Raw genomic sequence first — 68,051 nt, forward strand, 5'->3', positions numbered from 1 at the left:
GGTGTGGTATGCATCCAGCAGTTGATCTGCTGACTCCCCTGGTCATCCGGTTTCATTTCTCCCCTCACACTGCACGTCTGCCCCGCCCCCCCCCCCCCCCCCCGGGGGGACCACACAAGTGGAGGACGGGATCTCGATCACGAGATGCCCATCTGGATCTGGTGTCTGACTGTGAGATGGAGAAATCCAGCACCAAATCCTGTCTTTTAGTTACTCTCTCTTTCGCTCTCTGTTCTCCACAGTTGGAGAGATGACGAGGCTGCTGAAACAAGATCTAGCCATGGAAAACACAGAACCAATTAGTAGCAATTTGGGAGCTGAGAGAGACTCCATAACAATCTGCGAAACATGCCGTGATAGCAACATGGCAGGCATCTGCTGCAGCTCCTTGTGGTAGACAGGCGCGGGCCGAGCCAACTGAATACCATGCCTTTCGAACATGGCGGAATAGAACACGCCACCACTCATTGACTAACAAATAGACCGTGAGAGGAGAAAGCATCCTGTTCTAAAGAACCAGGGAGACTATATGAGGCCACTTACTCGATGTAATGGAAGACATTCCTTCTGAAAGGTACATGACCTTCTAGAATGGTGTTCTATATCGGTGCAAAGATCTGAATGGCCTGGTTCGAAGAGAAATGACAAAGCACAGAGCCAAAACCATAGAGAAACAACTAGCTAACTCGACGTAGTAGTTGGGTGCTTGAGATTTACGAGTTACAACGCGATATGAGACATGAACGTGATGTGCAAACCTGACTGGGTTCAGCATAGTCCAGAGGCTTGCCAAACACTTCTACAGCGCAAGTGAGCCGAGTAGGCAGGTAGGTCCATTCTACCAAACGGAACCAGAATACGCTTGCCAGTGAGTCCAAAACGAACTACTGGAAAGCAACACGGCATATCAATCATTCCCTTCCCCGGCAAAATATCGCTCCAATGAAGGAAGCATCTCATAAAACGTAGCTTGGTATGCAAGATAAAACAGTTGTAAATAACGGGAGGAAAGTGGGAAGCATGACAGGGAAATGGGAACGAAAGCCGATCAAATTGCCTGATCCTGGCTGTTTTTCATGCAGATGACAGGATGACAGCTGAAAAATATGGCCAGATAGATACAGCCGTCAACTGCAACCAAGAATACAACAACAACAACCAACAATGGTACAGCATATTTATTAGGTGCACATCAGAACACTTTGCCATTTTAGTTCATCTGAGAGACCAACTCTGTTGAATCGGATTACTGGTGGACTCACACACAACTAACCTCCAGTTAATAAAGAAACAATACAAGCAGACTGCATATGCTGAATTTTACCCATATACAAATGATAAAACATCACAGTTAACACGGCAACGTTAATAGTGCTGCATCTTAAGATATCTGTATGAAGTTGTACAGGAGCTGTGCACACACTGATGAGATCAAAGAACTCCAAGTTAACACTTCATATTCGAATTGTCGAGCAAACCCAATAATATTAATGTTGAAGATGAACACATGTATAGTGGTACAGAGCTTGTCAACAAGGAATTTGACGCAACTATATTTTTTAAAATGATGAAGCAAAGAAAATAGCTTGTGCTAAGAAAGACACATGAGAATGGGGCTAAAGAAGAATGTGCAACTGCAATAAAACCACCACGGGCTCCACTATATCATCTGCAGGGATATCAGTAAGCTCATGAATACAGTCCTGAGGAGAATCAGCAGAAAGATCTTCATTAAAGGGACCGGGAAATGTTCTTGAACTCGTTTAAACATGACAACAAAACCTTCTGACGTTTCAGAAGAGACTGGCGCTCATTCTGGATAGCATCAACTGCACCAGGCGCGACAAACATGTCCATGAACTTGTCATCGTTCACAGCAAATAGCTCAAAGCCGAGTGCCAGAAACAACTTTTCACGGCTGCATTTCACCAGTGGATGAAACACGTCAGGCAATAATACAACTTCAAACGTATTGGACAGGCATATACATTAAAAAGGCTACAACCTACCAACATCGTAATATTGGACAGCCACCTACGGACCTACTAGATGTGCTAGCAGCTACGTCGGAAATTGATTTAGACAGTTGACATGTAAAATCGACCATAAGTTGAATGAATCAGACAGTTTAACATTGCAAATCGAATTATTTGGTGGCCAAAAAATAGGTGCAAATGTACAGTTGTTCATGGACAACAGTAGACTTAGAATTTCTATCTTGTGATAGCGCTTGATGCACATGCAATCAGTTAGTTCCTTGATGGTTGTTCTTGTTGAATATGAGCATGTGTTGAGCTGGTTGACAAAATCAGTTACAAGCTCAATGACAAGTGATCTGGAAGTGAGTATCAGTGGATGTGGTCAGCTAGCTGAAAACGTCAATTTCAGTTTGTATGTTTTAGTAAACTCTCTAACTGAACAAGCAGAAAGAGGAACAAGTCTGACATAATTGTCGATTTGAACATACCATGGTGTTAAGAATCCAGAGTTCAATGCAGAGGGAATATTTCTTTCAATCAGGACTTCTCGCATTTTGGCAAAATATTGAGCAGATATTGCGCATATGGTGGAGTATGATGACCCTGTTTTCGAGCCCATGTCATCAGCACCAATGATGCCATTGTTTTGATGATTTCTGTTTGTATATGCTGCCATCCTTGCATGTCTTTTCCTTGGTCCACCATCATTTGGGATCCCATTATCTTTCTTCTTACCACCATGTATATCAGCTGGCAGATCAGGAGAAGGTGTCTCAGGTACTGTTAGCTGATTTTCTCTGAGAACCTCCTTTGACTCATTTCCCTTAGTAGGTGGTGTCATATGCTGCTGATCTTTTGGAGGCATGTTTTCCTGAGCTTCCTCTAGTGCTGATCCACTGTCTGATAGATCAAAGGATGTAACTCCAGGGAAGTGGGTAAACCTATTCGTGGAGTTTGCTACCGATCCAATACCACTAAGAAAGTCGCTCTCATAGCAAATGTGGGAGTAGGGGCTGGTAACTGAATCAAGGTGATGTCGTACTATCTGCTTGCATTGCTTGGACAGTTCTTTGACAAACTTATAATATGAGCACCGGAGAGCAGCAAGAAAACCAACATAACCATCCATATCTTCAACATTTTGATGATCTAATATGCCAAGAAAAAAAGGATAAAAATAAAACATTTAGCAAATGGTGAAAGTAGTATACCACTGAGTGCTGACAACATAAAAAATGACAGGACTTGATGCCATGGTAGCTTAAAGCTATAAAACAGTAATATATACATATATACAACCGATCCATATTGATAGTAAAAACCTCAATCAAGCAAGTAGCTCGCCAATAAACGGCCATGATTATATGGAAAGATTTATCATTAGTCATAGCAAAAACGTGCATTATCTGAAGTTGGGGAATGCAGGTGACTAGCTTTATATCTTTGGTGCAGAAAAATCCTATCCATACTTTTTTTCTTAACGAACTTGTTTGTAGCAGACAAAAGCTACACAGTTGTGTTTGGTCATAATACATAGCAAAAGGAACTTACTACTAAATATGGGGACAATCAGCTTCATGATGAGCTAAATGGTGCCCATGAAAATGCAGTAAGCAAGATGAACTCCAGCACAACAAAACCAAAATCTTACATTTTGAGTCATGATTGCGGTTGCGCTCCATAGCAAGGTCAAACAAACTTTGTAGAACAAATGCAAGCCGGTCACATGCAGTATCAATAAGAGGAGCAAGCCATGATCGTGCAGCTGCACGAGCTATCTCAGATGCAGCCTCAGTCAACCCACTGCTTCCACCTCTTCCAGCATGGGCAAGTAGTATGTTTGCAACCTAGCGACATCAGTATCACGATTTCAGCTAACTTCCCCTAAAAATCCGTGTACATATAGTTCCAAACTGAAATGTACCTTCTCCCTTGAGACTTGTGGGTACTCCATTGAGTATGTTGCACAACGGAATTCATGCATTACTCTCTCAAAAGCTGCACCGCCATACAGCTTAAGGGTGGAGTTGGCAGGTTTTACAGGCATGTTAATGCCAGGCCAACTGCCAATACCACTATGCATTTGCTCCTCACCCGTAGTCTTCCCCCATATCTCTGGAGCTGGATCAGCTGCACCATCGAGTAATGCACGCTTTGATACACAAAAAGAAATGTCCATTAGTTATAGTTCATCAATTGTCAACATCATTAGAAGAGAATGTTAATTGTTAAGTAAACTGGATTGTGCCTAGTAATCTAGTTTGTAATACCAAATGGGTGCAGATAGAAGCAGCATGAAGCATTGCTGATCTCCGGAGCTGAGAGACATCAGAAGTTGCTTGTAGTTTGGAGTCTAGTCTCGACAGGTCCATTGAGACTTCACTGCAGCGCTGCTCTAACAATGCCAGGGTGGCTGGAGCTGCTTCTTTGTACCTCTTCTGAAGTTCAGATTCCAGGTACTTCCTGAGGCAGCTGAACCCAATGTATGGTCCATATTTCTCTTCGTTGAAACCCCCTTTCACATTATCTCGCAAATGACGCAGCACATCAATATCAACCTGACAGATCTGCCTTCGGAATTCCTCATTGGAAATTGTTCCACGGTCCTTTGGAAGAGCCACAAAAAATGGGTGGATGTTATCCCCAAGGTAACCACTTGCACTCAAGTAGGTATCAACCTCCCACCGGTCTGTGAATTCCTACAAATGATCAAGAACAATGTCATTTCCACAAGGCACAATACCATTCCTACATCTCATTCACACCGGAGAAGTCAACTTTATGTACCAAATAGACGATTGTTCTGTGGGTCTTACCTTGAGGCGGTTGTCGAACTTGGAGATGACTATCATGGTGCGCCTGAAAGTGGGATCAATCTCTTTAAGCGTGTCAAGCCAAACCGACGAGCACCACTCGACGCTGCTCTGCTGGAGGAACAGAACAAGGCGGTGGGGTGGGCTCGCTAGTGACTTCACCATCGACCGGATCTCCTCCGGCGTGCTCTCTGGCTCACCTCTCTTAGCCTGCACCAAACAGACAGTACCATCAAACAGCTGACCAACAGGGTAAACAATCAGCATTAAGGTAAACCGATGAGAAGTATTAAGTTCAGCCTTGCATACCTTGAGCACAAAACCCGGGGTGTCGATGATGGTGAGGTTGGGGCAGTGGGCGTACTCGGCCCTCATGACGATGGGCTTGGATGACACGGCGGCCTGGATCTTCCGGAGGTGCGAGTCGGTGCGCTGCTTGATGAGGTCGGCGATGGCCGTGGCCAGCACCATCGGGCTTCCATACTCCTCCGAGTCCTCCTCCTGCAACGCGCCGCACAACAACCCAAATCCATCAGCCGCTCGTCGAGTTCACCCGCTAATTACTAGACTCTCTCTCTCTCTCTCTCTCTCTCTCTCTCTCTCTCTCTCTCTCTCTCTCTCTCTCTCTCTCTCTCTCTCTCTCTCTCTCTCTCTCTCTCTCTCTCTGTGAGAGAGAGAGAGATAATGGGAGCAAACCCTAGGAGAGGAAGGGGAGCACGGGCACCTGGAAGCGGCATCTGGGCTCGAGGGTGGTGGGGTCGTGGACCATCTGGAGAACGAGGGGGCGGCGGGTGCCCATCTCCACCTCGCGGACGTTGAAGCGGAAGCCGAGGAGCGCCTCCAGGAGGGAGCTCTTCCCGTCCGACTGGCCACCGATGGTCACGATCTCCGGGATGGGGAGCTTCTCGCCGAACGCCACCGCCGCCGCCTGCAGCCGATTGTACGCCTCGAACCGCACCTTCGAGTCCGCCGCCACCACCGCGGCAGCTGCCGTGGCCACGTCCGCGGCCGCCCGGCGGGTGGACGGGGATGGGGAAGGCATCGACTTGGGGTTAGGGGTCCGCCCCACCACCGGCGACGAGAGGGCGTTGGCTGCCATGGGGTGCGACTGCGAGTGGCCGCACTTGGGGACGAGGGGTTTGAATTTGAAGTGTGTTCAGGGATCGAATGGGAGGGGAGCCGTTCGGGATGACAGTTGTCGGTGTGTTTGGTCGTTCGAACCGGGTTCTATACGATTATATTATATAAGTAGATGGAAGTAAAGTAGATTAAGAGGAGTCATATGTATTAAAAAATGTTTAGTTAATTATATTTATTTAGATAAATTAAGTTAATTTTCTATTTAATTAACTGAATACGAATGTAAAAATTAAAATTATGATTAATTAATTATATTAAAATAATTTTATAATATTGATAAATAGATTTGTCTATATAAATAGATGTAGAGTCTGTATCTGCTTAGCTAGAATAAAATTATATATTTACAGATAAGAACTATTAATAAAAATAATTAAACACGTTTTTTCTAAGAATATACGCTTCACCGAACGGGAAATTCACCCTATACTGAAGGAAGGAAGAGATGGGCTGGGCCGTTCTCGCACGTAGATTTCCGGCCCATACAACCCATTGATAAGGCTACTCGTTCTCCAGAGCCGTTGGATTGAGATCATGAGATCACCATCCACTCAAGAACGAAACTTGCGAGAGAACATACATCACCAGTCCAGGCTCCTGAGCCTCACATTTCACAAAGATGCAATGGTAGATTGCTGAAACAGAAAGCATTATCTGATCCTACTAGCAACGTCAAATTGCAGATTGTACTGACTCCCAGGGTAGATCAAAGACAATTGCACAAATTCACAGCACGTTAAATAGATGCTTCAGGTTCAAGAGGTTTCCATCACAAATTCTAGATGTGAGCCAAGCAAGGCTCTAAAGGAACATACACAACTGTTACAACAAGAACGGTTTTGCTTCTCCACAACTAAGGTCGTCACTCATTAGCCATCAAGACTGGATCTGCAGTCTCAGTAATTCGGGGTCGAAATCTGTTGCGCAGCATCAAAAAGTTCACATCGCGAGCATCACCTGAACTTCTGCCTTCTCCTTAGCTCCCGCAGTATTGCCTTTTTCCTAGCCTCATCTGAAAGTTCTACCTTCTCGACAGGCCTACCTTTTGGGCTTCCGACATTCCTTGAGGCGCCATTGCCCTTGTTTTCTCCAGGCCCGTATCCTGGCGGATAGACTTCTCTTGAGATGGTGGTAGGAGCCATAACCACTCTCTGCTCGCAGTTTATATTCCTTGAACCACCTATTCCCTGGTTTTCTACAGGGCCATATCCTGGCGGGCCAACTTCTCTTGAGATGGTTGTAGGAGCAAACATTCCTTGCAAGGTCGTATTCCATGGAGCGCCATTGCCCTGGTTTTCTCCAGGCTCATATCCTGGCGCGCCAACTTCTTTTGAGATGGTCGAAGGACCTGTAAACATTCCCTGCTCACCACAGCTTGTATTGCATGAAACGTCATTGCTCTGGTTTTTTCCAGGCCCATATCCTGGAGGACCGACATCTCTTGAGATGGTCATAGGACTCATCAACACTCGCTGCTCGCAGACCGTATTCCATGAAGTGCTATTGCCTGGGTTTTCTCCAGGCCCATATCCTGGCGGACCAACTTCTCTAGAGATGATGGTGGGAGTCATAACCACTCTCTGCTCACAGCTGGTATTCCTTGAACCACCATCGCCCTGATTTTCTCCAGGACCATATCCTGGCGGACAAACTTCTCTTGAGATGGTGGTGGGAGTCATAACCACACCCTGCTCACAGCTTGTATTCCTTGAACCATCATTGCCCTGGTTTTCTCCAGGCCCATATCCTGGTGGACCGACTTCTCTTGAAATAGTGGTGGGAGTCATAATCACTTTCTGTTCGCACCAGGTATATTGACTGTCTGGGATATCTTCTTCGTTAAGATTAAATTGGAACATCAATTTCTCCGAAATCGTGTCATTGGTATCTGCAGTCAGTTTTTCCATCAACCCAACATTGGATTCTCTCACTTGTATGCTATCTGAAGTTTTGCTATCATTATTCTCAGTAGTATGTTTTCCCAGATGCTTTTTGTTCTTGGCTGCACCAAATCTTGAACAATGACGAGTAGCAGAAAACCATTTACTGACCTGTTAGCACAAACTTTATTAAGGCAGGAGAAATACAATAACAATCCAATAAGCATACAGCATAAAATTCTTTAGGGGAGGAAGAACAAAGGCGGCAGTAAGTACCTGAATGAATGTCAGTCCTAGCTCTTGTGCTAGAATCTCTTTTGTTGCACGACTAGGATATGGATCTTTATCAAAAAGTACCTTCAGTTTCTGCAAGAAAAATGTAGTGTCAATGACATAATCTATATTAAATTACAATTGGATCAATTTGTTAGTGCAAAGTGGTTCCAAGAAAAAATTGGATAACCAATGAAGCCAAAAGGAGAGATGTAAATATTCTTTACCTGACTAATTATAGGACCAAAATGATGTTTCCGGGTTGTGCTACTGCTACCATTGGAGAGAAGAACTTCAGTTTGACGCTCACTTGCAGAACCATGAAGGCGCTCGCTCTGAGGAGTATGCTCACTACTCTGCTGCCCAGCTGGTGCTCTTCTAGAACACCGTTTTGCAGCACGAAGTGACTCAGGAAGTGAATCTGTTTCATTGTATTCTAGCCTTTCTTTTCGTGGTGTGCTAAGTACAGACCATTCTTCATCACTTGAATCAGACGATTCTTTTCCATACGGCTCCTTCAAATTTCCACATGAAATTTATGGAAGGGAGATTAGTAAAGCTAGGGCATGCATTCAATAGTTTAATCTATGGTTTTCTTATTCAGAAATGAATACAGTTACTATTAAAACCTACCATCTCAATCTCTGTTCCAGAGACCAGGATATCTTCTTTGTTACATTTGTTAAGATTATTCCGTAACATCGGATTCTCGGAAACCATGTCGTTTCTATCTGCGGTCAATTTTTCCACCACCCCAGCATTGAGTTCTCTCACTTGTATGCTATCTACAGTTGTGCTATCATTATTCTCAGAAGTATGGTTGCCTGGATGCTTCTCTTTTTTGGCAGAAGCAACTCTTGAATAATGACGAGTACTAGAAAACCATCTACCGACCTGTTAACAGAAACTCTATTAAGGCAGGACAAATATAATTACAACTCCAAGTCTCCAACGAGCATGCAGCAGGAAATTCTTGTTGGAAGGAAGAACAAATGCGGCAGTTAGTACCTGATTGAATGTCAATCCTAGCTCTTGTGCCAGACTTTCTTTCGTTGCACGACTAGGATATTGATCTTTCTCAAAATGTACCTTCAATTTCTGCAAGAAAAATGTATTGTCAATGACGTAATCAATATTAAGTTACAATTCATTAGTTCAACTTGTTAACACTAAGTAGTTCCGAGAAAAATCCAGATAACCAACTAAACCAAAGAAGATATTCAAATATTCTTATACCTCACTAATTATAGGACCAAAACGATATTTTCGGGCTGTTCTATTGCTGCCATTGGAGCAAAGAACTTCAGTTTGCTGCTCACTTACAGAACCATGAATTTGGTCCCTCTGAGGAGTATGTTCATTATTCTGCTGCCCAGCTGGTGCTCTTTTAGAGCACCGTTTTGCAGGATAAAAAGGCTCACCAAGTGAGTCTGATTCGCTGCCTTCTAGCTGTTCTTTTCCAGACCACTCATCATCATCACTTGAATCAGATGATTCTTTTCCATACGCCTCCTTTAGATTGCCACATGAAATAAATGGAAGAGAAAGTAATAAGGTCAGGGCATGCATGCAATAGTTCCTTCAAATCATTATGTCCAGAGAAGGCTTGCTTTAGTGTACTATGTGGTTTTGATAGAAGTCGTGTAATGATTGCTTCAGTAAACCATAACAAAGAAAATTATTCTTCTGTTGAGTGTTATATACTGTACATATAAAAATGAGCTAATAGTTTTTTTCCGATTGTAGAGGTTGTCTTCAGTTAAGTGTCATTCTCTATACATATATGCTTGACAGCATGACATGGTTTACTTAAAGGCTTTCTTTCATAATGATGGGCATGCACCATGTGTATAACATATCTAATTGTTTGAAGACCTGCAGGGCTACAGAAAAATAAAGCTTCGCAAACAATAGTGCAAAATAGCATGATCAGCCAGACATCATCTGATATTCTCTTTTGTCAGAAGCATAGGCTTGCACTCTTGCCTCTACTGGAAAAGAAATGCAGGAGGAACAATAAATGGGGAAGGGGAAGATAGAAAAAAGGATTTGGTTCATCTACCCCAAAGAGACCAAGTCTTCGCATTCCAAACCTTTTGCGTGAAATTTGGCTACATTCCACCATAAAACAAAGATAGGCATTTGACACTTCTCTCAAGGAGCAAGGGTTATATTCTTACCTTTCATATTGCTACTCTTATTGAATTAGGACATAAACCTTCCATATTTAGGACTTAACAAAAGGTAGGAACCACTGAATACAAAAAACATGTATTGATGGTATGAGAAGAATGCAAGAGAGATGACATACATCATACAGTTTTTTGTAATCCAACCGTTCAACCTGCCGCCTACTTGAAACTGGTAGCACCATGTCTTGCTTTAGCTCCATCTCCATAAATGAATGGTTTGAATTTTCTCCATTAGAGTGATTAGCAACAGCAATCATTCTATCAGTATGATTTATCACTTTTGATAATGGAGATACCGAGGCTTCATCCTGACCACATGATTTAACAATCTCAACACAGAAATCATCAGAGTCGGATGTGAAATCTGACTCTTCTGAGTCCGATTTGTTTTTTTGGTCTTCACTAGAATCTGGGCCTGCTGGATCAAAGTCATCATCCTCTGAGTCCTCCGAAGGCAAACCAAGGTCGTCGACTGTCATTGCATTATTTAAAGAAGGAATCAGACCTTTTGTTTTTAAAGGAGTTTTAGAATCCTCAAACGAGGTGATAAAATATGAGTCATCAGAATCTGACCTTTGCCCTCATCCTCTGCAGAAGATCTGTCTTCATTCACCATGTGCCGTTCAGCAAATGCAGGGTTGTAATGATTGTCCTCTGAATCATCCAATGGCATATCAGAAGCATCAACATGTTTGGAACCATTTGCAAGTGAAGCTGCCTCAGGGAAAACTTTCTGCAGCGATAAAATGTAATCACGTGTTGAAATATAACTCAGTCTCATTTATCTCGACTGTACAGTGTTTATTACTAAAATGGTACTTTGTAGGTTTTTACCTCCCACGAGTCATGAATAGAGAGTTTGCTTCCTTGGAGTTCATTTAGTGCATCTATACAGTCTATTTTGCACACGCATGCAGGGCAAAACCATCCTTCATCCCCTGGAGGTACTAGAAATAAAAACGATTACAAATGAGCAACAGATGCAATGATGATTTCAATATATAGAAAAACAGAAAATGCAATGGATATTACTATCTTTAGTCAGCAGAGGAGGCTTCAAACAATTCTGGTGGAACCCTCTGTCGCAGGCTCCATCACAAAGAACGATGTCGTTTTGCAAAGTAACATCCTTTGAACCACATATGGCACAAAAAATCTGAAAGATGAAACAAATTATCTCTGCACTAGCTTGACAACGAGAGTTAAATAAAAATATGAGATATGCAAGAACTGAAAGAAAACAAAAATATGAGAGATGTCATGAATAAATTGCCTACATCTTCACTGGAAATTTCTCCTGCAGAATCAAACAAAGATTCTTCAAGCTTCCCCTCAGATAAAAGAGAATCCATATTCTGAAAAGCTTCCCGGATTCTTAACTTGCATCGCAGAATTTCTTCCTTGGCTCGTTCAAGCTCCTTCTCAGGTTTTATTTTTTCCAAACTGCATATCCATGTATTATCAGCACGGTATAAGAGGAGAAGACATGATTCCACAATATAAAGTCGTTAATAGAATTAAAGAAATAACTATTGGAATGTGAATTACAAGAAACAGTACAATGTATTTACTGCACATGATAGACAATCCTGGAACATGGAATGCAACCAGTACACAACCAAGATTCATGACCTGTTCTGTTTGCCATGCAACCAGAATTAAAGTTTTTGATACATATGGTAAAACAGTTACATATAAAGAGGAAAACCAACTTAGACACTTAGTAGATGAGGATATGTGTGCACAGTGTATCCTACCTAATACCAACTAATTCACTCCATTTTCAAATGAATGAATAGATGCTCTAAGCCAAACAAACCAAAAACCAAACACTGATTCCAACAAGAGAGGAAAGTGCATGGGAAAGAGTTGAACAGGCGATATGAAACATAATGATTTGTTGAGTGACACACCTTTGACCTTTCCAACCTTCACTGGCATAAGCCTGAATCAAGCTTTGTTCATAGTTCATTCGATTCAAAATGTATCTAACTCTTTGAGAAATTTTTAAATACTCCTTCTTGGGACTGCGCTGCTCCTTTGAGGCCCTGCCACTTTTTCTTTTTCTTGCGGCTGGTTGAGCAGAAGTACTATCATTTACAGGCTCACTACATGCATCATTCTTCTTTTTGGAGGCAGAGCGAAGCACCCTGACACTAGTCTTCGGATTCCCCATCTTTGAGGGTGTGCCACTTTTACTTTTTCTCACAGCTGGTTGAGAAGCAGCACTATCATTTGGAGGTTCATTACATGCCTCATTCTTCCTTTTTGGGGTAGAGCGAAGCACCCTGGCACTGCTCACAGGGCTCCCCACCTTCGAGGGACTGCCACTTTTTCTTTTTTTCGCAGCTGGTTGAGCAACAGTACTATCATTTACAGGCTCACTACATGCTTCATTCTTAGTTTTTAAGGCAGAGCGAAGCACCCTGGCACTGTTATTGGGACTTCCCACCTTTGAGGGACTGGTACCTTTTCTTTTATTTGCAGCTGGTTCACCAGCAGTACTATCATTTAGAGGCTTGCTACATGCCTGATCCTTATCTTTTGAGGCAGAGCGAAGCACCTTGGCACTGTTATTGGAACTTCCCACCTTTGAGGGACTAGCACCTTTTCTTTTATTTGCAGCTGGTTCATCAGCAGTACTATCATTTAGAGGCTTGTTACATGCATCATCCTTATCTTTCAAGGCAGAGCGAAGCACCCTGACACTGTTATTGGGACTCCCTGACGGACTGCCACTTTTTCTTTTTTTCACAGCTGGTTGAGCAGCAGCACTATCATTCAGAGGCTCACTACATGCCTTATCGTTCTTGGTTGAGGCAGAGCGAAGAACCCTGCCACTACTATGTGCAGATCTCAAGGGATACCTTTTAATTGCTGATACTTCCGAGCCTTTCCTTACCATTTTTACTGCTTCTCCAAAGCTAATCCTGGCTCACAAGCAGAAGATGCAGTGTTCCCAATGTCACCATTGTCCTGAACAAGAACAGAAGTAGTTGTTTTATCTGTACAAGTGATAAGGGCAAATGAACATCATCCACAAGAACTGCTAGGCCGTTGGAATCTCAGGGAAGCCTTCGTTGACTGGGTAAGTTTATCACTTTATCCAGTCAAGATAAACGTTCCAGGACCTACAGCAATAAAAGACATGAATATGCTTATACAGCAGCAGCAAATATAATTTTTCATGCGTTCATGCATATGTCCTCAGTACTTGCTTTGAAAGGATCTATTGTTTCCCCCATGGCTCACAATAGAGTACAATCAATACTTATTTGATGGAAATAAAAACGTATGTAAAAATGCAAGGAAGTGCAGGATTGGGCAATAGAACAACGCAACCCACATCTGTATATAAGTTAGTTCCAAACTATATTGATGCAGCACAGAAACTGTAAATATACAGAAACTGTAAATATTCATCCCAGATAATAAACAAGCGTGATATGTGATGTGTCGCGTTCTTTATGTCAGTACCATGAGATGCTTGATCTAAGAAAAACTCACTTGAAAGACAAGTCAGGTCCACCCCTAGATCAGAATTGTAGTTGCTGTGCTGGTAAATTGGAGGCTTGTCATAAATAGTCCATCAGAATGTAATATGCCACTATTTTACTACGTTAGGTTCAACCTATAAGCTACAAAGCAAAGGAATGGCATACCAGACATTGCCAAGATGATTTTGTACATGGTATTTTTACCTCACATTCCCACAACAAATCAAAATAAACCAGCTCGACGAGTTTCCATTTACTCCCCACCCATCGAGATCTGAAGCACCCTACAGTCACCGCTTTTGTGCAATGTGTGTATCCGTTTAATCACCTCCTAACATCGAGTTGCGGCAACCTCGCAACTATTTTGAGTAGCTCAGAAGCAATTATAGCACTTGGGTCTGCACGAGAAACCCCAGATTCGCAGAAAAATATTGCAGAGACTGGGCAACAGCGGCACCTCTAGTGTCAAAGGAAAAAAAATCTCGAGCGGTAGGGGTAGGGATAGTCGGAGAAAACGAAGATTTTCTAGGGGATTTAGGGGGGGGGGGGGGGTCTGCAAGTGGGAGTTTTGGGGGCGTGACGGTGAACACAGCGAGGTAGTGGTGCTACAGCTACAACTTGGCTGCCCAGCAGGAACAGCACCTGCGACTGACTGGAGAACGGTGGCACCTCTGCACCTGCCATGCGGGAGGAGATCGGTCAGAGGCAAGCCATCGGGCGACGGGATCGCGGGGTAAACAACCCCCTCCCGCGGGAGCGGTAGGCACTCGGCGAGCTCGGGCGGGTAGGTCCGCGGGCGGTGACTCCGAGGGGCGTGACCGCGCAACGCTGGATAAAAGGGCACGCAGAGGTCGCGCCGGAGCGGAGCGCGCGCGGGCGCGGACGAGTGGATCGGTGGAGGAGGAGGAGGAGGGGAGGGGGAAATGGGGCGGGCACTCACCTCGCCGCTGCCGGCACCGCGAGCCTCCTCCCCTCCCCGCGGGGATTTCGCAGCTCCCGGACAACCTCCCGCGTGCGTCGTGACAATGCTGTGGACTGACTGACGGTCGATCCGACGCTCTCGTGTCTCGACCACGCTGCTAGGGCTTGCTTTATTGCCTCGTCGGGAGAGCGGTCGTTGGGCCGGGTGAGATCAGGCCCAAAAGTTCAGATTCAGCCTAGCTAAATCGTCCGATCGGAAGTGCCACCCGAGTGTGGGTCTCTGTCAGTCGTCCGATCGGGCTTCCGTGGCCCGGGTGGAGTCGGTACAACAGGGATTTCAGCGAAAAGACGGAAATTCCTAAAATTTCGTCAAAATTTTTCGTCTTATACTATATGAGTCTCATGTGCCAATAAAAAAAATTAAAATTAGATATTTCGTTTTCTAAAATTTTTTCATAAATTTCAGCGAAATTTTAATTCCAATACAAACACGGATGATGTTTCACAGAAATATCCTACAACCCTCCGTTCTCCCAGTATCTCGAAGTGCATCCATCTCAGTTGAATCACGGACGCGGATCCTATTCCTCTGCTGTTATAGCAAAGGGGAACTGTTTGTACAGCAAGTTTAGTCTTGAGCTGCAGTGCCATACACGGAAACACTGCAGTACCCGGCTTTGTAGCAGCAACTCATGGATTTTGTAGCCGTTGAACCAAACCATAAAAATTGAACCTGACGGATTGTAATCCCTCCTAATGTTGAGTACCGTAATGCCTATGCATTTTCTTCTTCGCTGTCAAGGATCTCGATCCGTTGAATCACAGATAACACATGTGATCCATGTTTGGGTCCATATACGATTAGTCTCAACCATTGAAGCAAACTTTCGACATAAACCTCTTTCCTTTGGCCACGCATATTAATTGGTTATTCTCTCGACCAGAGTCCAAAAGAAATCGACCATTCATACCACCCAATCATACTTTTGGCCTCAATGGTAAGCATCATGGCTCACCTCCTTGGCCTATCCCTTACCAACCGTCGGCTTCCCCATGGACCACCGCTTTACATCATCGACCACCCACTACTTCCTAAACTCAGGCAACTCGCGAAGAAACCGGAAAATGTGGAAGATTGGCATAGTGTGAGTACGAGCAAGAGGGTGGTGTAATACAAAGATAACCTAAATTAACAGATTTTGTATACTATGAGTTGATTATGCTCACAGTTAGTTGAGGTAGATTTGTGCTCCAGCCAAGGTAGGCCCTCTTTATTATCACCGCCTCCCGTTGTCATCAAGTTAGCGTTTAGGGTTAGCAAAACCCAAATCTCAGATAGAGGAAGGGGGCAGCGGAAGCACACTGATATGTTGAAGTTAGGTTAGCGTGGTAGGTTCATAAATGTGTGAATGGAGAGATTGGATGGACTAATCTACATCTAACGGTCAATCAACGTGACTAAAATTTAGGAAGATATATAAAGTCAACCGCATGTAAAATATGGAGATCCTTGTACACGGTTGCACCCTGTCCAACTACAGGACATTCTATCATTTGATTTCCACATACTCTGGTGCGTTCTATGCTCCATAATCCATTCGTGTGCATGCAAGATGCGTCATTTTACTCCATTTTATTCCCATGGCCCCTTTTGACTTTGTTCACGTGCTCATGGATTCAGGTCTACGCACCTAACTTCCTGTTTTAACTATAATAACAAACTAACTAACCAGCGCGCGCGCATGCAGTCTATTGCACGGTTAACCCTTTCGAAGATGAAATGATGCACGCAGAACGCCAGCCTACAGCATTTTAGAGCAACAAAGCCCCTAGGATCCCGACCACAGTGCCAATGATCACTTCGTCCAGCCGTGCCGCGGCCGACATCGGCGGTGGCGCCCCCAGCGAGCTACTGCGCGACGTCTCCTCGTCGCCAGAAGCACCCAGCGCGCTCATGCCCGGAGCCTGCGCGTACTCGGGCGCCGAAGCCCAGAACGGCGGCGGAGCGGCAGCACCGGCCGGTGGAAGCGCCGTCCACTGTGAAGCATCGGGCGCCGCGGCCGCGGCCGGCCTCGTCGGGCGAACCGCCATCACGATTATGTACAGCTTCTGTCCCTTCTGGCACCGGTCCTCGTCGCCGCTGATGAAGAAGAACGAACCGGACCGGTCGAGTGTGAACACCGAGCCACGGTCGCCGCCGCCGCCGTACTCGAGCCGCCGGACCGGGTTGTGCGTGTTGCACGCGTCGAAGCCCTGCTCGGTCACCAGCAGCACCGAGTTGACGCCCACGTCGTACGTGAACACTGCGAGCCAAGAAACGCGCGTTCCGAATTAGAATTACTTACTCCTGGTGTGCATACATGCGTGGCCGCCCACATCGATAAGAGCAAGCAAATGAAGGCGCGCGAGGTGATGTGTTTACCGATGGTGTCGTTCACTTGGAACCGGTTGCGCTCGGCCCAGTGGTTGTAGCTCTCGGTGGGGTCAACGACCCAGCCGTCGTGGCCGCCGGCGTAGAAGACGTACGCCTCCGACGAGGGAAACACGGCCGGCGCCAAGCCCACGACGACGAGCACGAGCATGGCCGCCGCCGATGACCGCACCTTGGAATCCCCCACGGCCATCCTTTGATCGGCCGGCAAGTCCTGGCGATGCGATTGGAAATGGATAGGCAGGCTACGGAGTACGGAACGTACGTGCAGAGGAAGCGCCGTTCGAGATGATGCATACAGCGGCAGAGGGCGTTGGACGCTTATATAGGCGCGCCGCGCGCGCAGAGACGGATACGGTTGCTGACCGCGGCAGGCATAGGTGGAGGCCCCGGAGGGAGGCTTGGCGATGACTCTGCATGAACCAGCGGGAGTGCACCGCTTTGCGGACTCGGTTGTTGAGCTGAGCTCGATCTTCTTCCTTGGGTCTTCGACTCGACGTCATGCGCGCGTGCGGCCGGCACCTGCGGATGCGGGGCATCCGAGGAAGGCAGTTTCGCTAGCATCTCTACCTGTTTGTTGCTACAATTGGGTTGGGTACTTTCTCTGACGTGTACAAGGCACATTCTAGCTTGGAGCAGTAAGTCTCACAGTAGGAAAGCATATATACATGCCAATTTGGATGACACACACGTTTCCTGGCGTTAATAGCTTTTTTTTGGTCGAAATGTGTCATTTCTTTGCTCAAAAGAAGGCCATAGATCACTGCATTATCAAATTTCAAGCAAGTCCACATGCAGTCACGACTCATGCTGAACATCTGCCTGGAGCAACCGACACTGAAGTGGTGAGCAGCAATCAGAAATTCGTAGGTTAGCGATACTTTTTTTTTTTCAATTTCTCTTCTTTCTGAAACAAAGTTGAAGCTAAAATCAAATTTTCGTCCATCCTATGCTGTCAGCAAAAATACAGTGATCAAGTTTTGAACTATGAAATAGTAGGAAAGTTGCAGATGTCTTACGCAAACCATTAAATCTTCAATCTGAAACACAAGTCTAGCAAAAGAAAAATCTTGAATACATAGGAGAGCTGCACATCTTTTCATTAATAATAGAAATGGGTAGTAGGAGGATTAAAGTAAACATGTTGGGAACCTGTGGAGAATGCATACATTTTTTTGCTACATGAACATGAACATAATATTGATATCAGTACAGAACCAGGGGCTTAAATATAGTCAACTGTTTCAGCTAGGCATGACTGAATCCCCGCAAATTTGAAAATGGGGAATCAGAACCTCTCACCAACAGAATGCAAAAATTGCTTCGCACGGTATTTGACCAACGTCTTCCCCTCCATAGCACGAGCTAACTGAACGCAATCCACACATTTCACATCATCAAGTCAGGTCATTAGAACGAATGGCTTATGCGCCTCTTCTGTGTTCACTGATTCATGACACAAGAACTCCATGAGCTGCAGCGGAGCTTGTCTCCAATCCTCCAACCAGTTTAATTTTCATACTAAGCCGGACAATGCTGAACTAGCAATCAACCATGACCTCCTCAGCTCAAGTGCCCCTCAATCCAATTGAACATCTCGTCAGCGTGCAAGCTCGTCATTTCATGGTACCCATAAGCAAGGTTCAGCTCCTCCTGGATGTGGTCAACCCACGGAGATACCTCCTCCCCTAATCCACTCTTCACCAATGCATCCTTCCATGGCGTTGCCCGGCCATCCTCCTTCATGTACCCTTTCTCATCAACGAATCCTTCCTCCTTGAACGCCGTCCAGATCCTTTCTGACAGTCTGCGGTCCAGCCCAGATATCCTGTCCGACAGCAGCGTCGGCGTCAAAGGGACCTCAAGGCTCCGGAGCTCTCTCACCTCAACGCCATTCTTCATCAGCATCTTCGAGTTCCTCTCCACCAGCGCCGCCCTCCGCCGGTCCTTCGGCATGTGGATGAACATCGCTGGCGGATAGATCATCGGCGGCGCGCCAGCTGACCCGCCGAACGCGCCCTCGGCGATCATAATCACGACGGCGGCAAGGCTCATCTTGGCCGCGAGTTTGGAGACGAAGTACCCGCCTGAGGAAGCGCCGAGAGCAACCACCGGATGTCCTTCGAGGCCGTTCTTGGCGGCCCAGGACCGGATCGTGCGCTTGGCGGCGTTGACCTCCCACCCCAGCGACCAGCACTCCCCAGCGCTCGCCACGGCCAGCACCGCGAACCGCCTCCGCAGCGCGCGGGCCGTGATGGCGACGTCCTCCGGCAGTCCTACGCACCCCGGGCAGCGCGGGGACGGCGGCCAGAAGTTCTCCGGGCGGCAGCGGCAGCCGTGGGCGACGAAGAGGACCGCCCTGGCCGGCGCCGCCGCGGGGAGCTCCCAGATGGCGCGTAAGCCGTCTATGGACTCCACCATCGGGGAGAACAGGGGCGGAGCCGCTCCAATCGACTCGTACGACCGGACGGCGGTCTGGGAGTAGAGGAATACGGCGGCGGCGGCGAGCAAGAGCAGAGCCAACGACGCGAGGGGGGTGGTCAGACTCAGAGCTAACCGTCTCGGAGGGTGGGGTGGTAGCGACGACTTGCTCGGCCGGTGCGAGGCAGCATTCGTTCCGCTCATCTGCTTCGCGGGGTGCTTGCTTCTCTGCAGCGGGGAGGGAGAATCGGGTAGCACGAGTGGCATGAGATCTCGCCGGAGCAGGGGCGAGGCTCGAGAGATGAAGAAGAGTGTTGGTTCGCATCTTCGGAGGGGCCTCAGGCCTCGCACAGGATGGAGGAAAACGGCGGGTTAATGGGCTGAAAGGTCAGATCCTCCGGTAGTCTTCGTTAGTTGGGCTGTGACATTTGTGTTCCTGGCAAACAAACTATAGCCCTGGATACTATAGTAAGAATGAACTCAGTGGAATTGAGGATTTTGAAAGTTAAATACTTGAAATATGATATGGATCCTGTCGTGGTTAACATGCTACAAACTGTTTAGATAAAGATCTATGTAATACCCTCATATGCCAAGGAAGAAGAGGTGATCAAGTAGATCATATCTATAGTTGCAGAACCTTTAGTGGTTGATGAGCTGAGCTTAATCAGAGAAGATCATGTTAGAGTCAATGTGAATTGCCTAAACCCTTACAAGATTCACCATTTCGTCATGGTTTACTTTGACAGGGAGGGGCATGATATAAGATTCGTGACTAAGGGGTTATCTGGTAAAGGTTCTAAGGAGGGACCTAAACCAGATGACCCTAAAGATGATGAGTTCGATGAAGATGAGAGTGAATTTGATGACTATTCTCTTTGGGAAGGTCCTAAGGTTGGTTTGAACAAAACACCCAAAAAATCATCCAAGCAAAAGGAACACAAACCCATGGAGAAAAAGGGCAACCAGGAGGCGGTGCAAGCTATGACTATCGCCATGTTCGACCCAAGGGTGGGGGTGATGGTGCCCTAGGAAGACTTTGTGGCAGATGGAAACAATCAACTTTATAGTGGGGCCAGGGAGGCCCAAGATTGTGGTCAGCCAGTAAATGCTCGGCAGGGGGGCCTGTAGCCTTCAACACAAACTTTCAACCCTCTTGATGCTCTGACAATATCGGCTAATGTTCTCCAAGGAGAGCAAACTAAGCTCATATCTGCTCTGACTCAAATTGGTGTGATGAAAGTGAACACTGAGGAGGCTGCCAACTCACAGACCTTGGGCATGCAGCTCTCTGTTGTTCCGTGGGATCAACCGGACCTGTCCCAGTCAGGGGTGGTTAAGCCTCAGAGAAGGGAGGATATGAAGGGAGATCTTAAGGACCATGTTGGACACAATATACGGCACAACAATGAAGATTCCTATAGCATGAAAGCAAAGAAATGCCTAGTGTTGTCAGTGATATGGGATCCGGGGGTTCCCGAGTCCCGAGGCCAAGATAGCGTGGTACCACATGGCGCCTTTCGTCGGGGACCACCTCCTCGAGGACCCGAGGGAAGCACGGTCCGGGAGTGGGTGCTCGGGGTAAAGAACAGTTGGTTCCTGAGCACTCAGAAAGCCCCGAGCACCCGACAAGCCCCATGCCGGTGGACCCCGCAGGGACTCCACGATGAGGTGTCGGTCGGTGGGAGGCTCGATGCGGCATTTAACGGGGAGCGTGAACGATCACATCCAATCACTCTCCCCCACGCCTGCCGTTCTGAATACGTCAGTCCCTGCCGCCGCCTGGCAGAAAGGCGTGGGTACAATTAATATGGCAGGTCCCATCGCATGTCCCCTCGCGGGGTCCATGAAGAAAGACGGCTTAAAGATATCTTTGATAGGCTCAAGGCTTATCGCCCTGTTACGATGCTCGAGACGTCGTGGGTCAAAAACAAGAGTAAGCTATAATGAGTACCGCACCGACAAAGCGCACCAAGCAGAGAAACCTTGCCCATTTGAGCTTGCAGGGAAATGCTCGAGAACCAAGCGACCCGAGCACCAGGGCATCAGTACCCAGGGCACTGTCGAGCCTCTGGGGTTCTCGGGTAATCCTACCGATCGGGCATGAGTGGTCGGGACCACCTAGCCCCCGGGAAATGCTCGGGTGCTAAAAGAATGACCTGGGGGCTAAAGCGCTCTGCACAAGGGAATCCACGTTCCCGAGTGCCTTGAGCACCGGGGCATCCACCCTTTCCTAGCCTGGTCGACCGGGAGGCTGACACCAACTCGGTAAGTTACTACTTGGGGTATCTTCATAAAAAAGTCATGTGAATTTCTGTTCATACATACGTAATAACTATTGTTCCCGAGTTATTCTCGGAACCCTCTTGTGCTAATCTGCTCGGCGAGGTGATCTCCTCGCGCGCAATACCCCGCCCTCGTATTCGCTTTTCTGGAATGAGAAAGACGAACGGTAGTCGGTGTACCGCACAGGCGGCGATCGCATACCTAAGTCCTTTATGGTAGGCTATGGTGCCCGGCTGGCATGGCAGTACTCCAAGCACTACCCGAGTCTCTGAGGTTCTCGGGTAGTCCTACCGCCATGAGTGGTCGGGACCACCTAGTCCCCGGGGACGGGTTGTCGGTGCTCGGCCTGGTCAGTCCTACCCCGAACACCACCGAACCATGGAGACTCTTGGTTGCATTTCTGCCTGTGTGCGTCTCCAGTTTATATGTTCGAGAGGTCACGAGACAAAAGGCGTTCACGAGTCGCGGCGGGTACCGTGCCAAGTGGACTCACTTCCTGAGCAAAAGAGTTTGTGTCTTTTTCGACTCAGCAGCCACGTACTCGCAAGCGCCCGAGGGCTGCGCGCCCCGAGCACAGGATCCTACGCGCGGGCTCGAGGGCTGGCATGGCAGTACCCCGAGCACTACAGAACCCCCGAGGGTCTCGGGTAGTCTTGTTGCTCGAGCATGAGTGGCCGGGGCAACCTTGTTCTCGGGGGTAAACTACCGGTGCTCGGCTTGGTCAGTGCCACCCCGGGCATCAGTACAAACAAAATCAAGGAAGGAGAAGTAAAAAAACGGAGTACGATTCCAAGGACGGCTTCTACTATACTGAAGGGAGCCAATAAACAGGGAATCACTTCGAGAATTACAACTTTCAAAAAGAAGAGAAACCCTAACTCATTGCGGGCTACGGGGGAGATCACGCGTCATCACCGTTGTCGCTGCCTAGGCCTGGCTCCTGCACAAAAAATTCTGCCACTTCAGTGGCAACTTCGCGGACGGCTGCCCGAGTGGTGGCTTCCTCCGCCTCAACCATGCCCTGTCGCGCTGGCTCCAGCGGGAAGGCGGGATCTCGACTGTGGTAGCAGGAGAGAACATGCTCGGCCACATCTTGGGCTAACGCACGCCCCTCCCGGGTCGCCAGTTCCTGGACCGTGGCGGGGAGAGCCTCGAGGCACCGAGCGATCTCCGATAACCCAAGGGCAAGATGACCTAGCGTATTCAGCCCTTGGGAACCCACCATCACGGACCCGAGCCCGGCCGCCTCCACGGAGCCCCGCACCTGCCGGAAGACGTCCTGCATCATCGCTTTAACATGCGTCCGCTCTTGGCAGACGACATTAAGATCCTCCTCGGCTTTCTTCAGCCGAGCTTCAAGACCCTTGTTGTTGGTGGGGACATCCTTCGCGACCCGTGCCTCCTGGAGTTGGGCAGCCACCTCGGTGCGGGCTCGCTCTATTTGCTCGGCCCGAGCCTCGATGGCTTGCTCTCAGGCAGTCACGTGTGCCTCCTGGTTCGCGAGGTTCTCCTCCCGGGCGGCAAGCGCTGACGACGCCAAGTCGGCGTCCATCTCGCGCAGCGCAACCTGCTCCTCCCAGCGGAGAACGTCAACGTGGCCGTGTTTGAGATCTTAGGCTTGGCGGTGAAGGTTCGTCTCGGCGGATAGCAAGGCTTCCTCCCTCTTGCCGACAGCCTCCTCCCATAAGGCAAGCTCCTGCTCGCGCAAAGCAAGCTGCTCCTCACGAGTGGCCAGCTCGCTGGCGCGCTCCTTCGACGCCTGGTCACACTTCGCCGCGAGCTGCCCCAAGCGTTCGGCCTTTTTCTGTGCGGCGACGGCCTCCTCGCGCACCTCCTCCAAGGCCTCCCGCTCCGTGGCAGCTCTTGTAGGGACCTCTCGTAAGCCGTGCGGGCCATGGCCACACGGGTCTCTAGGAGTTTGCGGGCCTCCTCCAGCTGGCCCATTTCGTCAACAAGGGCGGCGTGCTCCTCTTCGAGCCCGGCCCTCTCCGCCCGATGACCTCCCGAGCACTCCCCAGCACCTCAGGGAGGGGTTTCGGGGCCTGGCCAGGGGATGGCCGAGAGCTGGATTCCCTCCGCACCTTTTCAGCAGAGGTACTCGAGGACCCCAACGACGGCCGTGCCAGTGCCACCCTTGTCGCGACGGCCTCCCCTGAAGCCGGTTGCTCCTCCCCAGTCGGAGTGCTCGGGGCAGAGCCAGCCTGGCCTCTCAATTCTGGGCTAGGGGAGGCCTCGGTTGCTCGGGAGACACTCGGCTTCCTGAAGAGCCCTTGGGCGGCCTGGAACGGGAAGAGATCAACCCCCAGCCAAAACACGGGCAAAACAAGCTCGAAGAAAAAAGGGGCTTACATGGTTTTTGGCCCGTGGTACTGCCATCAGGACTGCGGGATTTGGAACTCGGGGGCCTTCGGCATGGGCTCTGGCATTCTCCTCTTCGGGGGTGGGCCCTGGCCCCCGGGTCGTTGTGAACTAGCCCCAGCATCCACCCGGGGACCTGCTCCCGAAGGCTGGCCAGTTCGGCCGCTGGTCGTCGCGCCACCAGCCGTCGGCCGAGGGTCTCGGCGCGGGGATGGCGGAGGTGATGGTGACGGAGAGGGCGAGGACGGTAGGGCGATGGGTGACCGAGGACGTTTCCCCTTGCCCCCCTAGCTCGGCGATATGCCATCGTCTGCGGCAGCGCCTCGCCCTCCGTTGTCATCCGCCCCGGGAATGTGCAGTGCCTCGGGGTCTCGGCGCCCCATGCGGTCTGCCGGCCACTGGGCGTCAAAGACCGGCATCAACTCCTGCAGAGCCGTCTGGCCCGGGTCCGAACAGAGCGCCAAGTCTTCACGTGGTAGGACCGCCCGGGCGAGGTCTTCGACGCCGATTATCACCTTTAGCAGCGCCGCCAGGGCCCCCTCATCGAGGTTCCCGCTGTCGCCTATACACGTCCTCGTCACATCGTGAGACCCGGTGTACATCCAGGCGGGACGGACGTGTTCCCTCAAGGGGGCCAGCCGGCGACGCAGGAAGTCGGCGACCACCATCAGCGAGGTGAGCCCCGCTCGACGCAGATCTTCGATGCAGTTCAGCACTGGGTGCAGGCGGGCATCCTCCGCGGGAGCGGACTCCTAGACCCGCTTGTTGGACTCTGCCGACGACTGGGGTAGCAAAAGGCAGTTGTGGGGGCTGATGTCGATGTAGACCCAGTCCCAGCGCCGGTCGTCCCACTTGCCGCGCAGCACCTGGCGGATGTAGGTGTCACCGACACCCTCTCGCAGGCGAAAGTTGCAGCAGCCCACGACCTCCGCATCGTCCGACCCTTTCTTATTCCCGACCGCCCGAAGGATGAAGAAGTGCCGAAACAGCGCCACAAACGGCGGCACCCCTACGAACATCTCGCAGAGGTGGGCGAAGACCGTCAGGATCACCACCGAGTTCGGGCTCAGGTGGGCCAACTAGACGCCGTAGGTGTCCAGCACCTGCATAAAGAATGCCGAAAACGGCAGTACTAGACCGGCGACCACGAAAGAGGCAAAGATGACGATCTGCCCTGGTCCGCGCGGGGCGGGCGGATGGGTGGCCTGTGTCACCACCGATGCTCCCCGCTGGCCAGCGGGGACCATAAGCTTCCGCACCTTCTCCACACCCTCCTCGTTCATGAGGCGGGATTTCGGCAGAATGGCGCCGTCGTTCGACGCTCCCCGACGGCCGCCTCCTGCCCTTGGCATTTTCAGGGGTGGGAAATGCGCTGGAAGTGGCTGGAGTCAAGGTACACTGAAGACTGAGAGAGGCTCCCAGTGCTCAAGAATGACGAAGGCAAGAATGGCGATGAAGGAAGGCGACGGTCCGTTGCCTCTCCCCTTTTTATCAATGGGAGTTCAAACACCTTATTGCTTGGCACAGTAAGCGAGGCACGTTTTCCTCGATCCGCAAGGAAGCCTGGGCGTCTCCCGCCTCATCATCGCCTTCCTCGAAAGTTGAAATGACGCGAGCCCTTTCGGCTCCTCCTTGGGTTATACCAAGAGCTTGGGCCCAAAAATTGCAAGACGTGCAAAGATTTTGGCACCAGACGACAAAAAGCCAAGTGGCACCAATGCTGTGATCAGGCTCGAAGAAATAGGGCTCCACCCTCAGTCTCTAGTCCATTACCTGCCGATGGCCCTGGGGGCTGCTGTCGGTGATATGGGATCTGGGGGTTCCCGAGTCCCGAGGCCAGGACAGCACGGTACGACATGGCGCCTTCCGTCGGGGACCACCTCCCCGAGGACCCGAGGGAAGCACGGTCCGGGAGTGGGTGCTCAGGGTCAAAAATAATTGGTCCCCGAGCACCCAGAGAGCCCCGAGCATCCAGCAAGCCCCATGCCGGTGGACCCCGCAGGGACTCCACGATGAGGTGTCGGTCGGTAGGAGGCCTGATGCCATATTTAATGGGAAGCGTGAACGGTCACATCCAACCACTCTCCCCCACGCCTGCCGTTCTGAATACGTCAGTCCCTGCCGCCACCTAGCAGAAAAGCGTGGGCACAATTAATACGGCAGGTCCCATCGCATGTCCTCTCGCGGGGCCTATGAAGAAAGACGGCTTGAAGATATCTTTGATGGGCTTGAGGCTTATCGCCCTATTATATCAAACCGCCTCAGATCTACTATGACCAAATAGGCATGAGAGAGTACTCAGAAGCTGACTGATGGGCGCCCCTGCGCCTGCTAAAGCTGGAATGCGAATACCGATGGAACCGTCCGAGGGATGTATTTTTAACCCTCTGTAACATCAACTATAAATCAATGATAGTCACTTTCCATTTATTGTTTACGGGAACTTGTGCCCTCATTTTTGGCACTCCCTAAAGGGCCTCCCCCCCGGTAGATAAAGGGGGGAGCACTTTGTAAGGGGAAGAAAAAGGGAGACGAAAGGAGATGAGCATTGACAACATACTTGATACACAGGAGTAGGGTATTACGCCTCCGCGTGGCCTGAACCTGTCTAAATTCTTGGTGCGTTCATTTCTACTAGCTGACGATCCATCCTGCCTAAGTCCCACTCGCATTAATCTCGCGTACAAGGTAGTTCCAGGACCAGCCCCCTGACCGAATCTCAAAGGGGGTCCCTCAGGATCCCTGCTCGCGGTGTTCATCCACCGACAAGGGTTCCTGAACCCGGTAGAAAGTCTTAATTCTGAGCTTGATGTCCTAACAAGCGATGACATGGAGTCCAGCAAGGGAGTTACCTCTATAGAAGAGGCCTTTCTTGATAAATACCACAAAACTATGGGTTAGGCTCTGTCCTCTGACTCAGAAAGTGAGGATGAATCAGGTGGTCCATCCCTAAGAAACAAATCAGAAGAAGAGCTAGTTGGAGCAGGCAGGCTGCCGTGGCCACCGCATTTAGCAAGATGGTTCTTAGGGATGGAGTCCCTATTCAAGAGAATGCCATCAACAGACTGAGGGTCAAGAACTTGGGAAAAAAATGGGTCTTAGCTGGGTGATGTGGTGTGCTCGCAACAAGATGGCGATCGAAAATGCCTTCCCAACAAATCGATTGATATTCTTCTCAAAGGTCTCTCTTATTTGCAGAGCTAGAAAATCTTGCTCAAGAAGGGCGATAAGGGGATGCTTAACCTGGCTCTGGATCATCTCGTGAAGTGGTGCACCAGTTTCTAGTCGAGTGCTATCCACTCTGATGTGATCGAGTTATACCGAGATCTGCTCGGTTTCTTGTGCCTAAATATCGCATGCTGTAGATGCTGGATATTGTGTCCTAGGCGCTATGTTTCCTAATGATATGGCATTGGTGTTATGCTTTTGTGTGTTTGATAGAGGACCCAGCTTGGCCGGTGTGCCTCCTGGTCCTCTCCTGTTGTATTTGGTGATGTTAGTGATGTTGTGCCTGTAAAACTATTATTTGCTTTCAATAGAAGTTGAGTTCATTTCTCCTGGAAAAAAAAAACTACAGCCCAATAAAACCTTCTTACAAGCTACGATTGTTTTTCGTTTCTCCCTGAACTAGCTACAGTTACGATTTACGAGCTTGCATGGAATGCAAATTGCACTCAGCTTCAAATTTACGTCCATCCTGAGAGCCCTTATGAGACAACAGAAACTATTGTATCAATCAACAACATCAACCGTCTATTAGTTTCACAAAACCCACCCTCAAATAATCTTCTATTTATTATTATTATTTATATCTTAGTAATTGGCCAACAAAAAGAAACCTCATTCGCTCTCAAGATCTAGAAATTACTAGTTAATCAGATAAAAAACAAAGTATCCCTATACATCTATACTCCTATGAAATGCATGAGTTATGGTAGATCCGATCAATCTCCACTGTCCTACCCGAGTTGATCAAATAATCACCCTGCAAAGATGGACCATGTTCCTCATTCTAAAAATATATTTAATCTCCTATTATTTGCATTCATGCTTAGATGTCTAATATTTATTTTTCATATATTCTAAAAATACTATCAATCTCTTATTATTTATCTTTCATACCTAACGTACAAAATTTATCTTCTATACATTCACCATCGGATTTCTCCACAGGGTATGTCGTCTCCTGCACTTTTTCTACAACACCAGGTTTCTCCAGAAGATGTGTCGCCTCCCGCACTTCACCTATAGCGTTAGCTTTTTGGAGAGGGTGCCCCGCTACCCACACGTCGCCTCCACCGTCGTCTACCATAGAGGTCGCCTCCGTCACGCTATCTTTACACCAATATACTATGCGAGAATTGTTTCCCCCCCTCACAAATCGTTCACCATCTTGATTCCTCTCACAGCGTTGCTACGGATGGACAACTCTGAGTTATACGGTCCCCTCCACCCTCATATGTAGGTACTCGTTATTCTACTCTCTCATAAAATTATATGATCATGCTATAAATTTCGTGTATACAAATATATCTTTTGTTATGTTATATATTTTTACTTCTTTGAATTGCTATATTCTAGATTGATTCTATATGTGTGAAACATGTGTGCAGTTTCTAGTATTTATAAATTATCCATCACTGGCTTTATGAAAAGAATAACCCAAAATACCCCTATAACTACTTATCTATTACCCATGTATACCATCTATCTATTATCTTAATAAATGTTAAAAACATTAGATGCCACACAAGTAAAAAAACAAAGGAAAACAAAAAGATCAGATTGCGTCTACCTCTCCCATAATGTGTTCTCTTGCCGGATAGCATCGCAAGTCATGTCCCTAGGCGTCTTGCCAAGGATGGACACGATGTGAAACCTTGACATGAGCGGAAACACGTCGTCAGACAAGCGGATAGATCGACAACCGCAAGAAAGCGCACAGGCACAACAATAGTTGGTACTTGGTAGGCGCTAGCAACATTACAAGATGATGAACATGGAAGCATAATGAAAGATTGATTAGCATCGATCAATCACGAAGAAGGTCTAATGTGGCCAATCCATGATGAAGCAAGGCGAGGAGAGGGATAAAGCGTAGTCGGTGGTGACGAGGAGGGGAGTAGGAGGCGCAGATGAAGGAGCTCCAAGCATGTATGATGCGTTCATTCTGTCGCTATCGAGGAAATAGGAACACTACAATCCAGAAATATATGGATTCTAAGCTTTAATATCACTACACAAAGCAATTAACCTCATAAGAAAGGCCAATTGTGAGATTGAGTACCCACCCATTGTTTGAGTCTTACAAGATTACACAATAGCTTCGTTTTGCCATAGAGAATCGAGTTGCTTTTTTAAAAAAAACTTTATTAATTTATATTGTTATACTAAGCTAATATAACCGCATAAGAGTTTACTTTTAGTCTCCATATAACTAAGATGAACACAATCACTATCTAAAAAAATAAGAACCCAATACATGAGACAAAAAAAATCTAATAAGATGAAAGCGTGTCTCCTATGCTGAGGTTACTTTTCTTAGGCTTAGATGCAGAGTTTCAACTGTCATCTAAACCGGGTAAAGAAGTCTCTAGCCGTCAGCTGCAGTTACGTACATGCCGTAGTAACATCTCGTGATGCTAGTGCCGATATAGTACCGACCACGAAGTAAAAATAACCTCATATGTTGGTATTTATCTAATCAACGGCAAGACAGAGTACAGAAAGATTAAGTAAGGAAACAAATCATCTTTAATTTAGTTGACTTTAAAAGATTTTTTCACCATATTTCTTACATGTGTGTCCACTTGTAGTCTAAGTCTGATGTTGCGCTCTTGATCTATCCGGCATGGATGCTGAAATGGGGGCTCAAGCCAGGAGCTCCATGGAGAGGAAGGGGAGAGAGGAGGGAGAAGAAAAGGAGGGGTAGAGAGGAAGGAGGTGATAGCCCCTGCTGGCCGTCCTGCGTTTGCCACTGCGTCCAAATGCTTCCCCTGCCTCGTTGCATCGGGACAGGACATGAGCGAGTCGATTTTCCTTCCAGATAAGACAGGATGGGTCAGATCTGATGCGACACGAAGCAGCATGTTTTACCCAGCCCACGGATTAGTAGCTAATCGGCACACTGTCTCGTTCACTAACCAGCTGCTGCCCAGGAGGATTCAGCTTATCTTTTCTTACCCATGCTGTCGACATCCTGTCTCTGAAGTGCCTGGCTTGTCTGGGCCCTTTTTATCACCAGCAATGCCTCGTCAGCTCTGAAAGAGAGAGATGGCACGACGGTGTACACGTACGCGAGCATCGACGGGCACGCGCTGGGAAACCACACATGGTGCGTGTTTGCTTTAAGAGGAACTCGTACGAGAGCACAAGTTCGGGATGAAAGTATGAAACCGGCTACGGTCTTGTTCTCTCTGTGTGCGGTTTTACTCCATTTCATCTGATCCGAGACAAGTCACGTTTTGTAGTACTAGTAGTTTCTTCGAAAACCAGAAACCACCTGCCTTTCTGTCTTTCCATGCACGTGATGTTTCGTCCACTTCGTTCGATCTGACAAGTAGTAGTACCGGGACAGAGTTGAACAGCACACACCACAACGCGCCGAAACGAAAGTCTTGCAGTCGTAGGTATTTGCAGAACGAAACAAGTCTTTGATTTCCACCGGTCGGATCACATGAGCTATATATTACGATCAATTACGTAGGCACGGAATTAGCTTCTTCCCCAGTGCAATGCACCATAGAATGAAGCTAGATCGATGTGCCTTACAGTCTGAGCCATCTAGCAAGTGCTGTAAGAGTACTGCTCTGTCTATCGTTACGTTGTTATCGCCAGTACTAGTCCAAACTCCAATAATAATAATAATTTGATGCAGAATTATTCAGCTCTTACTGCTGCATATGGCGGAACTAATTCTATCCCGCACGCTAGCTGCTGAACTAGTCAGTACTTGTCGGAGCTACTGAGGAATCCGGTCATGTGGAGCACGGCGTTGCGGACGGCGCGGAGGTCGCGGCCCTTGAGCGTGCGCCCGTGCCCCACGCACACCGAGGAGGCCACCCTCCGCTCCTCCGCGCACCGCCTCGCCGCGAGGACGTGCGGCGGCACGATCGCCGCCTCCGCGCCCGAGGCTCTTCTGACGACCATTCCGTCGTCGTCGTCGTAGTCGTAGCTGTTGTGCGCCCACGAGGGCCGGGTCGTTATGGGGCTCGCCTCCGCCGGCGGCGTCGCAGGGATGCGCAGAGGCGCCGACTGCGGACGCGCCGCGCCGCGGGGTTGCTGATCCGTGTGGTGGCAGCGGTGGCGGTGCCAGCCGTGGTGGTGGGAGTCCGGGCGGTGGCGGTGGCAGTCGTGGTGGTGGGCTTCCGGCCACAGGACGTCGGCTTCCTGGAACTCTTCCATGTCGCGACCCGCGCGGCTATGATGGCTGCGACGCTAGCCACTGCCTGCGACGTTCGTTAGCGTGCGTTGCTGGATTTATAATGGCCTAGGCCCCTAGGCGGGGCCAGCTTGGAAGGGGCGAGCCACGCGAGGCGTCATGCGGATGCAGTGGGGAGTGCACTGTAAGCATCGGGCGGCGCGGCTAGCTCGCTCACGGTTTCGGGACGGTGCAGGCTCGGCGTCGGCGACGAACACTCTCTGCTGTGTTGCGTAACCTCACGTCGCCGTTGTCCATATGCAGCAGCAGTGTTGTATTTTTTGTTGGGATTTGATCGGTGTGGAAAACTGGAAATGCCTAGAACCCTGACGTTACAATCATGAACCGTGTGGATGCATGGCCGGACTGTTCATACCGATCAGGTTGCTGTAACTTTTTTCGCAGTAACTTGATCGTCTGAAGCTGGCATGGTCCGCGAAAAAGTTTCAGTGTCTGAAGTGCCTGGTCATGATGGCGCAATCATGGATCACTGCCGTGCGATGGGGGCGTGTGGAATGGTGGATCCAATGGGGACCTCGTAACGGAGACGGAAGCAGCTGTGCTTGGCGTGCAAATGTTGGGCAGGGCGGCGCACCGCTCGCTGTGTCTAGCAGTGCGAATCACGCTGTGACGAAACCGAAGAGTCACGCCAATACTGGTATGGACATACCACAATTTGGTCAGCAAGTGGCGCATACGTTTGTCATTTTGTGGGTATGTCGATTCCCCGTACCACTCGATGCCTAAGGCTTTTACCCTGTTTCAACTGTCTGGGCCTCTGGGGTGAAAACCGGAATGGGTTGGTTTCAATCCGAGGAGCGGTAAGTAAAACGTTGGGAACGTCTATACAAGTATATAACACTTTAGTGTTTTAGGGGCTCCTAACGCCTGATTTTTAGACATCCAATATTGAGATATGAGGTTTAAATTAAATCCAACTTTGTACTATAAAAATCAAGTGTTATTGGGAGTTCTAACAACCAAATTTTTATTGCACCATCATTACTCAAAAATTACACAAAAAAACTTGTAACTCTTGTGTAATGTAACTGTATAACTCTAATATAAACTGGCTGTAACTAAGGTATAAAAAAAATTAGGTGTTAGGGTCTTAAAGCACATGAATTTTCTTACCTCATATACCCAACATCCCTAAAGCACAAATCTAAGATACTAAAATTCAGGTGTTGGAGCCATCTAAAACACTCATATAAGATTTAACAATTCCCAAAACGTTTTAGTATCATGGTTCTGTACGTGAGGAATTCGATACGGACCTACAGATTTCGAAGCATGTCAGGGAGGACAGGAGGCCGACCCGACTGAATCACACTACCAGCACGGCAGCACCACTTACCCAACCCAAGGACCCAGAAACTGTTTTGAGTCACGACTCAGATCTCTACTGTAGTGGCCTGGCTGGCAAAGACGTGGAATTTTTTTGTTCCTTTGGAACTCAAGTGGAAAATCTCCAAATCTAGTTATAGATTTCATGAAGAAGAGAGAAGTCGGTGAAAATGTCTTACTTTGGCGGTCATTTTCGCCCGATTAATACAGACTTCAGAGTACTGCTTCCGCCAGCAAAACTACAGTATACAAACCAGATGCTACCTTCATTCAGCTGTAGACTTTTGAGCTGCAAATGTGCAGGAATTAAGCGAAACTTGATTCTCTGTACGCACCTGTATTGACAACTCCGAGGAAGGCACGAATATAGCTTTTGTTCTGGCCAAATGCCGTATTCTTTCTTTAATCTTTCTACATTCAGACGAAGTTACATCAACTAGGCAAAAATAGAAATAGACAATATACATCGATCTATTTATCAAAATAGATAATAGATCGATGTATTTGTAAATTTAACATATATATTCAGCACTTTAAAATCCGATTTTAAGACTTAAAATATAAAAAAAGACTGATTCAACCGTTTTCGGCATCTGAGTGTCAAATATGGCTAGGTTGCTTTTGGTACCGTGCCCACATGATGTTGCCCGTGCTTTCAACGCCCCATCAAATCGGTCACTTTTTGTCTCTCCGCTCTATGCTATAAAATGAGGGTAGCTGCAGCGCGAGAGGAGAGAATAGGAGAGGAGAAGCAGCCCAAGGTGAGGAGGAGAAGCAGCACGAGATACAATAAGTACTTAAATTAGTACTTGCAACAATAATAGTAATTAGAGTGTTTAACCTGGTAATTACATTTGTTCAATTATTTGCTTAGTTTGATTATATAAATCCGATTATTTGCTTAGGTAGTGTAATAGTAATTAGCATGAATTTGTATAATAGTAATTAGTATGTTGTTGTGTACTTAGTAATTATTTTTCTTAGTTTAGTAGATTGTATAATAGTAATTAGCGCGAAATTGATTAGTCAAAAAATGCGGGGCACCTCAACTCAGCTCACTTAGCACGAAGAAATCTATGGATAGATTAATAATGCAGTGTCAATTTATAAGGAGATGGAATATTTGTTCAATATAACTTTCATATTAATTTAAATAATATTTTAATTCAATATTAAATATTAATTATTTTATTTTTATTTAATAATAATAATTTAATTAGTATTGTTAATTACTTACATATTTAGCATGTTTATCGTGTGTTTATCGTGCCAGCATATAAGTAGTAATTTTATTAGATGTATCTTTATTTACCAGATACGATATGACTTATCATATTTATTATGAAGAGCGTCCCGTAGTTTTGCACGGGAGACTCGTAACAATTCAGAACTGCCAGCAAATAGAGAGTTCGGTTGAGGTACCTAATGACCTGAAATAACATATTATGAGCCTTTTGCGTGTAAACTAGCAATCTCATATTGTTGTCCTGGAGGGTGTGCAGTCACAGGTTGTTCCAAACAACTCCGTCGTTGTCCATACATTGTTTGAGATGAGAAGAAACAACACATATACTTTATACTCACGCAAGGCATTGGAGAAGAACTTTGATATGTGGGTGTATGTAAACATAGTACCACGACTGGTGCATGGTGATGCAGTGAGTACCGTGGAAGGATTAAGCCAGCAGGTGATGCATGAAGAGGATGGAGGGCATGTTGGGGAGGGCAGTTCCGGTAGAGATGGAGCTAGAGTGGACCATCCTGATGTAGATGCAGGATGCGTGGATGATGAAACCGATGGTAGCGGGGATGAAGAAGATGCTGACAACGACGACCCGGTGCCGACGATTCAGTACTTTCGTGGTGCTAGTTTGCTGGATTGTACCGTCATTAAGTATAACACATTATCTAACTGGGGATATCAGAATAGGGATATCCAGGTTGGACAACAATTTCGTAACAAGGGGGAGGTCGTCCACTTTATTAGCAACTATGTTGTAATGACAAGAAAAAACCATAAGTGCGTCCAATCTAACCCTACGGAGTATGAGGTCAGGTGTTTCAAACACCCAATTTGTCCTTACTTTGTAAGGGCACAAAAGCTTATGTAATAAAGTGCCATACGTCTTGACGTGGGCCCATGCCCTTGTGTATGTCATCGAGGAGCCTCGTCCTTTCACTGACCCAAGCTTCGAGGAGTACCTACGGTGGTATGTCCCGCGTACATGTACACGGGTCACCTACAACCCAAGTACTATCCGATAGCACATCGCTTTGATTACGGAGGCCTACCCGGGCTATTGGGACGAGTACGCTGTATTAGCGATATGTTTAATTAACGTCTCATTTATTTAGCATATAATCTCATAAGAACCACTATAAATTGAAATTCTCATTCATATTTGTTTCAACAGGGCAATATCATACATGATATCTATATGGCGCGATTGGAACCATGGAGCGCCTCAGGCAAGGGATATAGCTTAGTGCAGCGGATGTAGCGGGATTTGTCAAGCGGGTTTTCAACAAGACCGTACAGGCCTTGAAGCTTACCTCATACCGATCCACCACAGACGTTGTTGGTGCTCCTTTTAGGTTGAGTGGGGTCCACACAGAGTTGTCCAGGAGGTCTGATGTGTAACAACCTCCACCGGGACCGACATCCACATCGCCACCTCGACCACGGCCTCCAAGGCCAGACATAACATGTACGCATTTTTCATACACACGGTAGTTAGCGATATTCTTTTGTTACTAATGCATTAATTTTAAAACAATATATTAGGTGCACCTACATACTTATTAATGTTAACACCTAGACCATGGGCAGTGTCGATACCTTCACCGTTCGTAGGCCTCTCAGGTAATGGATACTAATATACTGCCGTATTCAATATATTCAATAGTATATCTAATATATTCCACATGTTACTATGGTGATGAAGCCGAGACGTCTTCATCTGCACCTCAACCATTCGCACGTCCACCGTTCGGACCTCCACCATTCGGACCTCACGCCCGGTCCTCTACTGATGCACTTGCATACCATACAGGTACAATATTGTATTTTATAGTAATACATTCATTTGCACATTCACTATATCTAACAATTCATCCGTTCGCATGCCCCTCGAGTGATTATACATGGACAGCGGTGGCACCATCACAGTCGTCATACCCGAGTTAGGAGGCGAAGCCTGGGCCAGACCCCCTGTTTGACCTCGTGAGGGACTTCTTCGGGGCTACACCATACTATGGCGTCGTCACGCGGTCCTAGTTGCTCAGTGCTCCACTACTGATGTAGCAGATCCAGGAGGAGGCCTCGACACCTATGATCGCTAGTAGGCCTACTAGGCAGGTTGGTCCACCGGACACCCTGACCGCATGATGATGGGAATGACCAACGGTAGCGGGGGAGATAGTAGTAGGATTTTACCTTTGATATTGTAACATATATATTTGTTTCATGATGCATCTTCGATTCATGAACTAGTCTTATATATTCGGACGTGTCTAGTTTCTATGTACTACTTACCATGTCATTACTGTATTTCTTAATCCCACGCGACCGCATGCTAGTTGCATTTCTTCAATAGGTTGACCCATTTCTCATCCTCGGCTTTGATGTCAAAGTTTGGGGTGGGCTTTAGACCAAACGATGAAATAACAACACCTATGTCATGACTCAGGCTTTAGACATGCTAATGCTTGTGGTCATGTCCTCTTATGATTAATGTGGTAGCATGGGCTAATGTTGTAGCACGAGCACCTTAAGTACTGGCATAGACTGAGGTTGTATCATCAGTATCTCTGGATACCTGATACCCTGATAGCATTGACTAGTACAGTTGGTATTCTTCCGCTAATTTGCGTCGCCACTTTCCTCCGCTATCTTAAGATGATCTAGGTATTCAACATATATCCACTAAGAACTATGCAAATTCCATCCACAACTATTTCTTTTGTTTACATTTCCATTTCATTAGTTCAATTCGATAGGTGTATGGTTACTGTCTTATATTAACGTACTATGTTTTGAACTATTTATGAACTTTATATCTAATCAATGTGATGATACGTTTATTATATTAATGTACTATCCAATATATGAAAAATATTACTTAGAAAGCTATTTATACAAGAAGTGACCACACGACAAAGCTTCAAGCATGAAATGACAACACCTCTATCGTAAGTCTAGCTTTAGACACAAAGTGACCACACGACTCAGCTTTAACCATGAAATGACAACACCTCTGTACTGAAGCAAGCTGTAGATATGAAATGACTATATGGTAGAGCTTTAATCATAAATTAAATAATAACACCTCTATCATGACACAAAGAATCTCTACCTAGCATCAATGTCACAACTTTTTCATCTTTCATAGGGAATCCTATGCTCCAGCCTCCAACCAAGCCCATATACTCAGTCTATGCATCAACCCCTAGCCACCATAAATAACCTCACCCTCATCTATGGATAGACAACTGCTTCATCAGCTCTCTCAACTGCAATATCTTCCTAAGCTCTACCAAGGCCACCCAAGAAATATTGGGGGATTTTCATCTCTCAGGAGGTTGAACCGTCGATGTGCTTCTTGTGTTGACCTTTGTAGGCTTCGCGAGCCCCAGGATATCTCTTACACCTATGATTTACGCCTTTTCATATATGCCAATTACCAATACGACAAGTCTCAACATGGACCGTATGAGTACCCACCAGTATAACGACATAGATCACTCATGTGGCACTTTCTATACAATTTTATACACTGTCTTACTAATCTCACATCTTATTTTATTTGTTCAGTCTCCTCCACCTATCTGTGACTTCATGAAATGGCTCGACATGAAGCAAAATGAAGACTAAAAGCGGTGGGTCGATATGAGCATGCGGTGGAGGAGAAAAATATACGAATGCTGGGAGTACGAACAACAACAAGAGGAATTACGACTGAAGTGGCAGGAGGAGGAGCGCATGAGGAAGGCAGCGGAGGAGTTCGCCGCGGCTCAAGCACGCGAAGCAGAAAGGACAAGGAAGCGGTAGATGGCCCGTCGCACTAAGACGGGTGGCCCTGATACCCTGAGAAGGGACAAATATTCTAGGTGCACTCAGTAGAGAGCATCTACCGTAACCCGATATATTTTCACTCACTAAGGTATGTTAGGATTAGCAGCAGAATGCTATTAGGTTAGTCTTTATACGTACCGTACATGCCAATGTTTATTGTCTTTATGTCTTTATGGTTAGAGTCTATTCGTGTAGCAACGACAAACCCCATGTAACATGTAATGTTTGTCATCGTATGTAATCTCTGCACCGGATATTATGCTAATAATACTTGACAACTACAATTGTTCGAAAAATTAGATTTTGTATCATCTCAACATTACATCAGTAAAAAATTATTCACACAATTTTACATCAGATGAATAAAAAATATCGATAAATTTACATCGATCTAAAATTTCCAAAAAGTAACTACTACGTGATGCTGTTTTTGACTACTTTGTGCACAACTAATATTTTTCACCGAATGAATATGCACTATTTTTCAAATTGACGTATACAAAAGTTAAATTATATAAAAATTAAATTTCCAAGTGTGGGGGAGGGGGCTAAACGCCCACTGGGAGGGTGGCAAGGGCGGTAATGGGCGCTGCACGACAGCGCCTCTGAGAGAATGATAAGGAGTGGCACCGCCACCATGATATCCTTACCGCTCTTTGAAATAGGACGGTAGACGCCTATTTATACACATATGTTTATCAGAGGCCTATTTTTAAATATTAATAATAGAAAATATAAAAATAAAAAACTCCTGAAGTCGCATCGTGTTATTATCCTCAACATCTACCGGCCCGTCTACACACATCTTTTTTTCTCGCCACTCATCTTCTGGCCGCAACTACTTCAGATTTTCCCAAGCGCCCACGAAGGTCCACTCCTCTCTCTAAAAAAACACGAAGGCCCACGCGGAATGGTGCTCGCATTTTATCGCAGCTCGACCGTGGGCCTCATGGCAGCACTCGCCTCACCTCACCGGGCGGAGCTCCCTCCGCAGACCGCAGCCCGTTCTGCCCGACGCCCCGTCGTTCTTCCTCTCCGACTGGTCAGCGGGCAGAAGCACGATCGAGGGCGCGCGCGGTGCGCTTCAGCCCCACTCGTCGGCGGTCTGGCAGTGCCAGCATCGAACTCCCCGTACGTTTCTACCATTTCCACCGGAAAAGCACGTGACCGAACAACCGCGGCGGCTCGCGATCTTCGTCGCGGGGCAACCGCCGCGGGTCACATGGGGACCTGTACACGCGAGCGGCGGAGGCCGTGTGTCACCGCGACGGCCGACGCGAGCGATATGGGCCGTGCCAAGCTAGTACATGCGCTTGTTCCGCCGCCTCATGGGGTGTACCGTATACCACTCTTGCAGCACGGGGGTGGTCCACGACTTCACGTCTGGATGGTGAGTTACTGGAACGTGCATGACACGGACAACTTTACGGAAAACCAAAGGTAGAAAAAAAGGCTGTGCGGTATACCCGTGTACCCGATTACCGTTCAATTTTTTTACCCAACTAGGCATCTACCCAACAGGAACCGGAAATCTGAATCCCCTACATGCATGAGGTAATCCTCTACAGAGCTAGCCAGCCAGCCATCATGCAAACTGTTGGCTGCTGCTTGTTGCACCGGAGCAGTTCAAAGTGTTGCTGTGATGGTGCCAGCCAGGCAACCAGCACCGTTTGATCGCGTCCACGACAGCACATGCATTGAATGCCACAACGTTATCTCCAGCCGCTCTCAAGTTTCGATCGGTTGGCATGTGGATCGCGCGGGAACTTTCCATGCGCGCCGCACTGCGCGCATTCACGCTCCCCCCGCCCACCACCGAACCGTGAACCTGCACACGCCGTATTCAATGGCCCTAACCGAAGCTGCAGGCAGGGCAGGGGAGCGACGTAGAAGAAAGTGCCCATGTCAAGGTGAAATGCACCGGGATCGATTCTGTCGTGCCCGGTCGACCGAAGAAAAAGTCAAGTGATCTCTACCAAGACGGTGCAATAAATTTTGGAGAACAAAGGAGGGAGCGAGTCAAATCTATCAAGGATGTGCGGGCCTAACTAGCTAGCAGGCCGTGATCAGACATTTCATTCCAATGCTTGCATGTGGCGTGTCTCCGGGACGCGGCCTGTTTTTCCCATCCATCTCGGAGACAAAAATTCAGGAGTACGCGTCTATACTGTGATCTGAAAATGTGCTTGCGTCGCATCGTCTGGCTTACTGAAATCTACTGCTAGCTTATATCTCAGTTCAGTCATTCGTGGCGTTTGGTTTGCTACAGGCATAATCGATCAGAGGGTTGATGTAGCTGTAGGGTTCGGGAAGCCGAGAACTGTGATGGCAAAAGGTCCCAAAGCATCAGTGTGTTAATTTCAAATATCAGCCCCAAGTGATCAATGCAAGTAGCTATAATGTGGTGTATGCATGCGTGACCTGAAGGTTTCATAGGGTTATGTCGCGTATGCATATTCCACCAACTTATAGTGATTTCGACATAACATTGACAATGACACAAAGATAGGCAGAATCGTAGCCTATATATTCTCGAAAGAGGATATTGTTCACGATGACAGATCACTCATTGAATTCATTCATCGCTTCAGCTATCGTGAATGTTGCTGCAAGCCCGCAACCATCGTCTATCAGTAGTAGTTGTACATGTACCGATTTTTCACCTCCCATGGTCCAGCACTACAATGCTGACATATTTCACGCTTGCCCAGAGGCACCATAGATTCAGGATTCTGCCCAGGGATTCAACCGCACGCATGCATCTGGATCAACGCAACATCCCACTGTTCCTGTTGGTCCTTTTTTTTTTAATTACCGGTGCCATCGACCAGTAAACAAGAGGGCATTCACCAATCACGCATGGTCAGTCTTCTACCTCCCATCTGACAGTCTGACCTCTGCTCGGGTAGCCGGAATTGGACACCGACATCCTGACCTCCGGACGGTAATCCTCCAGACCCCCAGTCGTCTCGTCGGCTCGTCGCAGAGCCCTCTTGCATAGTTGCAGCATAGCATGCATGTTGTGCCACCCGGGCCCCGGCGCGTGGTAATCAATCAATCAGCACGACCCCGCGTCGGCCCTGACCCAACCGTGACTGCTCCAACCATCACCATGCACGCACATGCAGAGCTCACCAATATGGACGAAGAGCACGGTAACTGTTCGCTCCTTCACGCATCCCTGCAGGTCCCTACTACCCACATGTTCTAGGGGCCTCCGGCAAAACGTGCCCTATAAGTATGGCTCCAATGTGTTGGCCGGCCGGTCACATACTCACATTTGATCCCGGCGTGGCCCGAGGCTCCTATCTCCTACCTAGCACCTAGCAGCTTGGGATGGAGCGTGCAACAATGCGGTGGCTGCCGGCGCTGCTCGTCATCCTGGCCGCGCGGCTGGCCAGCGTCGCCGTCGTGCGGGCCGAGCCACAGGTGCCGTGCTACTTCGTGTTCGGGGACTCGCTCGTCGACAACGGGAACAACAACGACATCCTGTCGCTGGCGCGGGCCAACTACCCGCCCTACGGCATCGACTTCGCCGGCGGCCCGACCGGCCGGTTCAGCAACGGCCTCACCACCGTTGATGCAATATGTAAGCTCCCTGCTCTCTCCTTTCTTGCTTGGTTTGTGTGAGCTACTGACATAGTATATAGTATCGAGCTGCATGCATGGTTACTCTACTCTCTTCTCTCGCTTGGTTTTTGTTTAGTTTTTCAGAGGAGGTTCTGGATTTTGGTTGTTGAGTAACACTGAGGTGCACTGGTTGTCTGGTTTTAGTTGGCCCGGGCCGATCAGAAGAGATTGCATAGATCAGGTGTGAGTGTCCATGCCTATAGCGCGCTTTGAATGAAGTGTCTATATATTCAGGTGATGTCATGGCAATCTGAGTGCCATGATGACGACCCTTGAGGCCTTGACAAAGTTTGTAGACAAAGTTGGTCCCCTCCCTAGCGTACGCCGTATGAGGGCTGATGCGTTCCTTCCCTTGTACTCCTAGTATTGTTTTCTCTGTTCTTGACCAGAGAAGAATCCAGTTGCACTTATGTATAAATTCTAACACCGATACCTGAATTCACTAGGAACAATGACAATCGTGCTTCGTCAGATCCATCGAATCTGACCAATAAGTACTGACAGAGTGACAGATAGTACAGGAGTGCTACCACTAGTAGAAACTTTGGCATAAGTCGAGAACATACTGCTTCTGCTACTTGTCAAGAATCTGAAATAATCGATGCGGTTAATTGCTCGGTCATTTCATTTACTTCTATCAAATTTCTGAAACAATTACTTACACACGCATCGTATGCATGTGTCCGTTTCAGCTCGGCTTCTGGGCTTCGACGATTACATCCCCGCATACGCCGGTGCAAGCAGCGATCAGCTCCTCACCGGCGTCAACTTCGCCTCCGCTGCAGCCGGAATCCGGGACGAGACTGGCCAGCAACTGGTAAGCACACAACATTATCCTCTTGAGAGAATGAGAGATTAGCAATAGCAAAGTTAAAAGCTACGCACTGGAACACGCATGACGCATCCATGTGCGTTTATTTGCAGGGTGCACGGATAAGCTTCGGCGGTCAGATCCAGAACTACCAGGCTGCCGTGCAGCAGCTGGTGAGCATCCTGGGCGACGAGGACTCGACGGCGAACCACCTGAGCCAGTGCATCTTCACCGTGGGCATGGGCAGCAACGACTACCTCAACAACTACTTCATGCCCGCCGTGTACTCCACCAGCCAGCAGTACACGCCGGAGCAGTACGCCGACGCGCTCATCGACCAGTACTCGCAGCAGCTCAGGACCTTGTACAACAACGGGGCCAGGAAGGTGGCGCTGATGGGCGTGGGGCAGGTCGGGTGCAGCCCGAACGAGCTGGCGCAGCACAGCCCCGACGGCACCATCTGCGTGGAGCAGATCAACGGCGCCATCGACATCTTCAACCGGAAGCTCGTCGGCCTCGTCGACCAGTTCAACGCGCTGCCGGGGGCGCACTTCACCTACATCAACAACTACGGCATCTTCGAGGACATCCTGAGAGCCCCAGGAGCAAACGGTATGCATATCACTTTGCATTCCCTTGAGGAATCAACTCGATCCAAAGCACACGGTAGCTAGAATATTAGTGCATCCTGAAAGCAGTTGAACTTTGGATTTGTGCAGGTCTGACGGTGACGAACAGAGGGTGCTGTGGGGTCGGGAGGAACAACGGGCAGGTGACGTGCCTGCCATTCCAGACGCCGTGCGCTAACAGGAACGAGTACCTCTTCTGGGATGCCTTCCACCCCACGGAGGCGGCAAACATCCTCGTTGGCCGGAGGGCGTACAGGGCGGCTCAGCCGACCGACGTCCACCCGGTGGATCTGCGCACGCTCGCTCAGCTCTAGTTGTAAGATGTTGGTCACGTCAAGATGGCCAAAGCTACAGTGTCTTCTCTTTTTTGTTTTTTTCTCTATCATGACTGTGCCTGAAATTGTAAGGCTACATATTTCCTTTCTTCTGCGTGCTACTCGCAAGACATGTGTGCATCTGAACAATATATATGATATACGCAGAGAGGGTTTCCGGTTTTGTTAGTGTAATTGATGGCATATTCGATGCTTCCTATTAATTCAGTGATGGTTACGCTGAAAATGAAAACCAGCATAAAAAAAGTTTGAAATTTCGAATGAAGGGTGCTTTACACGCCGGTTCCACCGTCCGGTCACCATCCCGCCTTCTCTTCTTCCACACGGCCGGCCAACTGGGCGCCTGCTTGTCTAGTCGGCGCATCAACGAAACGGCCGAACCTACATACACAAGAGGAATGCGGACAACGCAGCTGTACAAGTGAAGAAATCGAATGGCTTGCTGGCTCGTGAGTACGAATATTTGTGACAAATCAGCTTACTGCGCAAGTAATTCTTGACCGCAGCTTCATACAGATTAGACCATCCCAACCAATTCTCGTCAGTGCACAGAATCCTTTCACGAAGGAATTTTCGTTCCCTTCAGCGTTCCAACGATTTTTCTTCACAGCTCCTGTCACAAAGGAATTCCATTTCTTTCAGGACGAGATTCTTTTATACCTTTACGAATACCTTCGAAGGAAAGCTATTGAAGATGAGAGAAAATAAAAAAAATAAAAAGGAAGAGGAAAATTAGAAAGAGAACGAAATGAAGTAAATATAATTAGGGGTGGTCTTAGACCAGCAAAGAAAATAACTCTTCCTCTCGACTGTTGCCGTTCCTATAGCGTGCAGTGTAGTGCAGTAAGAACCCATGGGCACATGGACGGCTTGCAGCAAAGTGGATTCTGAGAATGAGCATTACACACGAAGGCAGCAGATTTGTTCTTTGCAAAAAGTTCGACAAAAAAGTGCCAAATATGAAACTGCTCCGACCGACATGCTTCACTTCCGCCAGCTACCTTGATTTGTTATTATTGGGAGAAACCATAGACTGATCAAAGGCAGCAATCTGTAGATGGGGTTGGGGCCTTTTTTTTTGGCGGGGGGGCGGGGGGGGGGGGGGGAGTCGACTTTCGGAATTGCCAAAAAAATCCTTTGATTTTACCGGGGCTCAACAGTAAATGTCAGATGTACAATAGCTATGACCACCAGAAGAAAATCAACCAGCCGCAAAACCATTCCTTTTCAGAAGTTTAGAACACAAAGATACGATATACAAGTTGATTTTCTAGCAATCATGAATATGATCCTCCAAACGAAATCAACAGCTCGGATAGGTGCTTAAAAGTTGGATCGTGACAAACGTGATGAACGGGTGGTGCTGCCTTCATTGCGATCTTTCTTCCACATTCCCTCGAAGCTCAGGAAACATCTAAGAGGTCTCACCTGTTCAAACACAACCAACATAAGAACACCTTTTGCTAGAACAGTCTATCTTCCGCTATGACACAACAGTGACAACACAACGAGAAGGCATTCACTGCTTACCTTCCACCGGTTCCTTTGAGCTATTTCATTTTGGATAGCAGACAACCGATCGATGATTTCACTAAAATCAGGCCTGTCTGCAGGATTTTCACTCCAGCATTCCTCAATCAACCTTTAATAGTGTCAAGTAGACAGACGAGCAAGTCAGTATGAAATAAACGAGGTAAAGTCACAATCCATAATGGCATGTGGAGGAAATAGAACATGTTGAATTCCCCGCATCCAAATAGTTAGATTGAACTTGGCTCACATAAGCTTGTTTGTTATAAGTTCAGGATGAAAAACATGCCACACCAATGTTCTAACGAAACCGTAATAGCCAAAACACATAAAAAATAGGGGGAGAGAAAGAATGAAAGCTTACCCTCTTAACCCATGAGCATAATGCTTTGGATGAGCTCTAAAATGCGGTCTTTCTTTAGAATTGTGTGCCTTCTCAATTTCACCATTTTTCTTATCATGATAAGGAAGACATCCTTCAATCATCTGAAAAAGTTAAAATTATGAGTCCAAAAGTGGCCATATGGGGGATTCCGGCCTTCCAGGAGTGGTTGGAGCAGGATTGAGTGCTGTTCTTATGCTTAGAGAAACCCTATAACAATAGTGCCAATCGAATAAAGGTTCCAACAGTGTATCTGTGTAACATACTCAATACTATACAAAATATGTAGGTAGCAACACAATAATATATCCAGAGCATAGAAATGCATAATACTACCAACCGAGTCTAGCTCAGTTGGTGCCACGTGTGGGTGTGCACCTCCACCACCAAGATTTGAGTCTTCTTCGGCTCATATTTGGGTGCCTTCTTCTTAATGAAAAGAAACCTAGTCCTTCCTAGGTGTTCTTGAGAAGAAAAAAACAGAAAGAAATGAAAAATGCTATATAACAATACTTACCTCCTGAACTATCAAAGCGAAAGAGAAGATATCCACTTTGGTATCATACTCTTCATTTCGCAGGACTTCTGGAGCTACATACCTACCTGTGACATTTTTACCAATTATCAGGGCATATAGAACAAATAAAGGTGGGCACTAATTTAGCACAGAATTAGTACGGTCAACAATAAAATTACTTACAAGCATTGCCTGGAGAAGTTACCGCTCTCTCTTCTCTAATTTTTCTTCTCCATTTTAGCATCTTACACAAATCAAAATCTGCCACCTTCAGATGTCCAGTGTCATCCCTCAATATGTTTCTGTTGTCTTACACGATGGACATATAGTCTTTTAACAAACCAGGCATTTAAAGCGCCTCATGGGGTGTATAACAAACATGTAAGCAAGCTTCAAAGAAAAAAATATAAACATGAAAGTACTCACGAAGGCTCAAGGTCACGGTGGATGATGGCTTGAGGTTTATGCTCATGTAAGTAACTCATTCCTCTGTTACATTTCACAAAGAGACACAAGTTAGGTTTACTTTATAACACCAAAAGGTAGCAGTCCAACAGAGCAAATCTCATATCCAGGACATGGCTGGCAGACCTTGCAATATCAAGAGCTAACTTCACCGCATATGATGGGGCCAGCGCTCCTTTCTTATTCAAGTGAGTCCGCAAATCACCCTGGAAACAAATATTTTGATAATTCTCATCAATCCATGAATTAATGCTATATATTTTGATACTCATGTGCTGGCATATTTGCTTTATGTTATAGAAATAAAAATGTTGTTAATAATGCTAGACATTTCTGAAGTGTTGAAATCATACTGCCAGTAGTTAGGAAGAAGTCAACATACATGTGTGATCTTAGCTAAACAAATATCACAAAATTGAATTGAATACACATTGCCAACTTCCACTGATCTAATGTGGCCAGATATTGCCACAAAGACAGAAGCTGCTAAAACAACAAGGTAAAGACTGATTGCACATTGCCTGACTGAAAGAAAGAGCTAAAACAAGGCAAATAATGATTATAAATAGTCAATCGAGCATGGACAGCATTTCACTACTCATGCATATACATGACCAGATAAGTACAATAATATGAAGGCCTAGATCCACACCAAGAAAGGGTTAACCTAGGGCATTTGCTCATATAGCAACTAATCGAACAGGCCTCACAAATACGCAGAATAATGCCAATTTTAAAGAGTACAATGCCCTTAAGACAAACCTTGCGCATAAATTCCATGACAATCATCATTGGGCTGCTTTGTGTTACAGCACCCAAAAATTGCACGACATTTGGATGCCGTATAAGTTGCAGCACGTCAAGTTCGTCCCTGAATGCTTGCCTGCAATGGGAGAAATCCATCCGTACTGTCAGTAAAATACAACTAGGGGACAAAAGGTACAGTTCAGTGAAACAAAGCCAAGATAGACCAAAACAAAATTAACAACTCAATGGAACCAACCTACACTTTGTTCTCGTCCATAATTAGATCATCATCCAGCTTCTTAACAGCAACAGGAATGCCCCTCCATGTTGCTTTCCGATATGTACCCTGAGAAGAAAATAGAAACTATAACTAAAAATAATTTCAACAGTAATAGCCTGATAAAGAAACTCAATTGCTTCGAAAATTTATTAAAATTAAGAGTTCAATAGCATACGATTAGTAGGGTCAACCAATTGTAAGGTATGCTGATTAATGCTAGAGTCAACCAAATCACTAAACTCACAGGAAAAAATGGCAAGATATATACAAACCTTAGATATATCATTGCCATTAGTGAAATCAAGCTCTTTCGGGTCAATCTCATATTCAGGAAGTTCACGGTCGTTGTTCACATGCATTGGAGCAATCTTCAAGAAAGAAGCGAACGTTCAGAATACCGTAACATAACAGCGCATCAGGAAGAGACAACACACGCACAGCATAGTACCCTGAGCTTGGAGCCATGCTTCTCCAAGATCTTGATCACATCATGATTGTGGTAATGCATCGCATCCGCCAAAGGCTGCCAATAGTAGCAACACTCAACTATAATGCAGCAATTCACAACAAAACATACATGTACAAACAACCCATGTTCCACGTGCCTAACAAAGCCTACAAATTGCATCCAGCTAACGTATTCAATCCCTGCAACTTAGTGTACCAATCTTGTCGTCTATATCTGATAACGCTCGCAATAGAAATTCCAATTTACAGTCAGATATTACTCAAAGAATTCTAAGGTCCTCATCCAATGCAACCAAAAAGAACAAAAAACAAGAGCAGCCGAAGTTAAACAGCAAGCACCGTGCTGCCCCACTGGTCCTCGGCGGCGGCCTCCGCGCCGCGCTGGAGGAGCAGCTCGGCGATCTCGGTGTGGCCCTCGCATGCGGCTATGTGCAACGCCGTGCGGCCGTCGGAGTCGCGGAAGTTGGGGTCGGCGCCGGCGTCGAGGAGGTCGCGGATCCCCTCCGCGTTGCCCCCGTGGACCAGGTACATCAGCTGGAAGCTCATGACGCCGTTCGCCTCGGCCGACACCTCCGCGGCGCCCGCACCGCCCTCGCCGTGGACGGGCGCCAGCGACGACTGCTTCCCCAGCCTGAACTGCGGCGTCGTAGGCACCGCCGCCGCCGCGGGGGACATCGTTTCCATCGAGACGGCGCGGGGGAGATCGAATCGGAGACTCGTGCGAGCGAATTGAGCAGAGCGGAGGGGGCCAGTGCGAGCGAATTGATAGATAAAGAGAATCGAGGGGGTTTGGTGATATGTGAGTCAGGTTCTACGTGTAGACAGTATTTTAGTATAAAGTAGTAGAGAGCGTGATATGATATTAATTTTTCTATTTAGAATAACTATCGAGGTGATAATTTACTTTGTGAAGTTGAAGGGAGAGTAGTTTGTGAGTGAAAAATATTAATTAATTTGTAGTCGAGCGCCGTAGTAATAGTACTATTTATGAGATATTGTATCAAATTTTGTTAATATCTAATGGCTTATGAGGAATTGAAGTGACCGTGATTTCAACTCGTATAAGGTTAGAGTATCCCAATTCGAATGAGTGGCTGGCGGTTGGGCTGGCAGCAGCCGGCCAACGAACTCCGCGGCATGAACCGATACGGAAACAACTGCCGCGGGATATCGCGCGGATGAGTGGGTGACAGCTGGGCCCCGCTCGCTCAAAGGGGACTCCGTGTTGCCGGCTACGCTCCTGTGTTGCCCGTGCGTCTCAAAGCTTAGCTAAACTGATGGACCCCTGCTTATATGTAGGTTCATCCATCCGTACTCTGTCAACAACCAACTAAAATATGGACAGCTTTAGACATTGGCATGGTCTTGGCACTGACATGTCTGCTCATTCCGTCCATGGCATCTTGTTATAATCTAAAACGGCATACATCCTCGAGCCTAGTAACATCAAGTCTACAGATATTTTGTCGCGAAATCCTGAAATGTTCTATCCTCGAAACTCAAGGATGACGTGTGCTGACATGGTACTTTACCAACAACAGCGAGGGAAGTACTTCGAAAAGATCATTTAGGGCCAGCAGGCGCCACTTGCGTACCTAAAGCTTATGTCCACACAGGGATTAAGGCGAGAAGATCAAACACGCAGCTAAGACGACTTGGATATTTGTGCTCTAGAAAAAAATATGTTGGCGTTTGTAGTAACATGTCACTGTTACGTAAAATAGGATAAGAACTTTGTTGACGTACCAGGAGGCAGAGATAGGACAAGGACTTCTATAGTTGTATTGTGATGCTAAGCCTTCGGTTTCGTCAGTGCTGCGCAGAACAAATCATGGCGGCGCGGCAGAAAGAACTGTGAACCTGCAGGTATTGACGTGTTCTCGGATTCCAGACGCAGGCCTCGATCTTCTGAGAAAACGTTTGTTGAACGGTTTGCAAGTTCTGAAAGCGACCTTATGAATCTATTTTGGTCGGTCACAGTTGCAGGTATAAAATGACGGACGCAGCTAGGATAGGCTCATAAATTTATATGGTTGTTGCTAAAAGTCCAAATCGTCGGTTCATACTTGATAGTTAATTCCAAGTAGTAGTTTTATACAAGAACTTTGCAAGTCTCCAACTAGTCTCGTCTAAGTACATGTACTGGCTACACGCCTACGCTCATCTGCTCTGAGACTTGGAAAGAACCTGGCAACCGAGTATATACCTCTGTATGGTTTTTTAACACCCTTGACTAAATCAGGAAGGGCATCGATCTCACCTAGAATATTAGTTGCTTGACATTTTCCACCTTCAGCGGGTGCTGCCCGGCCCCTGGTATTCATCTTGTCTCCCGGAACGGGTCATCATGCCTCCTGGAACTGGAGCGATCACATATCTAAGCTACCCTCTCCAGAGCTGAAAGGCCATTGCTGATTGCTGATCTGGTCATGCGTACATGCTAGTAGAGTTGGCTGATTTCGCTTGGAGCATACAAACTATACAAGTGACAGTTTCGAAGACGAACAGAGAGAACATTGAAGCATACCAACGCACGTAAAAGAAAGCGCGTACCCCGCTGAATCAGCCGCTCCCGCAGCTCCGCCATCACAAGTTCCTTCAGGCTGGCACATGTGAGATGTGTCTCCCCGTCAACCCAGCCGCCTCCTTCAACCTGAATTAACCCTCCTGACACTGAACCACACTTGAATGAATGAAGGATATGTGTTTTGCAAGAAGAGCATTGACTTACAGGCTGCGTGCTCAGGACACCAACAACAGGTTGCAAGATAGTGCGACTGCTTTCTGGATTAATTTGTCTTGGGGAAACGACAGCATCATATCGGAGATCACAGCACCTCACGTCAGTGGCAGCAATGGACAGCTAGAAAATGCCATGTCAAAGTAGGGGAAAACGCTTAGAGGCTGTCGAGTACTTACAGATGGATCCAAGATGCGCAAGATGAGCACCTTCGGTGCTTCACTGAGGGTGCAAGAAGAAGCAGAGTTATTCCTATAAAAATAAAGATGCAAGCCGCCGCCCCGGGCAGTTGCAGTCTCACGGTACAAGTTTTGCCAAAAATGCATCTTTCACGAGTGCCCTATGTAATGCCACATTTCTGGTGCCCCGGCATATAGCTCGAACCACACAACGTTACTATATCTGAGAGCAATGCTAACGAAAACACAAACACAAGTGAACAACGTCAGTGCAATGCGGAGTAGGCAAGTGTTAGTATTCGGTGCTTAGTTTGGTGGATGCAAATGTTTTACCAGGCATCATACAGATCATGAGATCATGGACATTTTCTGGACCTGTTCACATGATGGGCAAAATGTGGTAAACACAAATAGTTTAGCCTTTTTCATCTGAAAACACTGGAACAGAAACAGCAACATAGGATTCGAAAATTAGCCAATAACTCCTCATAATACATGACACTAGCACAGATGGCAGCGGCTTATTCCATGGAGCGGGCACAGAAACAGAAACCGTTCTTTGTTTTCATTTTTACAGGTGAAAGAATTCTATAGATGATATTGTATGGAACTATCAGATACTCTTTGCAGTACATCAATCAGATCCAAAGAGAACTGTATAGCATGCTAGAGCACTTTCTTAATTAATGTCGTATCAAACATGTAAACTACATCAGTACAGGTACTACCAATTTTCATGTTGGATATGTATGAAAGGCAATTATAACATTTTGCAGCCCAAGAAAATCATAAACAAGCATAATTAATGCATGCCCATTTGGGCATATCAGTGTTGGATTATCAACATCTTCATCAGAAGCTGAACATTGTCCACTCGGTAAGGATGACAAAAGGAGAGAAAGGAATGTTCAGATTGTCATCTGTTTTGGGCCTTTACCTCTTGGAGAACATTGTGTATTTTTTTCATGGAGAATTTTGGAGAACATTGTTATCTTCAAGAAAAAAGATGCTTCCACTTTTCAGCTATGAAAGTAGTCCTGGACTATGAAGAACAGATCTTCCTTTGAGTATCGTACAACCATATCAGATATTGTGCGCAATCATTCAACCACAACCACACCAAAGTGTACTCAAACGATGGAATCATAAGAGAACCAATGGCAGAACTTTTATGTGAAGGCTGGAGACGGATACAAAATAATATCTAGTTCACCAACATAAAAATCTGACAAGATCAAAAGTTGATTATAATGGTTACATATATTAATATCATTTAAATAAAAATCTAAGTTTGTTCTCAATGGAACTATTTCTGAATGTTAAATGTAATGCTCAACTCATGTTGCTACACTTTTTTTATCATTGCCATTCCCATATTTGTTAATTCAAGTTGGCTTGCTGCGTTAATTCATGAATTCAATTAAGCACAATGTGGTAAAATATGGACATGCATATGTTTACAGTATCATCTTTGTATGTGATCTGTTTCCACCCCCCCCCCCCCCCAAAAAAAAACCTTTAAGGCATATATGCATATTTTACCCTCCATGAGAAAAAAGAGCTGGTAGATTCTACTTTCTCTAGAATCCTTATCATGAAAAGAACAAAAGTAACAGTTGGCTTTGGAACGCACAACTAGAACAGATTCACATGCCAGGCAGAATCTGATTGCACTGAAAACCTGCACATATGACCTACTAGATAAGCTGCCATATCATGAGAGCTCATGGTGTGAAGGTTGATAACTTGAGATGCATAAGCTGTTTTGGGCAAAGTCAAATAAAGGAGAAACAAACAACAGTATCGAAGCAAGCAATACTATACTAACTACAATGCTTTTCTCAATGCATATATACCAAGGAATGGCAGAACGTTACACTAGCAGAAAAAGGTTCTCTAAATGATAAAACTAGCCCACCACTGGTATACAAGCCTACTACCAGTAACACGCTTAATCAAATAAAAGACCTCCAATCAAACCAAGAAGAGTTTGGTATCAACTATATTCTTTAGAAATTGCTCATGAGTGAATACCTTTTCTTCTTGTAACAATAAGCCTCTTCTCTTTCTTGAAAGGCAGCTACTAGTCTTGGGCAACACATTTCACTAGGATTCACAAACAAGGTCTAGAAAACTTAGTAGACCCCCCTATCCAAATAATTTATCCAAATTGTAGGATACTAGTTATGCATTGCATGCTATTTTGCAATGGATTTGTTATGATATGGCAATACTAAACAGTACTGGGCACTTTTAAGAGAAAAGGGTGAATAATCTCATACTCCATTTTCTTTTCACGTTTAAACATAAAATTTCACAAAACAATTCAGCAAATTTATTTGAAGTGTCTGATACTCTGATATCTACGCAGAGTAACAAATACTTGGGTTGCATAGCATACCAAATATAGGCAATTTAAGGTTACTAAACACAATGTGCTGATAAAGCAATAATGAAAACATACATCTATACATTGAAGGCACAAAATATCAAGTTTTTGATGCATTAGCATTAGTTACCCACATTTTCTCAGATACAAAGAGATCCTACGGCCAAAGAGAACAGCCAAGTAGCCAATCGATTGCACTATGCTGCCATACTTTCTCCGGTAAACCAAAACAATGCTAGCAGTACAATGCCTTGGGTGCAAGAACCAGAGAAACATGTGCACTAAAACATTGAGCATAAGTTGAAACAAGCTCGGATCTGTGGCAACATGACATGACACTAGTATCTCAACTTTATAAAAGGTGATCATGACAACCACCGTCCGCACTTTATAAGCAGTTCATGCTCAGACCCTGCCTCTCCAAGTCGACATTGAGCAAGGTAATAACTGCCAGATAAGATCGGTAACAGGTTATCCTTGTTCTCCAGCAAATGTCTGCTGTGGAACCTTTGGTTCTGGCCCATGTGATACGGGATGTGTTGGATTCATTTACACCAACTATTCCCCTTAGAATAACCTACAACAACAGGCTTCTTCTGTCAGGTGCTGAGCTGAAACCATCTGCAGTTGTGAATAAGCCACGAGTTGATGTTGGTGGCACTGACCTCAGGGTGTTCTACACACTGGTAAGCAAGACATATACACTATCACGTGGTACCATCTGCTAAACTTTATTTCTATTGACAATGCAACTACAGTTTTGAGAAGTTTAAACTCAATCCCTTGTTTCAACTTGTTTGTTCTTCGTCCTGAAAAGGTACTGGTGGATCCAGACGCCCCAAGCCCAAGCAATCCATCACTAAGGGAGTACTTGCACTGGTAAGCTGATGGCAGTTTTGCAATGTATTTCCTTTCCCAGTGGGCTAGATAGACAGCCTGCAGTCCTGGCAGGGTACACTTTATGGGTTCTTTTTTTCTTTTCTACTTTCCAGATATTTCTTCCTTTTAATTGATGTTCTTGTTTTAATATAGTTTGTGCTGCGTGTAGGATGGTGACAGATATTCCAGGAACAACTGGAGCCAGCTTTGGTACATCTCATGAATAACACCTTTTCCACCCAGGTTCTTCATTTTTCATCAGGATTTTGTAGATTGCAAAAGATCCTCAGATGTGTTAACTGCCACATACTCAACAAGAACCGACCTTACGATAGGAAGTACTAGTGAGCCTATCATCTCAGAACAAGAGAATCCTTGAACCTATCAGACAAAACAGAAGAACTTTTAATATAAGTGGTTACTGCACACCCTTTTTTTCGCTTAACATCATACCCACTTTATAGGGTCTAAATATGAGAGGCTACAGAAATTTGGCATGTGTGTTGCCGTGATGGCACAGTGCTTTCTTTCAAATTCTATGTTGAAATATTAGGCATGCTAAATGTGAAGAATCTTCTATAATCATCTGATTTATCAAGCGATTAGTGATAAACTGATAATTAGAGTTGCTCAATAGCACATAGTAAAGAGGATAGCACAAATGATGCTGCTGCACTAAAAAATCTGTGGCCAACTCTGGCCTCACTAATGCTTATCTTTATAAGGACTAAAAGTTAACAGAATAAGCTCAGACCAAACAACTGAGTTTATTCTTTTACCCCCAGGAAAACAGCCTTTGAACCAGCTAGCTTATTTGGATAAGCTATAAGCCAAATAGGCTGTCTTATTTAATTTTCCAAAGCTATGCAAACAGACCCTGCAGAGGTGACTATGATTTGTCTAGGACAGAAGAGAGATCAATATATCATAGCAGATGAAGTGAAAATCTTTTTTGGCATTGTGAAAAAACGACTAAATTCAGAAGTATAAATATAACACTAGAGTCCTCTTGCAGGTCAAGAGCTCATGTTGTACGAAAGACCAGAACCAAGATTTGGTATACACCGCATGGTATTTGTGCTGTTCCGGCAACTTGGTAGGGGGACGGTTTTTGCACCAGACATGCGACACAACTTCAATTGCAGGAACTTTGCACTTCAATACCACCTGGACATTGTAGCCGCCACATATTTCAATTGTCAAAGGGAAGCAGGATCTGGGGGAAGAAGGTTCAGGCCCGAAAGTTCTTAAAAAATAAAATAGAGACTACAGACCATTGCATGGTCGTGCTATAGTGAAAGTTTCAAAATAATGTGCATGATAGTATCAAGCGCATTGTAATGTCTGTACACGCAGCACGATATATAGCTTTAACCACCACCGTATATATATATACATGAAAAGATCAAAACTATATTTGTGGTCATTTGGATAACATGTTTTGTTAATTTTATTTTGTGTAGATGTGTCTTCACCTGAGTTTCAGCAATAGTATAATTTGAATTTTCTAAAGAAAAGGTTAAAGTAGTTTTCCATATAACTCATAACTGTGAGTTTCATGAAAACAGAATTTTGTTATTCTTGTTTTATCCCAATGTAAGAAAACAAGGTTTTAGGTCGTTTAGGTAACCAAATCTAGTTTTACTTAATATCAAGATCCAAACAACACTTAATTTCTAGACATATTACTGTACAAAAAAAGAGTAAAATGATGCGATGGAAAAATGTCATTATGAAACAAACTTACTAAAGACTAAGAATGTGATTATTAATGTGATATTTTAGCTTATTCGGAAGAAAAGATCTGGCAACATGGAAACTCTTAGCAATCATCTCCACTGGCACGGGAGTAAAACCATTGATATCTGTCATTTAGTTGCAACTTCTGTTTGCACAACACTGGAAAAGGGCCATTTAGTTCATGTTAACTTGAATGAAGAATTCAATAATTGTATACTGTGCTCATATATTAAGCTACGACCATTTCCTTCACTGTGTAATGCAGTTGATCAGTTAGCAGTTCAGCATATCTTTATGTAGGGAAGATATACATAATTATTATATGAACAAAATGTTTCAAACTTACAGCTGAACTAGTGGGAATGGAAAAAACATTCTCACAAGGAGGCAAGCATCCACTATTTCTCAATAGCTCCAGGTTATCCTCAGTACATGTTCTATAAAGCCCAAGTTCAGACGTCTGATGTGCAAGTATAAAGAGTATCCCCATGCAGCCTACAAAACGGTTTGATTCATTGGTCATTCTCACAGCTTGTTAGTTACTGTGGGATAGAAATAACAGAGTTATCAACGGCAGTCAACGTTTGATTTCAGATATAATTGACTACGTTCTCGAAAAGAAATCTGAAACTCAAATGCACTATCTCAATATCCAACTTCAACTTCTAGTTCCTTGACATCACCTGCAGTCCTCCTCATGTGTTAAGTCTACATATACGTGGTTCAGATGTGCCATGATAATTGCATTGAATAGAAACTGCAAATAAAATTTTGCTAATTTTTACACCAAGAAGTATGCAGTTCTGCTCACGAGTTGAACTAGGATACCAAAATTGGAGCAGTTCACACTTGCTTCTATTACCCAAGGAAAGATAAGAGAGGAACCTAAACAAGAAAAAATGTCTTACATAGAGTAGTGGCCATACAGAATAAGGTGTTTTCAAGAATGGACAGCTGAAAAAAATGTTAAAAACTGCCCATCCCCCTAGTATGGTGAAATTATTGTTTTTTCTGATGTGTTTGCAATTAGATCCGTACTAGTCTTCCATCCATAGGTGGAATCCATATTTTCCTATGTGCATCAAAATCCAACTTACTTAAAGAGAATAACCAGAGTCCAACCATGTTTATCCTCGACACTCACTGAATTTAAATCAGCAGAACAACCAGGGTCCAACCATGATGGAACACTGATCCAAACCAGCACGAAAGAGTAACACCCAACTCATATCAATTCATAATGTTTCTTTTTCAGCCATGCACCTTCTCAGTTATCTATCTGAATCCATCCCTTGCCTTCCATAGACCAACACATCCCACCACAAACTCCAACACTGTCCCCGTGCATAAATCAAATTACAGTCTGACAATCTCTCTCTCTCTCTCTCTCTCTCTCTCGGCCTCAAATCGCCCCAAAACCATCTCGCACTCGAGCTGTCATCCAGCCCAGCGTCAACGATTCCCAATCGGAACAAGAAACCAGTCTCTAATTCGCCCTGAGGTGTTACCAGATACACGAAATCCGAGTAATGTTAGAGGCGCTACCTCAGGCTTCGGACGGAGGATGAGGCAGGAGCACTGGTGGAAGAAACCGCCCCGAGCGACGGCAGTGGCGCGAGCGGTGTACGGGCACACACGGACGGCGGCTTCGGGATGGCTTGGGACTTAGGGAGGCTGAGTGGCGAGGCGAGAGAATGAAAAGCCTGCGCGCCGTCTCGCGCACTCACCCAAAAAAAAACTTTTTTTTTTGGGCAGCCAGAGACGGTTATCTTTAGCTTAAAAAAAATTTAGAGCTAAAGTTATAAACATGTAATATTTGGTTTAGCCATTTTATTCTTATTTTAAATTAAAAATAGATATTTAAATTATTTTATTTTACCCTACAAACTTTAGATCTAATATGAAACTTAGAGTTGAAGCTCCCAAACATGATTTAAGTTCGCGCGACTGCAAGGATGGCAGCGGCGGGGCTACATCTCGAGGCGGGCTCTCCACGTGTGCAGGCGAGGTCGTAGACTACTCATCTCGGTAGGGACTCGAGGGATTGGAGGAGGAGAAGGTCGCCCTGTACGGCATAGTGGTGTGGGGTTGGCGAGGCGGAGTCTACGCGTGGCGCGCGAGAGGCGGCCAGAGTTGGAGCTGAGCAAGGTGGATCTGCACCGAAGGTGGTTGTGGACAGTGATAGGACGGTCATGGAAGCCGAACCCAATTGGTGGTGGCTTCGATCCGCATGGTGGTGGAGGGATCTAGTCGGCGGTGGCCTGGATGCGCATATGGAGGTTGGTTTGGGTCACCTGCGACTGGATCAGTGGCAGGCAACCAAGCTCGGTGTGACGGCGGTGGCTAGTTCGACGCGGGTCAGACTAGTACGCGCGGTGGTGGTCGGATTCACGTGGGTGTGGCATAAATTTGACGCGTGGGAGGTCCAGGCCTGGCATTGTGGCGACTAGTCTCTCATGGCAATGGCCGGTGTCGATGGCGAAGTAGGATGGACGTGGCGGTGGTGGGGTGGTTGAGGGTGCGACCATGCTCGGTTTTAGGTTGTGCAATAGGGACTAAAGGCGAGGGCGTTCCTTGTCCGCCGGTGATGGGCCTATAGGGCGTGACGACTCAGCTGTGGCCATTCCCGCATGGCGGTGGGCGGTTTCGAGCTTTTGGCAACAGACAGTTGTGCTAGACTTTGGTGCGGGGGTGGTGCCCCTATGGGGTGCGGTGGTGAGGCTTGTCGTCGATCGGCGTGCTATTCAGAATCAGCTTGCGCGATGCGGTTGCTTGATGTTGGATAATGACCCGTGAGTTGCGGTGGCAGCCGCATGTGGCGACGATGTGGGGGTGACGGCCCACAACAATTGTGTTGGTGGCAGCGGGGCAGCGGCTAGCCCTGCATAGCAGTGGCTAGTTTATTGTGACAGTCAAGGACATCATGGCAGCATGACGGCGGATGTTGGATGCGATGGCTAGTCCTGCTTAGCAGCGACTAGTTCAGTGCAATGGCAAGATGGCGGCCCACGGTAGCTAGCCCGGCATAGCTACAGTTAGATCAGTATGGCAAAGACACTATGGTGGCAAGACAGCGCGCGACGGCCTAGTTCGACCCTGTGGTGGCTAGTTCGGCGCGAGGACAACTTGGTCCCTAGGGCGACAAGGCGCTCTCAGAGGTTGTGGTTGGCGCAACATGTTGGCGGCTAGTTCCACTCTACGGCTGTCGGTCTCGCATGTCGATGGCTGATTTGTTGTGAGGGTGGCCTCGCTGTTGCTCGGCATGCTGGGGTGTGTTGGTGGTCGGCGTTATCACTGGTGATGTTGCGTGGCACGTGTTGTGCTCTCTCTAACTGGTTGCGGTTGTTTTTTACTGTTGTAGCTGTGGTGGTAATTATTATTGCGGTGGTAGTTGTTTTTGTAACCTCTTTGGGATCGTTGTTTTGCTCAGTCTGGAGTTTCTTCTTTATTAATACAATAGGTAACTCTTCTATCTGGTTTGTTTAAAAAAGTATTTATTATTTTGGCTTATCTTTTCTTATACACCCCAACTGAACTATTGAGGTTATAAGAGACCCGCGTTGTGGTTTTGTCGAGACCGGTTCAAGAAAACAAATCAATCTCAACACATAGTGACTTCATTGATGATAATAATTACAATATCCATACTTAATCGAATGAATCGTCTTACAAAAGTGACCTTCAAGGGTCGAAGAATAAATAAATAGCAGCATAACTAAACGAACTACGAAAACTCTAATCCTTTACGGCTCTCCTACAGGCATCATTGACGTAGAAAACATCTTAGAATGATCCGCCTTCAGTGTACTCCTCGATATCTTCTCCAACTGAGTGTTTGAAAATAGCAAGAGTGAGCACTTATCGTACTCGGCAAGTTGTGAAGGAATAGTATGCATATAAAGACTTGACAAGAATAAGGCTCTATGGCTCACTTGCATAAATCAATGTTTAAGTAAAACATTTGAAAAGTAAATATAATTAAGTGAATAACCAACCATCTCAAGATTTTCATCTATCTTAACTTAACCCAATAACCAACATCTCAACCAAAGTTCCAGGTTGAACCCTCAATCATAATTTCCACCACTATGATTGACCACTCTCAACTATGATTCCCACCATCACAGTTGACATGACTAACCAAAATATCTAGTTACAATAATGGTAGGTTTTCAGTGCCGCTCATGACCGTGAGCATGGTAGAATATTTAGTTTTAACTCTACAGAGGTTGTACTTTACCCATAAGACGTATCATCCTGTTTTACCGAGCATTCGTTGGCCGATGGATAACTCTTACACACTACCTAGGTATGCGCTAGGAATCCACTACAAAGCCTTTACAATGCCCCCTTTTAGCACATATCTACCCGTTAAGGTTTCATTACCGCATGATTTTACCTCAACAACGGAAGCCCCCTCTTGCTACTTTCGGATCCCAAGACATCGTCCATTCACCGCTCTTCTATCTGGTCTACACTATGCTTAGAGTAAGCAAATTACTTGGTTAGACCTATCCCATTTCAGGCTTGTGGCTGTACTATAAACACAGAAAGATCACCCCACGAACCGGTCCTTAGATTTGAGCGAGATTACTACTTTCCAAACCATTCATCCCATCATACCACATGCTCAAATCCCTATACTATGTTGCTACAAAAGTTATTCCATCATATTTTATCATTGTTGCCTATGACCATTATCAAGTTCGTAAAGCATTAATCACAATTACCATCCCAAAGCAAGGCTAAGCATCATCTACTCTTCCATAACCCAAAACCATACTAAGGCGACAAGGATGATAAGGGAAAATTAAGGTAAAGCCTAACTCTTGGGATTTCTAACAATTTATTAACATACATGTTTATAAAATAAAATATTTGTAAAACTAGGATAAAAATGCTCAAGAACACAACTTGTTTTCACTGAACTCAGTTGGGTCTTCAAAATCTTGATCCTGCAGACCTCCTAGTTCCTCCAAAACGTTGATGTCTACTCTCAACATACGCAGAAAAAATAATAACACATAAACACCAAGATCAAAAAGAACTAAACATTACACAACAAACATCATCATCACAAGATTATACTTATCTGGATAATTCGACAAAAGAACGGGTTAAAACGGAGCTACGATTTACAAGTTATGATTTTCCAAAGATTAGAACAGGACTAAAAAGATTATCTATAAATGAATTTATGTTGCTATGAATTTTCTAAGATTTTCCAAAGCCATCTATGATTTTTTTGGTTTTTTTCTAAAATTTTATATCATTTATTTGAAATATAAAACTATTTAAAACCATTAAAAATAATGAACAAAATCTATAAAACATTATAAAATATTTTTAGAAAATAATTTCCTATTGATTATTATTTTTAGAATTATTTTTATACTGAAAACTATTTATTGCGTAATATATACCAATTATGATGTCATCCAAAACAATTAAAAAAATTAAAAGGAAAGAAAATGCTGACTGAGCACTCCTTGCTGAGGTGGCTTGACACGTAGGACAAAATGCTAATGTAGCTAGATGTGGTGGCAAGCAGGGTGACTAGGATTATGGAGGACACGTGGCCTTCGGCTATTGGTTAACGAAGGGGTACGAGGGGATCTAATCCTCACCGTCGAATCAAGATCCTACGGTTTAGATGCACTGGTGCTCGGCTCCGGCGGAACGGTGGCGGTGGCGACAACTTCCGCGGTAGCGCAACATCGAAACCTCATCGGAACAGCGCTCCGGCGACCGGTAGAACATGGTCGGAGAGGCACGACGAACTCACCTAGGGTACCTGTCGACGTCAGAGAGTCTCTAGAGAGGATGGCGACGGCGCACGACGGCTTGGAGCTTCGGCTCTCGACAGAGATGAGCTCTAGCGATGATTTCTTGACGAGAAGATGGGGAAAAGGCTCGAGATGATCTGGGAGTCTCTAGGGTCGCAAATATATAGGCGGGAGGCTCTCTTATCTCAAACTTGATTCGGGTAGCAGCACCTATCACTAGAAACTATTTCATTCCTCACTAGCAGTTCTTTGGAACTAGTTCTGTAGTACCTATAAGAGCAGAACACTTCCCTCCACTCATACTCTTTACCTGTGGGGCTGTATGGTACTTTAGCTGGACTTTACACCAGCTCTCTCTATTCACTGATAGCGTTACTGGCTCTGGAATCTTCCTATGAAACAAATAACATTCTGGAACTATTTAGGACAGAATAGGCCTCAGTAGAAAGCGAGCTTTTTTCGCGTATAGTCAACCTCGAAGCCCAATTAGCGCACGGGCTGCCCCCTCAACTCAACCCTGGCGAGTACGCTAACTTGGTCAGGGAGTTTTTGAAAAGAGGCGGTAGCGGCGGCTCGAACTCAAATCCGATAGTTCAAATGCGCTTGGGTCTCTATCTCTTGGGCAAAAGATCGCACATAGCTTCTGGATTCTTCCTTCCTTTGATCCATAGCTCGCCTCTATCTCTATCTCGCGGATTTTGTTGGATTTCAGGTGGCCAACAGATGAACTCAAGCGCACAACGCGCGATTGGCTCGGGCTTTGGTCAATCCGACGCGGGCTCTAGCTTCTAGAGGTTCAGGCGATCCCGTCTGGCGATTGTGCAGTCGATCTCCGACTCAGACACGATGACATCTTCACGGCGACAGCCGGCTTGCTGCTGCTGCACGAGCTAAATCGGAGAAGAGAGGAAGATAGCGGTGGGCTGGCTCGGGCCGGATAAAGAGAAGATAGGGAAGAGAGGTGGGATTCCATCCATTTCATTCTAAAAGTTTTTCTTTTTTTCTTTTTTTTTTCAATTTCTCTTATGTATATACACGTGTATACTTATACATATAGTATATATACCACATATAGTTTATTCTAGCTCACAAAATCAAGCAATCAATATATACATATATATATATCTATAAATATTGTTTTTATAGAAAAATAGCCCTCAATGTATATATGTATTTATACACACAACACACATATTTGCATATATGTATATACATGTATAAAGCACATATACACACTTAGGGTTTTATTTAATTTTGCAAATTCTTTTATTTCTTTTGAAAAAGTTTTTGATTTTCATGATTTTATGAACTTTACAGGTTTTAGGGCCCATCATTATCTAGCGGTGGACAACGAAATAGCTTTGCTTGACGCAACAGGAGGACCCCGTTCTACGGCTTACTATATTGTCTTCGAGCTCGGCAACTCGTTCTGAAGTGTCGTATAATTACGTAATATTGAACAGATGCATAAGTTCAGCATAACATTGGAGGCACTAAAGGAGAATAGTAACATGCATGGTAGAGTGGACAATGTAGCGCTGGCTAAGCTTGACATGATAGTTGGCTGACTAATTAATATATGAGAGTGGATTGTGTGAGCATATGGGCAAGTGTCCACCCAGTATTCTTAGCTTTCCGATGGTTGCAGGCGCAGGAGAGCTGTAGTGCCGTAGTGCCGTTAGGTGGTGCATCGTTAGCTCAATGCCGTTCCTGCGAGCACTAGGCAACATGGTGGGCTAGCACCAGCTATCCTCCTTCCCTTGCCTAGCCGATTTAGTTCCACCTCAGACGCCGACCTTGCTCCCGGCCACCGCCACCCATTGGAGCTCGGCCACTTGCGCGCCACCACCTTACAACAACAAGCAGCATTGCTTCCGTTATGGCGGCACTCCTGGGGCTCCGGTTGCATCCGCACTCTAGATCCCTTTCTCTCTCCATCCCTCCCCAAAATGGCTTCCAGGAATGGGCGGCGGACGGACGGATGGCGCCGGCGAACTCCAGGACATGCGACGTGCGCATCCAGAAGGATGGTGGCTGCAGATTCCAGGGTTAGCGGCGCGCGCAACCAGAACGACAATGGCAGTAGACTTCAGGGCAGGCTGCGCGCGCATCCAAAAGGGCGGCAGCACCGGGCTCCAGGGTTGGGCAGCGACGGACGGACGGCGGTGACGAACTCCAGGACCGGCAACGCGCACATCCAGAAGGACGAAGGTTGCGGACTCCAGGGCTGGCGGTGCGTACAACTAGACAGACGACGGTGGTTGCTTCCTAAAGGACAACAGAGTCGTAGTCCAGGATGCGGCGCGCGGCAGACTTCAGGCCCGGCGGTGTGCGCATCCAGAAGGACCCGGCGGCAATGTGGAACCAGAAAATTGAAATTCCAACACTGACTGCCTATCTCACTGGCATCTATCTTGAAGCTGACTCCTTTCCTTCTCCCCCATGCTACCAATCTCACAGGTGATTGGTTGATTTTATATGTAAGCGTATAGGATCATGTTGGGACGGCAATTGAACTCACGAGTTCCGGTACTCGTGGACTTTGCACCGAACGGGTCTAAGTTTGGATCTAGATTTTCGCCCTACAGGTTTGGTGGGTTGAGTATCCGAAATAGGTTGAGCCGGGTTCGAGTTTTCAATTTCACTCACGGGTACCCACGGTCGCCCGAAATTCTAGCCCAACTCACCCACCGTCACATGTCCGGCCTCCCCGACCCCCACTCCCCGAGACCCCAATGCCTGGCGGCCCGGCCTCTCCGCTGCCACCCCACGTGGCCTCCCCTCTTGGTCCTAGGCAATCCTAAAATAAAATCCATAGAAATATCCTCCCAAGGCACACTAGGAACAGGAAGAGGCATATAAAGTTCATGTGGGTTCAAGCGAGACTTAGCTTTATTGCAAGTAGTGCAGCGTGCCACGTAGCGCTCGACGTCGCACCTCATCTTAGGCAAAAGAAGTGAGCAGCCAGTACATCCTCGGTCTTCTTCACTCCGAAATGTCCCATCAAACCACCTCCATACGCTTCCTGCAAGAACAATAGGCGAATAGAGCTAGCTGAGATGCATAGTCTGTTAGCACGGTATAGTAATCCATCATTCAGCACATATTTATTCCAAATTCTTCCTTCTTTACAATGTTCAAAAGCATCTTTAAAGTCCAAATCAGTAGCATATAATCCTTTAATTGTTTCTAAACCAAAAATCTTATGATCGAGTTGGGACAGCATTGTATAACGTCTAGATAACGCATCTGCAATGACATTATCTTTTTCTTTCTTGTGTTTAATGATATAAGAAAATGACTATATAAATTCAACCCATTTAGCATGACGTTTATTCAGTTTGGCTTGGCTTCTAATATGTTTCAAAGCTTCATGATCAGAATGAATAATAAACTCCTTAGGCTAAAGATAATGTTGCCATGTTTCTAAAACTCGCACTAAAGCATACAACTCCTTATCATAAGTCGAATAATTAAGAGATGACCCATTCAATTTCTCACTAAAATAAGCAAGTTTACCTCCTTGTAGCAGCACTCCTCCAATTCCAATGCCGCTAGCATCACATTCTAACTCAAAAGTCTTACCAAAGTCCGGAAGTTGGAGTAGAGGTGCATGCGTAAGCTTATCTTTCAGCGTATTAAAAGCTTGTTCTTGTGCTGGCCCCTATTGGAACGGAACGCCCTTCTTTGTCAACTCATTGAGTGGGGCAGCAATGGTGCTGAAATCTCTCACAAAACGCCGATAGAACCCTGCAAGGCTATGAAAGCTTCTCACCTATGTGATAGTCCCAAGGGTCGGCCAGCTCTTGATGACTTCAATTTTAGCTTCATCCACTTCAATTCCCTGTGGAGTAACAACATAGCCAAGAAAAGCAACTCTATTCGTGCAAAAGGTGCACTTGTCAAGGTTAGTAAACAAACATGCCTGTCTCAAAGCAGTAAAAACAGCACGTAGATGATCAATATGTTCTTCATGTGACTTGCTATAGATCAAAATATCATCAAAGTACACCACCACAAATCTTCCTATGAAAGCACATAAAACCTCATTCATCAATCTCATAAAAGTGCTAGGTGCATTAGTTAAACCAAAAGGCATCACTAACCACTCATATAGACCGAACTTAGTTTTGAAAGCAGTTTTCCATTCATCTCCCAATTTCATTCTTATTTGGTGGTAACCACTACGCAAGTCAATCTTCGTGAAAATAATAGAACCACTCAACTCATCAAGCATGTTGTCTAGCCTAGGAATAGGGTGACGATACCTTATTGTGATATTATTAATGGCTCTACAATCAACACACATGCGCCATGTACCATCTTTCTTAGGAACCAAAAGAACAGGAACAACACAAGGACTAAGGCTCTCTCGTACGTACCCACGGTCCAAAAGGTCTTGGACTTGTCACTGAATTTCCTTAGTCTCCTCCGGATTGGTCCTATATGCAGCGCGGTTTGGCAATATCGCTCCTGGGATCAAATCTCTCAATGGTGGCAGCCCCGGGGGTATCTCAGCTGGAAAGACATCCTTATACTCCTGCAAAAGGTTAGTGACAGCAGCAGGCAAAGAGCTAGGTATATCATCAATTGAAAATAAAACCTCTTTGCATACGAAAGCATAGCACAAAGTATCATTATCTTGAATTTCAGCAAGGTCAGATTTAGTAGCAAGCATAACATCACCCTTTAACTTAATGCCTTCGGACCTAGGTGTGTTCTTCTCTTTCTTAGATGGAAAAATAGATTGAGCTACTTGCTGATTTTCATATTCCAAAACACGTTCTTTCTTTTCTTTTTCAGCTAAAGCTTTATCACATTGCACAATTTCAGCAGGTGTCAAAGGAAGCAAAGAGATTTTCTTTCCCTTGTGCATGAGAGAGTATTTATTACTTCTACCATGGTGTGTAGCATCGGTATCAAATTCCCAAGGACGGCCTAACAAAAGTGAACATGCTTGCATAGGCACTACATCAAAATCAGCATAATCATGGTAGGAACCAATAGAAAATGTACTCTCACAGATTGTGTTACCTTAACCTTACTGCTGTTATTGAACCACTGAATGTAGTATGGATGAGGATGTGCACGTGTTGGCAAGGAAAGATTATTCACAAGATCGGAGCTCAAGAGGTTGTTGCAACTCCCGCCATCAATTATGGTACGAACACGTGCATTTTTGACAATGAGGAATGTCTGGAATAGATTATGGCGTTGTAGTTGCTCTGCTTGCCCCATTTGAGAACTCAAAACTCGCTTCACAATGAAGGTGCGTGCTGCATAACTCTCCGTAGTAGCGGTACCACTAATCTCCTCCCCCTCACTATCCATGTCATGATTGACTGCAAGATTAGCTTCAAATGCATATTCATCCTCGACATCACTATGACTAACATATCCACCATCTGCTGTTGCGGAGTATACTCGCTGGTTTGGGCAATCCTTCATGACGTGGCCAATACCTTGGCAGCGACGGCACACAATGCCCGTTGTACGACCCGTGGTAGCTGCACCTGAAGAAGAGCGTGGCATTGGATCCTGCGAAACAGTAGATTTACTCACCTCACGTGATGGTTGTGGTGCTCCTGCTGAACGCGTCCGAGTGTTGAAGGAGGGGGCAGCAGATCGTGTAGATGTAAAAGGGAATGTTGTTGCTTGTCCCGGTGGTACTCGTGAAGTAGATGTACTCCCAAAATTGTTCCGCAATTTCTGCACCTGTTGTCGACCCTGCAGTTCTTTTTCTGCCAAGATAGCAAAATAGAACAACCTATTGGTAGTATTGTAATCTTTATAATCAACAAGGTCCTGAATTTCACGTCTCAACCCGGAGTAAAAATGAATCATGGTATCCTCATCATCCTCTTGTATACTACAACGAAGCATAGCAATTTGAAGCTCTTGATAATAATCATGCACAGATTTAGAACCTTGATTTAAGCGCTGCAATTTCTTTTTCAATTCACGTGTATAATCAGGAGGAATAAATCTATTGCGTATGGCACGCTTTAGTCTAGGCCATGATTCAGGTTCTAAGCCACTAGAAACCAGACCATTCCACCAAATAATAGCATAATTCGTGAACTCACAAGTGGCTAGTCTAACTCTATGCATTTCAGGAACCATATGAGAACTATACTTTTGATCAACCGTCATTTCCCAATTCAAATAAGCATCAGCATCATATGCACCATCAAAAGGAGGCATTGAAAACTTAATCTTAGAATAAGGATCATCGTGACCGTTGCGATTAACATTATTACCTCCATTACCTTGACGACGTTGTTGTTGGCCACGACGTAATTGTTCAGCATGAGGACGTTACTCAGCACGCGCATCTTGCCCAACAAAAACCTCACCATCTTCTTGGTCACCATTATTAGTATCATCATCATCATCATCATCATCATCATCATCATGTGAATGGTCATCATCCTGTGGTGGCTGTCGCAACTCAAGGTCGTTGACTCGCGTGACGAGGTTAGCAATGCTTGTTCTAATGTCTGTCAATAGCC

General features: G+C 46.1%; 8 protein-coding genes across 10 annotated transcripts; 2 read left to right on the forward strand and 6 right to left on the reverse strand.

Annotated features, from left to right (window-relative positions):
• Positions 1 to 1,364: 1,364 nt before the first annotated feature.
• LOC133908729 (dynamin-related protein 5A-like) lies at positions 1,365 to 5,995 on the reverse strand. 2 transcript variants are annotated; one of them, XM_062350869.1, is made up of 8 exons: positions 5,517 to 5,995; positions 5,102 to 5,290; positions 4,796 to 5,002; positions 4,250 to 4,678; positions 3,904 to 4,131; positions 3,631 to 3,826; positions 2,468 to 3,128; positions 1,365 to 1,918 (listed from the first exon to the last, which is right to left on the reverse strand). In XM_062350869.1, the coding sequence occupies exons 1-8, from the start codon at positions 5,889 to 5,891 to the stop codon at positions 1,732 to 1,734; spliced, it is 2,472 nt and encodes an 823-aa protein (XP_062206853.1). In that variant the 5' UTR covers positions 5,892 to 5,995; the 3' UTR covers positions 1,365 to 1,731. The 2 variants fall into 2 exon arrangements, with proteins under 2 accessions (XP_062206853.1, XP_062206852.1); XM_062350868.1 differs by having other exon boundaries at positions 5,102 to 5,293.
• A 653-nt stretch (positions 5,996 to 6,648) lies between these two features.
• Positions 6,649 to 14,830, reverse strand: LOC133908730 (homeobox protein HAZ1-like). Its single transcript, XM_062350870.1, has 13 exons — positions 14,715 to 14,830; positions 12,191 to 13,408; positions 11,555 to 11,720; positions 11,310 to 11,433; positions 11,112 to 11,224; positions 10,851 to 11,010; positions 10,397 to 10,749; positions 9,322 to 9,597; positions 9,094 to 9,183; positions 8,719 to 8,979; positions 8,313 to 8,600; positions 8,089 to 8,178; positions 6,649 to 7,983 (listed from the first exon to the last, which is right to left on the reverse strand). Exons 2-13 carry the CDS (start codon positions 13,180 to 13,182, stop codon positions 6,886 to 6,888), a joined length of 4,011 nt encoding a protein of 1,336 aa, XP_062206854.1. The 5' UTR covers positions 13,183 to 13,408; positions 14,715 to 14,830; the 3' UTR covers positions 6,649 to 6,885.
• A 1,677-nt stretch (positions 14,831 to 16,507) lies between these two features.
• Positions 16,508 to 17,399, reverse strand: LOC133910083 (early nodulin-like protein 1). Its single transcript, XM_062352604.1, has 2 exons — positions 17,118 to 17,399; positions 16,508 to 16,998 (listed from the first exon to the last, which is right to left on the reverse strand). Exons 1-2 carry the CDS (start codon positions 17,317 to 17,319, stop codon positions 16,508 to 16,510), a joined length of 693 nt encoding a protein of 230 aa, XP_062208588.1. The 5' UTR covers positions 17,320 to 17,399.
• Positions 17,400 to 18,253: 854 nt separating this feature from the next.
• On the reverse strand, positions 18,254 to 19,901 carry LOC133908732 (uncharacterized). Its single transcript, XM_062350871.1, has one exon. It carries the CDS (start codon positions 19,812 to 19,814, stop codon positions 18,690 to 18,692), a length of 1,125 nt encoding a protein of 374 aa, XP_062206855.1. The 5' UTR covers positions 19,815 to 19,901; the 3' UTR covers positions 18,254 to 18,689.
• Positions 19,902 to 30,858: 10,957 nt separating this feature from the next.
• Positions 30,859 to 31,630, reverse strand: LOC133910084 (protein S40-1-like). The gene has a single exon (XM_062352606.1). It carries the CDS (start codon positions 31,593 to 31,595, stop codon positions 31,137 to 31,139), a length of 459 nt encoding a protein of 152 aa, XP_062208590.1. The 5' UTR covers positions 31,596 to 31,630; the 3' UTR covers positions 30,859 to 31,136.
• Positions 31,631 to 41,316: 9,686 nt separating this feature from the next.
• On the forward strand, positions 41,317 to 43,662 carry LOC133908734 (GDSL esterase/lipase At5g45670-like). Its single transcript, XM_062350874.1, has 4 exons — positions 41,317 to 41,621; positions 42,355 to 42,479; positions 42,587 to 43,085; positions 43,193 to 43,662. Exons 1-4 carry the CDS (start codon positions 41,369 to 41,371, stop codon positions 43,414 to 43,416), a joined length of 1,101 nt encoding a protein of 366 aa, XP_062206858.1. The 5' UTR covers positions 41,317 to 41,368; the 3' UTR covers positions 43,417 to 43,662.
• Positions 43,663 to 44,558: 896 nt separating this feature from the next.
• On the reverse strand, positions 44,559 to 48,630 carry LOC133908733 (integrin-linked protein kinase 1-like). Of its 2 annotated transcripts, XM_062350872.1 has the most exons (12): positions 48,166 to 48,629; positions 47,807 to 47,881; positions 47,631 to 47,726; positions 47,339 to 47,424; positions 47,094 to 47,214; positions 46,458 to 46,537; positions 46,293 to 46,355; positions 46,050 to 46,168; positions 45,867 to 45,952; positions 45,332 to 45,453; positions 44,968 to 45,079; positions 44,559 to 44,865 (listed from the first exon to the last, which is right to left on the reverse strand). In XM_062350872.1, the coding sequence occupies exons 1-12, from the start codon at positions 48,508 to 48,510 to the stop codon at positions 44,761 to 44,763; spliced, it is 1,410 nt and encodes a 469-aa protein (XP_062206856.1). In that variant the 5' UTR covers positions 48,511 to 48,629; the 3' UTR covers positions 44,559 to 44,760. The 2 variants fall into 2 exon arrangements, with proteins under 2 accessions (XP_062206856.1, XP_062206857.1); XM_062350873.1 differs by lacking the exons at positions 47,631 to 47,726; positions 47,807 to 47,881 and having other exon boundaries at positions 48,166 to 48,630.
• A 4,955-nt stretch (positions 48,631 to 53,585) lies between these two features.
• Positions 53,586 to 55,264, forward strand: LOC133908735 (protein VERNALIZATION 3-like). The gene is made up of 4 exons (XM_062350876.1): positions 53,586 to 53,820; positions 53,952 to 54,013; positions 54,183 to 54,223; positions 55,029 to 55,264. The coding sequence occupies exons 1-4, from the start codon at positions 53,626 to 53,628 to the stop codon at positions 55,262 to 55,264; spliced, it is 534 nt and encodes a 177-aa protein (XP_062206860.1). The 5' UTR covers positions 53,586 to 53,625.
• Positions 55,265 to 68,051: the final 12,787 nt, after the last annotated feature.

Source organism: Phragmites australis, chromosome 2 (genome assembly GCF_958298935.1).
Source record: "Phragmites australis chromosome 2, lpPhrAust1.1, whole genome shotgun sequence".
Classification (NCBI taxonomy): Eukaryota; Viridiplantae; Streptophyta; class Magnoliopsida; order Poales; family Poaceae; genus Phragmites; species Phragmites australis.

Excerpts from the sequence above, each read along its gene's own strand:
- LOC133908729 (XM_062350868.1), bottom strand. The coding sequence starts at position 5,891 with ATGGCAGCCAACGCCCTCTCGTCGCCGGTGGTGGGGCGGACCCCTAAC. Across the intron at positions 4,679-4,795 it reads AGTTCGACAACCGCCTCAAG|GAATTCACAGACCGGTGGGA; the intron begins GTAAGACCCACA and ends GATCATTTGTAG. Across the intron at positions 3,827-3,903 it reads CACAAGTCTCAAGGGAGAAG|GTTGCAAACATACTACTTGC; the intron begins GTACATTTCAGT and ends TGATGTCGCTAG.
- LOC133908730 (XM_062350870.1), bottom strand. The coding sequence starts at position 13,182 with ATGGTAAGGAAAGGCTCGGAAGTATCAGCAATTAAAAGGTATCCCTTG. Across the intron at positions 9,184-9,321 it reads TTGGTCCTATAATTAGTGAG|AAATTGAAGGTACATTTTGA; the intron begins GTATAAGAATAT and ends TTTTTCTTGCAG. Across the intron at positions 8,980-9,093 it reads TAGGATTGACATTCAATCAG|GTCGGTAGATGGTTTTCTAG; the intron begins GTACTAACTGCC and ends TTCTGTTAACAG.
- LOC133910083 (XM_062352604.1), bottom strand. The coding sequence starts at position 17,319 with ATGGCCGTGGGGGATTCCAAGGTGCGGTCATCGGCGGCGGCCATGCTC. Across the intron at positions 16,999-17,117 it reads CCAAGTGAACGACACCATCG|TGTTCACGTACGACGTGGGC; the intron begins GTAAACACATCA and ends CTTGGCTCGCAG.
- LOC133908732 (XM_062350871.1), bottom strand. The coding sequence starts at position 19,814 with ATGCCACTCGTGCTACCCGATTCTCCCTCCCCGCTGCAGAGAAGCAAG.
- LOC133910084 (XM_062352606.1), bottom strand. The coding sequence starts at position 31,595 with ATGGAAGAGTTCCAGGAAGCCGACGTCCTGTGGCCGGAAGCCCACCAC.
- LOC133908734 (XM_062350874.1), top strand. The coding sequence starts at position 41,369 with ATGGAGCGTGCAACAATGCGGTGGCTGCCGGCGCTGCTCGTCATCCTG. Across the intron at positions 42,480-42,586 it reads ACGAGACTGGCCAGCAACTG|GGTGCACGGATAAGCTTCGG; the intron begins GTAAGCACACAA and ends GTTTATTTGCAG. Across the intron at positions 43,086-43,192 it reads GAGAGCCCCAGGAGCAAACG|GTCTGACGGTGACGAACAGA; the intron begins GTATGCATATCA and ends GGATTTGTGCAG.
- LOC133908733 (XM_062350872.1), bottom strand. The coding sequence starts at position 48,510 with ATGGAAACGATGTCCCCCGCGGCGGCGGCGGTGCCTACGACGCCGCAG. Across the intron at positions 47,425-47,630 it reads ATGGCAATGATATATCTAAG|GGTACATATCGGAAAGCAAC; the intron begins GTTTGTATATAT and ends TTTTCTTCTCAG. Across the intron at positions 46,356-46,457 it reads TTAGCTCTTGATATTGCAAG|AGGAATGAGTTACTTACATG; the intron begins GTCTGCCAGCCA and ends GAAATGTAACAG.
- LOC133908735 (XM_062350876.1), top strand. The coding sequence starts at position 53,626 with ATGTCTGCTGTGGAACCTTTGGTTCTGGCCCATGTGATACGGGATGTG. Across the intron at positions 53,821-53,951 it reads TCAGGGTGTTCTACACACTG|GTACTGGTGGATCCAGACGC; the intron begins GTAAGCAAGACA and ends CGTCCTGAAAAG. Across the intron at positions 54,224-55,028 it reads AACAACTGGAGCCAGCTTTG|GTCAAGAGCTCATGTTGTAC; the intron begins GTACATCTCATG and ends GTCCTCTTGCAG.